The sequence below is a fragment of the Apodemus sylvaticus genome, chromosome 1 (genome assembly GCF_947179515.1).
Source record: "Apodemus sylvaticus chromosome 1, mApoSyl1.1, whole genome shotgun sequence".
Lineage (NCBI taxonomy): Eukaryota > Metazoa > Chordata > Mammalia > Rodentia > Muridae > Apodemus > Apodemus sylvaticus.
The window spans coordinates 62,735,357-62,806,460 of NC_067472.1; the positions used below are offsets into that span (position 1 = coordinate 62,735,357).

Here is a 71,104-nt window from a genome sequence, read left to right on the forward strand (position 1 = left end):
CAGCGTATTAAAGAGTGAAGTAATAAAGACCCAAGGGGCGATTGCAACCCCGGCCTCTTCTCACTGTGTTTCCCCATTCCTCCCTCCCCACCCCCATCCCCGCTCCCCATTCGATGCATGGTCCAGGACAACATTGCTACATTATGTATCGGTGTGCTAGGATCCATAATCCTAAACTTAGGCAAAAAGGGTATCGCTCTGGGGTGATGAGTAGGTAGTGGAGCTTTGAAGAGGATGGAGTTTGCTAGTCCAAGAGACCAGAGAGGCTCTGGGAAACTCTCAAGGGGGAACAGAGCTGAGAGAAAAGGCTTGGGATTAAGCCGGTATCCAGGAGAGGGTCAGGGCCCAACCAGACAAAGATCACATCCTAGTAGTGGGAACCCCAATTATGCAAAAAGACAGATCGGGGAGGGACGGAGCTGAGGGCGGGGTCCACCCAGTGGATGCTTCCGGGCCTGCCCGGTCTTCCTTCCCCACGTGACCTGCATCCAGGCATTTTTCTGGTCCCGGGAAAGTCGGCGGGCGCGCTCCCGAGCGCCGTGCGTAGGCCTGGAGCAGGGCACGCCTGCGCCCGGGCAGTGTTGGAGGCGGGTCCGTGTCGCCCCGCCCCTCGCCCGCGTCTCACGTGACCCGTTGAGGGGCAAACAAGCGGATCAGCTGACTCCGCGGGACTGCGGCGTCATCCTCCCTATAAGCCGGCGACCTCTGGCACTAAGCTTTGCTCCCTTCGGGCCGCCGCGACCATGCAGACCCCCGGCGTCTTGCTGCTCGTTCTCGGCCTCCTGGCTGCGTCCTCCTCCGCGCTTATCAGGTGAGGACCGGCTCTGGGTCCGGAGATGGCGGGGCGCGTCACCTGGAGTCCCGCGTGCTCCGGCCGTGCTGGAATGCACCTGTGCGCTTAACGCAACCTTCCTCCGAGTCCCACAGACTATGGGGCGAGAGACTTGAAATGCAGGGGTCTCCTGGACACCCCTCTACTCCTGTGACTTTTATGGTCGAACAGGAGGGGACAGTAGGGTGGCCACAAGTGGGTCTGGCTCCCACCTCGTTTGTGTTTGTGTGTGTGTGTGCTTCTGAGGAGCAGAGCTGCCCCATGGGTAGAATTCTGTTGAATACCAACCCAGCTGTGGAAGCCGGAAGACCTCGTAGGCCCTTAACCCCTAGAACCTGGGCAGGCCTTTCCTTTCAAGGGACCCTGTTTGACAGCTGTGCACTGGTGCATAGTCTTGAAGTTTACTCAAAGATGTTCCCCCGTGTCCTGGGTGGTGAATCTCTCCTCCTCCCTCCTGAGTTGCACAAGTCCCAGAGAGAGAAGGTATGGAGTGGCCCAGTTCACATACCTTGGGGATGAGGTCTGCTCCACTGGGGACCAGGCCCTTCCCAGGCCTGTGGGCCTGGCCTTTGTGCTGGATGAGGCCTTTGTGGCAGCCCGTGTGTTTTCCAACTCTACAATGGAGTTCCCTTTCGTGGTAGGTGGATGAGGCCATAGGCTGCTGGGGCAGAGCTGGCCCGGCTGGCTGGGCACCAGCGTTGGGTGGGAAGGAGCACAGCCTGTAGGCTGCAAGCCGGGGGTGGGTAGCCTCAGTGGAGCCATTGTAGGGAGTGGCCTAGGCTTGATCCTGCCCTGGTCTTGCCTGCCCTACCCTTCAGCTTCCCTTCTCTGGGGAGAGGTGGGTAGTGTGCAGGGAACTCCAGGATTCCTGGAACTAGGCACCAGAAACAAGGCCATGCTCTTAACACTTGTTGGCATGTTTCCTGCCTTTTGCAGGGTGTGTGCTACCCCAAAGCCCCAGGCCAGAAGCCTGCCTCTTCCAGCCCACTACTCTTAGGCAAGAATCCTAAGCACTGAGCATGCCAGGAAAGGTCAGCTGTGACCTTGGATGCAAATCCCTGGGCAGAGAAGTTTCATCAAGTGATTACTGACTCAGGCCAGCTCTCCTTGGGAACAGGAGCAAACTGGGGGTGGAGAGGTGACCTGGAGGACAGGGCAGGGACCCCTCTCCCTCTGCTAACTAATGGAGGAGTCCCCTATTTAGTTGTTTGCATCAGGGCTGCAGGAAGCATACGCAGCATATTGAGTCTTGGTGGTGGTAGGACATGTAGGTTTCTTGGGTGAGAGTTGCCAGGTGGCTAGGGAGCGCATGGGGAGTTTGGTGTTGAAGTCTCCTAGATGGTTAGGGGAAGAACCTCCAGGAACTGTCCAGGATGGTAATGTCACTGCAGGCCTGGTGGGGGTGGTTGGTGGGGCTCCTTTTGTAGAGTCCAGTGGGAACCAGTGTGGGTACGAGCCAGATTCACTGGATTAATTGAGTCCCGTGTGCACCTTGCTTTGGATACACCTGTTCCTCCTCCTCCACCACCACCACCACCACCACCTCCCGGTGTAGGATTGGGTTCACCAGGTCACCGGGTACACATGCCTGGCCACACCCTAAACAGAACCCACTTGCCAGTAACTCAGGGAAGACTAGAGTAGGCAGAGAGCAAGAGCTGGCCAAGTATGTGCTGTTTGTTTCACTCTAGAGTGATTGAGAACCACCTGACTGGGGTGTGGTTGGTGAGGGAAAGGGGTGGGCATACTAGTTTATCCTTGGACACCGAGGCGGGAGCTTCTGTGACTGAACTGAGGAGTCTGTGGTGGAGATAGGATGTCCTTAGCTGATTTGGTGGGCCAGTGGGCCTATGGCTTTGGGGCAGGAGTTTGTTACATCTTGTGACCATTTTGATATATTTAATTGGACATAATTTGCTAGAGGCACTGAGGCACATGCCCGGCTGGCAGTCATTCTGTACTAGGAGGGCTGCCCTGACCCAGCCTGGAGTATCCTGGGGTGGGAGGTTGGAGAGCACAGTAGTCAGAGCTGGGTGCTCGCTAACATACCTCTGTCTCATCTTGACAGAATCCCCCTGCACAAGTTCACGTCTATCCGTCGGACTATGACGGAGGCAGGTGGCTCTGTGGAAGACCTGATCCTTAAAGATCCCATCACCAAGTACTCCATGCAGTCATCTACTGGAACCAACGAGCCAGTGTCAGAGTTACTTAAAAACTACCTCGATGTGAGTGGAGTTGTATTTTGGGGTCTTGCTTTGAGGGGTGAGTGTGGGAGGGGCTAGCTCCCTGGGCTAAGGAGCCTTCTTCATGGGAGGAGTACCTTCCCAGTGGGGTAGCCTTCCAGGTTTAGCCACACCGTTCCTAGGTTAACCGCCCCTCATTCCTGCCATCCTAGAATCCTTGCTCCTCTGTGTGGATAGGTCTGCTTGGGATAAAAGATGGGTTAGGGTGGCATTGCTTGGCCACATACCCAGTCGGGCCCTCTCCAGCCCCACATTAAGTCTTGAACATAGACTTCTCAGTTCAGTTATTGCTGGGGTTGACTCTCGTCCTTAGGGCTGTCCATGGTGACAGATTGGCCTAGAATCAAACCTAGTCTGGCCTGAGCCTGCCCCAGGGCTGAGTTGTGGTTTTCTGGGAGAGAGTTATTGGATCTACATACGTCTGACGTGCTGGTACCTCCCTCTGTACGAGTCCTGTGAGATCCCCTCTGCCATCTTCCCCAAAATTAGCTTCGCCCCCTGCTCTTCAGTGCCTCCCTTTCCCCTTTCTTTGGGGATTGAACCAACTAGGGCCTTATACATATTAGGCAAGTTCTACCACTGTACCCGCTCGTTTTCTTACTTTTGAGATAATTGCCCAAGCTAGCCTTGAACCTACAATCCTCCCATCTTAGCCTCTTGAATGGTTGAGATTACAGGTCTGGCTCAGCAGCCCCCTCTCTCTCATTCAAGGGAATATAGGCACCGAGGAGAAACATTCTGGAAGTCACATGATGAGCTGGTCCCAGCTCTGTGGAAGGTTCTGGGCAGAACCTGGCATCTCTTCTGTCCCTGTCCCCAAGTCTTCTAAGCCAAGGATGACTGTGCAGCTCTGGGTTTTCTGGCCCACTGGGCTAAATTGCCAGTGCCTTCTGTCTTGTCTGACCCAAGCTGTGGCAGTGACAGGAAACATGAGACCCAGGCTTGTGACTGGCTGAGGAAGGTGGAAGGTCTGGCTGTCTGGGGCCAGCAAGCTGTTTCCTAGACAGGCAAAGTACAGTTTGCTGAGTAATCTTCCCTCTTCCCCCCACATCCCTCCCCCCTGTTTCTTCTCTTGGGTTTTCTGACAGTCTCTGTTGTTAAATGGGATGGGACCCCGGGTCTTGTATCCACCAGTGTCTCAGGCTCCTTCCTGGGCAGAGAGAATATGAGTGACCTACAACCACTGGCTAACAACTGGGCTTCCCTCGGAGGGATTTGGGAACCTCTGTGCTTGCCCAGCCCCTGGAGTTGGCAGCCCTGGCGGACTCTGCTGTGTGAGTAAATGGGACTCTAAGGCCAGGCTTCTCTGCTCTGACACAGTGACCGAGTTGGGGCAAATCCTGTTGCCTCCATGGTGGCCCCTCCCATTTGTTCCACAGGACAGTCTCCACTCTAAGACCTGTAAAGAAGGGCCAGACAGGAATTAAGGCCTTTAGTCAGGTGTGGCACTCTCAAACAGCAGAGGGGCCCTCCTGGCTACCTTTATTCATGGCTGGGTTTGTGGAGGACCAGGCCTGCCTGACCACCAGTCTCACCTTCCAAAGGCCCAGTTCTTCCCCCGCCCCACAGTACAGTAGGTAAAGGGCTCTTGAATCCTGGAATTCAGTACTGGGTCTCGGGCCTACTCTTCTACAGTCTATTCTTTGGGAGTCCCATTCCCCATTCAGGGTCTCGTAGTTGGAGATACGTGTGCTAACTGAGGCCTGGACCCCAGGGCCCTCCGTCCCTGAGCCTGGGCCATCAGACTTGGTTTTCTCTCCAGCCAGAGGCCTCTCAGTTACCTCTTCTCACCTTGACGAACATTGTTTCCTCCCTAGGCCCAGTACTATGGTGAGATCGGCATCGGAACGCCCCCGCAGTGCTTCACAGTCGTCTTTGATACCGGCTCCTCCAACCTGTGGGTCCCTTCCATTCACTGCAAGCTGCTTAACTTAGCCTGTTGTGAGTCTCCCTGCTGTCCTCTCTCCTGGGACCCTTTAAGATGCCTGCCTCTGGGGTGCTAATATCTACTCCCCTCTCTCTGGAGAGTGGGGTTCTAACCCCATCTCTTGGAAGTCTTAACTTTAAAGAGAGTTGAATATAGTTGAGGCTGTGGGAGGCCGGTTGGGCTTGAGATTCGCTGGTGCCTGGGTATAGATCACCTCCTGTATAGTACATCAAACAGGCCCTGTTCTTCTGTTGTGCCCTGAAGTGTACCTCCTTACCAGGTCTTGTCAGCTGCACCTTTGGTATAGAAGCTGGGGAACTTCCTGGTCAAGGATAGAACAAGCTGAGGGCTGGGCAGCCTGTAAGGCCAAGGCCAAGGCTTTGTATATATAGCCCATGGTCTGGGGTCCTCAGTGTATGGGCATAGGTCACGGCCATAGGCCAGATTGGAGAGGTAGCCTGAGCTGCTGACTCTACAGCACCCCGGGGAGGCAGGCAGACTAACAGACTAACAGGCTTGTTCCCTTGCAGGGGTCCACCGCAAGTACAACAGTGGCAAGTCCAGCACCTATGTGAAGAACGGCACAGTCTTCGACATACACTACGGCTCAGGAAGCCTCTCTGGGTACCTGAGCCAGGACACTGTGTCGGTGAGTCCCTAGGCCTGTCCTTGGAGCTCAGAGGCCCTGTCATGGCAGGGGGTTCATCTTGTGAGCAACTACAGCTGAGGAGAGAGGGCATGGTGTCCCTAGCCTGACTCCAGCTGCCTGAGATAGCTGCTGAATTTGGATGACTGTGGCAGTGCCTAGTGATGGGGAGCAGAGGCTAGACCATTAGGATGCTATTTGAACAAAGGCCCTGGTGCAGGAGAGCCCAGCATGACAAGTAGTAAGGGAGCAGATGGAGGGACATGGGAGTGGGCAGCCTTAATGTATGCAACTGGAGGGACATGGGAGTGGGCAGCCTTAATGTATGCAACTGGAGGGACATGGGAGTGGGCAGCCTTAATGTATGTAACTGGAGAGACATGGGAGTGGGCAGCCTTAATGTATGCAACTGGAGGGACATGGGAGTGGGCAGCCTTAATGTATGCAACTGGAGGGACATGGGAGTGGGCAGCCTTAATGTATGTAACTGGAGGGACATGGGAGTGGGCAGCCTTAATGTATGCAACTGGAGGGACATGGGAGTGGGCAGCCTTAATGTATGCAACTGGAGGGACATGGGAGTGGGCAGCCTTAATGTATGCAACTGGAGGGACATGGGAGTGGGCAGCCTTAATGTATGCAACTGGAGGGACATGGGAGTGGGCAGCCTTAATGTATGCAACTGGAGGGACATGGGAGTGGGCAGCCTTAATGTATGCAACTGGAGGGACATGGGAGTGGGCAGCCTTAATGTATGCAACTGGAGGGACATGGGAGTGGGCAGCCTTAATGTATGCAACTGGAGGGACATGGGAGTGGGCAGCCTTAATGTATGCAACTGGAGGGACATGGGAGTGGGCAGCCTTAATGTATGCAACTGGAGGGACATGGGAGTGGGCAGCCTTAATGTATGCAACTGGAGGGACATGGGAGTGGGTAGCCTTAATGTATGCAGCTGGAGGGACATGGGAGTGGGCAGCCTTAATGTATGCAGCTGGAGGGACAGTCAAGAGTTCTCAGGGTTGGCAGAGTGAGGGGAAGAGTCAAAGTCGGGGCATGGAGTGTTGGCTAGTGGGGACTGCTACCCTGAGCGGCTGTTGACACAGCCTGGCCTGGCCAGTGAGCCCTGAGCAGATCTGCTGGTCTGCCAGTGTTGGGGACACTGACTCGGGAGGACTGTGCTGGATGCTTTAGATTTGAGGGGCCAGCAGAGTCTTTGTTTCTTTTCTTTCTTTTTTTTTTTTTTTTTTTTTTTTTTGGTTTTTTTTTTTTGGGAGGTGGGGGGTGGATTTGGTTTTTTTCGAGGCAGGGTTTCTCTGTATAGCCCTGGCTGTCCTGGAACTCACTCTGTAGACCAGGCTGGCCTCGAACTTAGAAATCCACCTGCCTCTGCCTCCCAGAGTGCTGGGATGACAGGTGTGTGCCACCACTGCCCAGCCTTTTTTTGGTTTTTCAAAACAGGGTTTCTCTGTGTAGCCCTGGCTGTTTTGGAAATGGCTCATTAGACCAGGCTGGCCTAAAACTCACAGAGCTGTGCCTGCCTCTGCCTCTCAAGTATTGGGATTAAAGATGTGTGCCACCACCACTTAGCCGCCAGCATACTGTCTTGAGAAAGGACTGGGCCAAGGGGCCAGGCCTGGGGACAGAATGGGTCCTGAAGCTTGTTGAGGCTGAGATGGTTGGAAAACCCTGTCTGTGTTGGAACAAGTACTGTGAAGGAGCCAGGAGGGAGAGTGTCTGGACTGGGCTCTTTGTCTGTAGGAAGATTTTATAGTTTGAACCTTTAAAGTAGAGGCCATTCACTCCTGGGTTAGCATTAGGACAGCAGGGTTGCAGGGACCAGAGATCAATCCAGCCAGGATGGGGCAGGAAGCTGCAAATCCCGTCAACTGGCTAGGAGTCCAGCTAGCATCCTGCTTACCTGACCTGACTGGCTGGGTGGTGATACCCTGTACCTGTGAGATCAGAGCTCTGCCCTTCCCTGTCTGTAGAGGTTCCTTGTGGCACTTCTCAGGGGCCCCTCAGTGCACAGGATGTCAGCCGCCTGCGTCACCATCTTCCGACGTGTCCTCAGCAGCCGCTCTTTCCACTTCCTGCTCTGGTTCTATTTGCAGCCTCAGCTTGGTGGGACAGGCTGATGGTAGGCAGACAGAGTGTGGCTTCAGGGTGACAGTTGTTGTGGATTACCCAGCTGCTCAGGCTGCAGGCTCGGTGACTTGTCCCCAAGTCCAAGAGCAAGAACGACACTGCCCTGGTAGATAGAGATGTGGAAGGGTGTTGGCAAGGTGTTGGTGGGAGCTGAGGCAGTAGCGTCTCTCCTGCTTCTCGTGTCAGCTTAGCACAAAGTCCTCATGAGTCCCTCAGAGAGGAACACCATGTCCTTGTCACCATGTCCTTGTCTTCAGCTGTGTGGCTATATCAGACGCTTCTGTCCATATTCTGCTGTTTTGACAGTCCAGCGGGGGATATCAGCTGTGATATGTGTGTTCTGGCTTTCAGATTCCATGTAAGTCTTCAGAAAACGGAGGTGTCAAGGTGGAGAAACAGATCTTTGGAGAAGCCACCAAGCAGCCTGGAATCGTATTTGTCGCAGCCAAGTTTGATGGCATCTTGGGCATGGGCTACCCTTTTATCTCTGTTGACAATGTGCTTCCGGTCTTCGACAACCTGATGCAACAGAAGCTGGTGGACAAGAACATCTTCTCCTTCTACCTGAACAGGTGCAGCAGGCGAGGCGTGGCTCTCACCCTCCCTTGAGCTCAGCTCCAGGGCGAAGGATATAGTTGGGAATTAAGAGTCTAGGCTGCAGGCTTGGCTGTGGCATCAGACCGAAGGGTATCTGGTAGGCAGGAGTTAGTTGCTCTTACCTGCTTGGGAGAGAAAGCTGTGTACCAGGGACTTCAGCCGGGAGATGTTGGTTGCCTGGGTCAGAGTCTCAGCTGCTGGGATCCAGGTGCTGGTGAGAGCAGATGTGGTCTCTGGGCTGCTGGTTGCTAGGAGAGACATGGGTATGAGATTTGATCTGTGATACTGCTCTGGGGACAGGGTCCAGGAACCTTTCCTAGGGCAAAGTCAGAAGTCACTGGGAAGGACCGAGAGCCCTGGATGTGGCCTGGAGGAGGTGGGGGTCTCTCCCTGAGAGATTTAGGAACCTTTCTGTTAGCAGAGATCATCTCCACTGTACAAATGACCCCCTCCCTGCACACACCCTTTCAAGGAGCCTCTAGCATTCATCAGTTTCTTGCCTCCTGCAGGCCTGTCCAACAGTCCTATTCAGGAACCTCACAAGATGGGCAGTTGTGTATATGGGGCTCCTCACTTTCTGGGTTTAGCTCCTGGGTGTGGGTGGGGTGTAGGTAGGTGGCCTACTAAGCCTCTAAGTTACTGCTGCTGACCACACCCTCCTTCTCTGGGCTGACTTACTTGCATGTCTAGCAAGGGTAACCTCCAAATGCCCACTCCATGTTCTCTTTCTAGGCCTGAACCCTAGCTCCTTACTGAGGGTGCCAGTCCAGAATCTTCTAGGTTTTCTTTTCCCTTGTTTAAATGGTAGCTACCCAGCTTAGCTCTGGGCAAAGTGGCTCCCTAGAGGCAGGGGCATGGATGAATAGACAGGGTCATTGACTTCTGGGCTCTGCTTCCTACCTTAGGTGATACCCAGAAGTTAGCCAGGCTGGGCATAGCAGCACATGCCTTTTATCCCAGCACTCAAGAAGCAGAAGCAGGAGGATCTCTGAGTTTGAGGATAGCCAGAGACATCAAGAGACACTGTCTCAGAAAGCAAAAACAAGTTGGCCAGGTTGAAGCCATGGAGACTGTCTTTTCCCAGTCCCATGGTGCCTTAGGGGCAAGTGGCCCCCAAATATCACTTGCCTCTAAGTCTCAACGCTCTGTTCTAGGAGCTCAAGATACCCATCCTCCCTTGCTGGAGCCTGTCTTTTAGGAGGAGCCCCCTCCCCCACCCCCAACCTCAGCAACTAGAAAAGGATGTGGTATTACAACCTGGGCCCCAGGGCACTTACTCTGCCAGCTGGGTTCCTGGCTGGTGACCCAGAGGTGTGGCTAAGTAGGCAGGTGTGAAACCAGCAGAGTGAGGGGCTGAGGGGCTGCAGCTCTGGGACCAGGCAATGCGGGTGGAACGTGGGCGAGGTGAGAAGAGGCAGGGCCAGCACCTGGGATTGCAGAGGTGATGACAAGCCAAAGCCAGGCCAAGGTAGAGACTTGGGCAAGAGAACAGGGTGAGGCGAGGCTTGGGGATCCATGGGTCAGGAGGAAGATACAGAGTCTGGTTACGGAGGCCTGGCAGGATGGAAGCTTTCCTTCAACTTTGGGTAATTGGGCCCCAGAATGATGCCTAGCCAGATGTGACACCTTCCCCGGGCCCCTCAGGTTGGAGGTGACAAGCTTATTCTTACTTGCTGGTTGCTTAAGAACATTTACTGTTGTAGCTACAGACCACTCTCCCTGTGTTCTGTTCAAGGGTATTGTGGGCATTCCCACGAGACCAGAGGTAGGGGAGTTGAGAAAAGGGTTTAGAGGAGAAACAGAGTTGATAGCAAGTGCTACATCCATGGCTGAAGCCAGCTCAGCATCTCAGGACCGTGGTCCTGACTTCCTCTTAGAAGCCTGCTTTGGGTTTTGCCAGGCAGAGAGCATCCCTGTCCTTGAACTCCAGCCTGACTTTCAGCCTTGGCCTTGGCTACCAGTGGCTGACCCTGAACACCCCCAGCCGGCATCCTGGAGAGAAGGGCCAGCTGTACCCAGCAGCTTATATGGGCCTGGGCCGGCAGCCTATACCTGTAGTGCCAAGGATGCTCAACAGGCCAGCAGATTCGGAAATGAGAACTTGGCTTAGGATCCGAGCCCTAGGCTGGGCGAGCCCTAGGCTATCCCTGGCCAGGCAGGGCATCATGAATGTGTCAGGTCAGAAACAGAAATAGGCATGTTTCTGTCTTTCAACAGTGTTAGAATTTATTGATTAACTATAAATTCACATGCTAAGTAAGTTTCATTTACTGCAATTTGCCAAGTAATCCCAAATTTACTTGATAGCCAACTGTTGGCATCACTGGTTCTTTTATTCTGATATTTTTTTTTTTTAGATTTATTTATTATTATATCTAAGTACACTGTAGAATTACAATTAGAAGCACCAGAAGAGGGTGTCAGATCTCATTAAGGATGGTTGTGAGCTGGGATTTGAACTCAGGATCTTCTGGAGAGCAGTCAGTGCTCTAAACCGCTGAGCCATCTCACCAGCCTCCTCTGATATTTTTTTAATGTGTGTCTGTGTGGGAGTATATGCGTGGGAGTGCAGTTGCCAGTGGAGGCCAGGAAGAGGGTGTTAGATTCCCAGGAGCTGGGTAGTGAACTCAGTCCTCTGTAAGAACAGCAAGCTCTCAGTCAGTGAGCTGTCTCTCAAGCCTGCTTTATTCAAATCTTAATTTAAAATACAAAGAGGTCACATGATACCCTTCACACAATACTGTCTATATGTTCAGGTTCCAGACTAGCTAAGAAAGGGCTGCAGAGCCCTGAGAGGCTGAACAGGAGTTGGAAGTAGAGAGCTGATACAGACACAGGGAAGAGTAGGGAAGCACGGAAGAAGTAAGTGGTCCCAGACATAGAAATGTCAGTTCCGGGGTTTGGTGACAGACCTTTTTCAGGCTCACTTGGGAAGTGCACCGAATTCAAAGGCAGGAGAATCTGTTTGAGCCTGAGGACAGCCTGGGGACAGAAGCCAGGGGTCTTTGCCAATGACAGAATTCCTGGACCAGGCTTGTCACTAGGCTTGCTGCATCTCAGTCTTAGGTTGTCCCTTGGTAATCCTATGGGAGGGGGTTTCACATCTGGTGCGACTGATAAGCTGGACTCTGTATGAACTAGGACCCGATAATCTCAATTGTGGTTTATCGGTTTGTTTCTCCCGGTGGGCTGAGAGGTGGGGGATTTGCTTGTGTAAATAAGATACGGAGCCATTCTTCCTGCTATTTGCATTCAGAATGAAATAGCTGAGGCTAGGATGTTCAGAGCAGGTCTACCTGTCCTCAGCAGTTCTCTGGGTCTCCTCCAGGGAGCCCTCCCTGGTTGCCCCACTTAATCCCCTTCCTTCTGATTTCTGCCCTTTTGCTGGCTCTTCTGAACTAGTGGGCGGAGACTGATCACTTCCTTCCTTCCAGGGACCCAACCGGGCAACCCGGAGGAGAACTAATGCTTGGTGGCACTGACTCCAAGTACTACCATGGGGAGCTGTCCTACCTGAACGTCACTCGAAAGGCCTACTGGCAGGTGCACATGGACCAGTGAGTCGTGGGTGTTGCTGGGAGCTGGGAGTGTTAGGGTGAGGTGGGGGAAGCCTGGGGCCCTTCTTAGCCACTTGACTGTCCTCATTCTGCAACCCTTTACCATTCAGGGTCCTGAATAAGTTGGTTGGTCCTGAGAAAAAAAGAAGCAGGAGTCTTCCACAGCAGGGTCTAGACAAGCCATGCCCTATACTCACCTGTGACAGGGTGAAGTGACTGATACATCTTTGTCTCATAGGTTGGACGTGGGCAGTGGACTGACCCTGTGCAAGGGAGGCTGCGAGGCTATTGTGGACACAGGGACATCTCTTCTGGTGGGGCCTGTGGAAGAGGTGAAGGAGCTGCAGAAGGCCATTGGGGCAGTGCCTCTTATCCAGGGCGAGGTAAGCCGTAGGCCTGTGTGGGCTGGCCAGCAGGCAGAGAGGATTCCCAAGGCCTTACCTTCAATACCATCTTCTCTCTTGTGTATCTTAGTATATGATCCCTTGTGAGAAGGTGTCCAGCCTGCCCACTGTCAGTCTGAAGCTAGGAGGCAAAAACTATGAACTACACCCAGACAAGTATATACTCAAGGTGAGTAGGTATGGACAGTGGCAGTGTAAATCCGGGGCATCTTGAGTGAAATGGGTACCGTGTGATCACATGTGACCGTTCTGGCCTTGCAGGTGTCGCAGGGTGGAAAGACAATCTGCCTGAGTGGCTTCATGGGAATGGACATACCCCCTCCCAGTGGGCCGCTCTGGATCCTGGGCGATGTCTTCATTGGATCCTACTACACTGTGTTTGACAGAGACAACAATAGGGTCGGCTTTGCCAAGGCTGCCGTACTCTAACCTGCTCCTTCTCCATCAGGGAACTGGACCAGAGTCCAGTAGAGGAAGCCAGCCAGCCCCATCCCTTCACCTGCCCCACTCACACATAGTCACACTCGCTTAGTGTTGCTGGGCCCTTGGGAGGCCTGGCTGGAGCTGGTCCAGCTGTTCTGTTCTGTGGTTCCTGACCCTGGGTTCAGATTGCTGCCAAGGCCCACCCAGTACACAAGGCTGCCTTTAAAGGCCCCTACTGGTTTGGTAGCTGCTAGGATGGATTGTCTTGTTCTGCTGCCCTTTGCTGGGTAGACAGCACTCTGAAGCAGGCAAATGGGTCTTAGGATCCCTCCCAGAAACCTGCTCTGACCCAGACCCCTCACCCAGCCTGGGGATGGCACCAAGCTCTACTGCACCGCTATCTCTGGCCTGGCAAAGGCCTGAAGGTGAGCAGGAAGAGCAAGAGGACAGACACAAAACTATGAACCTGGAGGGTTACCTGGGGCCTGACCGCACCCTCCTGGGAAGGCACGCCTCAGCCTGGGGTAGAGGTAGAATGGCTGACTGGTTTTAGGTGGCCTCTGCTGCCCTCATCCTGGGCTAGGCAGCTGGGAGCCAAAGTTGAAATACAAATAAAGTTGTTTTGGGCCTCTTTCTCTGTTGGTGTGCTCTGTACTGTTTGTGAGTTGGGGATGGAGCTAGCTAGACCAGGGGAACCCAGTGCTACCAAGGCTAATTCAGGGACAAGCTGACTGCTGGGGGGAAAAGGGGGAAGGCTTGGGGTTCAGCCCCAGGCCAGTAAACAGAGGGGACTCCTGAGGCTCTGGCTTGCTGTCTGGCCTTGTGGCAAGATGAGTCTGGACTAGAACTGGCAGGTTCTGGGACCTCAGGCAGTAGTCAGGCCGGATGTGGCCTTGGCTGGAAGCCTTGGAGCAGGCCTAGAATTCTGGGTTAGGTCCTGTGTTGAATCATTTTCAGAGGTGGCCAGGCCAGCACCTGCTGTGCTTTGCCAGGGAAGCAGCCTATTCCCAGAAGAAATGGAATAAGCCTTAATCGGAATATTGGGCTCCATGCATTCCCTTTTCAACAGTCCTTTAGGCCTGGGTCAGAAAAGCCATCTGCTGGTTCTGGGTGCCCTGGGCACTCTGCCTGCCTGGGCCTCTGCCAGGCCCAAGAAGCAGTCTTCTGTTTTTTGAGTCAAGCCAGTGCTGGAGCTTGCCTGCCTGTCTGCCTGGGGTCTTGGAGTTCAGAGGTCAGAATTCCCTGTTCATGGGCTGCAGTTGCTCTACAAGCATTGGTGTGAAGGTTGGGTTTTGGGGGGGAGGGGGGCTTGGGGGGAAGTGGGTGAACACAGATTCCAATACAACAATGGAGTTACAACAATGGAGTCAACTAGCAGGGTTTTAAGTAGAGTAGGAGTTGTCAAGTCCTTACTGGTAGGGCAGAGATTCCTTTTGGAATCAGCTCTGGAGTCTTAGAGCCCCTTCCCCACACTAGCAGGTACAGGATATAGGGAAGTGTGACCTATATCACCTTTTGGGGTTGTCCTGGCACCCTTTGCCAGGTGGGCAGTGGCTGTCTTTGTTTCGGTAGGAGGGTTGCGGGGGGGAGGGGGGGAAATGGGAGGATATGTCCCAAAGCTGAGCCCTGTTAGGCTACTTCCGAAGAACGTTCCCCAAGGGTTGTCGGAGGCCAGTAAACACGTACCCAGTGTTCTCTGTCTGAAATGTGAGGAGCAAGGAGTCCCGCAGGGCCTGGCAGGGCTTCTGGAGACTAGTGTTATCAAAGGCTTGTGCACCAAAGCCGGAGACACAGCTCCTCCCTCCCCTGCAGGCCTGAGGCTGAGCTGTACTGCCAGGCTTGCATGCTGGGGCTGCTGCTTCCGCAGATGCTGCTGCTGCCACCACCACCCAGGGATGCCCTGGGGAGGACCCTGGACTCTAGCTCAGGGTTCACATCCGACTCTTAACTGAATGACCTTCACATCAGCCTTCAGGCCCTGGGAAGAAGCAGGGCCCTTGCTGCAGGCATGGGGAGGGAAGCTCACTTTACTCTAGCTTTCTCATGGGTATTTCTCCCTCAAACCCCTGACTAGGGTATTAGTGAGGCCAGACCATACCCAAGGCTTGCCCTTACCAGCTTAAGGTGTAAGGGTTGGGACACAGACTTCAGAGCTGTAAAGCTGACTTTTGGGAAGAGGATCCTAACTCAGGCTTCACCTTGCCAATGACCTTGAGTGGACCCTGCCCTGAGGGCCAAAGGACCAACCCTTCTTCCTGTAGCTTGAGGCTCACAGGCCAGCCGTGCCAAGGGCAGCACCTGACTTAGGTTGTATGGGAAGGAGCGGGTCGAGAGTGCAAATGGGTGTAATTAGTTGGGTGGTACACAGCTACTTACAGGCTGGGGAGGGAGCTTCAGCGTGTTTGGTTGTCAGGCCCTTGGGATCCAAAGGAGTGGTGAGGTTGGATGAGAGAGAATCAACTTCCTGGCACAGCCCACTCGCCCCCAGGCTTATTGGACCAACAAGGCTAGGCTCCATGAGGGAGTGCCCAGAAGAAAGCCAAGAAAGGGTGGGAGGGGTCCCTGCCAGTGTGGAAATTAATTCCACCCACTCAAGGAGTCTTTTCTTTTTTTTTTCTACACTTAAGATCCACTTCACACTAAAAATTTCTGACATGCAGAAATGAGCTGTGCCAGGGGTCAGCAGGGGTCAGAGGTGGGGTTTGGGTTGGAAAGGGAGGATCTTGGCATGGGGCAGGGCTTAATCAGGAGACTGGGCCTTGAAGAAGGAAGGACTCAGGGTTCAGAGAACCCAGGTTTCAGGAGACCAGAAAGACTAGGAGCCAGACAGCCCTGGAACACTGGAAAGGGGCTCAGAAAGGCAGAAAACAAGGCTTTTATGCACAGTTTGGGGAACTTCAGAGTAGGGTGAAGAGGACCTACTGAGAAATCCACCGCTGCATGGTGAGGGAGGGGTTCTGAGGTAGGGAGGGGCCGTTGGGGGCTCTCCATGGTGAAGGACGCCCATTGGGGCTCCTCTGGAGCTGGAGATCAGTTGAGGACAAATGTCCAAGAGAAACTGAGGATGGGGGCGAGGCAGGGAGAGAAAACTGCTTGGGACTGAGCCTTAGAGGACAGTATTGCTTAGGGCAAGTCCTATGTAAGGACCGAGCCCTGTCAGGACCCAGGAGGGTGGTCAGAAAGGCCATGAGCAGGTACATGGACTGAGCTCTAAGGAGACCAGTATAGGGGTGTCTGAGAGGAACCGGCTTCTAAGTAGCACACCTGTGCCTGAGGGCAGAGGGGAACTTGGGAAGCAGGGACAGGCAAGCCTGCTACAGGTCAGATACTTCAATCCCTAGTTAGGATGAACATATTAGAACAAATGAACCGAGCTTGGTGGGGTCAGACTTGAGAGACAGGAACTCCAAAAAGGGGGCTCAGAGCAGGAGTCTGAAGATTGTTGGTAAAGGGCCTAGACTTGGACTCGGGAGAGAAAAAAAAAAAAAGAAAAACCCTGGACATTGACCTTGGGGACTTGGGAGACTGAACAGAGATGAGTGTCTCTCTGGAGTTTGATGTGTTGCATCCCAATCAGGTAGGAACTATGATCTGCAGTCTGTAGACTTGAAGGGACCAGAGACTCCAAAAAGAAGGCTGATTAGAGAGATGGGGACTAGACCAGTTCAGACAGGGCTTAGCTGGTAGGTTGGAGCCCAGCTGGGCAAGATCAAGAAAGAGGTGGGTGGGGGGTTAAAAAGCCCCCCAGGATAGGGCCTCAGGAAAAAAGGCTAGGACTGCCTTGGGACTGAGGGTGGCAGCTGGGACTCAACAGGGCAAGAGGAAGAGATGCTAGGTAAAGGGGTTCTGAAGGCACAGGTTTTAGAACTGGCAAGGCTTGGTGGAAGAAATGTGGGGAGAAGGGGGATCAGCCATGGGAATAAACTGGAGTGCTCAGCAGACAGACTTGCCAGGACCTGAGGACCCTCGAGAGAATTTGAGTACAGGTGGACCGGGTAGCAGCGGCTTGGTGGTCAGTGGACATGAGAGCCATGCAGCTCATGGAATAGAGGGGTGCCAGCTTTGCCCTGCTTGCGACTCCCCGGGGTCCTGGCTTCCGGGCTGGCTGGCCCCCTCCCTCCCTAGGGAGAAGGCGGAGGTGTCTGCGACGCTGCCGTGAGTCAGGCTCTGGCTGCAGCCGCGGCCGGCCTGGCGCTGCGGAGCGCGCGCGGGCAGCGGGGGAGGCAGCGGCGCCAGCCCCGCTAGCTCCCCGCCCCCAAGGTTGGGCCGCTGGGACGCGATCAGAGGACTGACAGCGACCCGGGAGAGCGGAAGGACGCGCGCTCCGAGGCTCAGGGGTCTGACCCACTCATCGAGTCGCCAGTAGGTGAGCGGTACTGGTGGCTGCTGCAACACGGGTTCAGATGGGGGCCACCCAGCCCAGCCACAGCCCCTTGCTATCACCTCACGGGCGCCGGGTGCGCCTGGTGGCGCAGAGCCACGGCGCCAAGCTGTCTCTTGGAAGTGTCCATTTCGCAGAGTGTCATTGTGGGTCTCTTGGTGGCACAGTGGGGGGTGGGGACAAGAGGGGAGGTGAGTGGCTCTGTGTGACAGTGTGCGCTCTTAGGGTCTCCCGGTGCCGCTTTCAGTTGGCTTTGGGAGGCGATGAGCGCGAGTTTGTAGTCCTGCATCTGCGCGGATCTTCCGGAGATGTGCCTGAGCCTGTGGGGCGGTGTGTAGTGCTGCGTGTCTGGGTGGGCAATTGTTTACCTGGCGCGTCTGGGCGCACGAGTGTGCTGGGGCTGGAGAGCTGGGCGGGTGATGGTGTGTGTGTGGTGCGTTTTGGTGTATATGTGTATATGTATATGCGAGCGCTTTTCATTCTGCCAGTCGATGACTAGAGCAGTGTCACTGTAGGTCTGAATGCCTTGAGTGCGTGGAGATGCGGGGGAGCTCTGCTTATCGCAACAGGGTGTCACTCAGGGTGCTGAGGGGGAGCTGGTGTGTATGTGTCCGTAGGCGCAGATGGCAAAGCGATGAAAAGCCCTGATGTGCTTGCCAAGACTACCGCGAATGGCTTTGGTATTGGCTGTGGCCGGCTGGGTGGGGGAGGCAGGTGGCAGGCAGACTGGCAGCTGGCAACCTCGCAGGGATTTCCATCTCCCGAAGACCATTTATAGGACTGTAGGGGAAATGCTGCAAGGCTCCAGGGTGGGTGCTACTGGGTGCACAAGTCCCAGCAACTCCTCACTCTGTCCCTTCCTCCAGGCCCAGGGCCCCAGCCAGTGCCCAGCCCTGCTGGGAGCCCCGGCTAGCACCACGGACGGCACCCAGGAAGCCCGAGTCCCCTTGGACGGGGCCTTCTGGATTCCCAGGCCACCAGCAGGTTCGCCCAAGGGCTGCTTTGCCTGTGTGTCCAAGCCTCCTGCTCTGCAGGCTGCAGCGGCTCCAGCTCCTGAGCCTTCGGCCTCGCCCCCCATGGCACCCACTCTGTTTCCTATGGAGTCTAAAAGCAGCAAGACTGACAGCGTTCGGGCATCGGGTGTCCCGCAAGCCTGCAAGCACTTAGCTGAGAAGAAGACCATGACGAACCCCACCACAGTCATCGAGGTCTACCCTGATACCACGGAGGTGAACGACTACTATCTGTGGTCCATCTTCAACTTCGTCTACCTCAACTTCTGTTGCCTGGGCTTCATTGCTCTGGCCTACTCCCTCAAAGTGAGCCTGGGCAGGGGGTGGGCTGGGTTATGGGGGTAGCAGGATGTAATATCACTTAGTGGAGCTCAAGGTAGGGAATGCAAGCCCAGCCAGGAGACCTCTTATGGATTTAAAGAGACAAGGCACTGGGCTGGGAGCAAAGGGCCACCCCTTCCTTTGCTTAAACTGAGAAAGCTTGACCCAGTTTGGGGGAGTGGGGTAGAATTGTCTGCTCTGTACAATCAGCTTAGTTAAGTCATCGAGAACAGGCAGTCAGAGCTCAAGGTCCTGTCCTTTGGTCAGGGGACATGGGAGTCAATATGGCCAGTAGCCAAACCTAGGTAAATGTGATGGAGATTGCAAAGAGCCCGGGGGCTTGGAATCCTGTGACCATGGGAAGCAGGGGGGATGATCTTAGGACCCTTGCAGAACCTCTTACCTTGGTGCATCTCTGGGAGCTCGGTTGCCACGCACTTAGGCTCACCCAGACAGGTCTGTGGTGGAAAGCCGAAGCCTGATGATCAGACTGGCTGGGGGAAAACATCCTAACCCCACCTACCCTGTGCCCACAGTGGCTACAACTTCCAGGTCCATCTTGCTTTTGTAGGAGGAGTAGGTGGCTGAAAACAGAGCAGGGTGGCAAGCCTTTGGAACCCCTTATTCACTCCTACCCCTACTCCTTCCCATGACAAAGTGAGAGAAACAAACAACTTGGGGCTGGGGGTGGAGAGGCTGTAGTAGACAGCCTCAGTGTCTCAGTCCTTGCGTCCCAGGTAAGGACTGAGCATTCTTGGACTGTTGGAGCCCCACCAGCAGGGTGCAGGAATGGTGCCGGCGTGCCCTCCTCCCATCCTGCATCTCCGGAAAGATGAAGGCCTTGGCTCACAGTTACACAGATCATCACTTCCTGAGCCCAGACTTGAATGGCCCAAGCCAGATGTGGTCCAGAAATCGCAGCTGCCTAGCAAGGAGGGGTGCCAGGGGCTGGGAGAGCAGAAAGAAGGGTGCTACAGGGATTTAAAAATGAGGGCGAGACTGACCTGGCAGGAAGGGTCCCCAGGCGGCTCGGCCCATGATTCGTCTGCAGGCATGAGTCCCACCTTGCCCTGTGTCACATGCCTGGCCATGAGGCTCTCCTCTTTCCTTCCTGGCTCATACTCAGCATATCACACCATCTTCATGTCTTCTTCTCCAGGCCTGGGCTCCTCACCTTTGCATGTACCACATGAGAGTTGTGTACATGAGTGGGCCTGTCTGTGAGAACATGCCATTGCATGCATGTACTCATGTGCTCACATTGTACATAATTCATTGTGTGTGTGTGTGGAGAGTATGAGTGTACATTTGAGTGTGTTTATGGGTATGTCTAAGTGTTATTTTATGCATGCAATCACGTGCATACACATGTGAATGTGTGTGAACAAATGCATATATTACTGCAACTGTGTGTGAGTGAGCATGAATGTATATAGAAATGTATATCTAATTGCATGTGAGGGGTGCCAGCCTAATCACATACCTGCATTCACGTAGGTGTGTGTTGTGAATGGATACATGTTTGAGTATAATGTGTGTGCATGCAAATGTTAGTGAGTCAATATGTGTTTGTGTATAAGTGCACCACAGATGTGTGTGTGTGTGTGTGTGTGTGTGTGTGTGTGCATGACTGATTGTGCTGAGAGGCAACATGAGAAGACCTAGGGACTTGGGATGTCCTAAGGCTAGCTCAGCTCTGTTCTCTGGGGCAGTGCCAGGCAGAGGGCACCCTTGCCAGGTTGCTAGTGGAACATAGCCTCCCCCTGGTGCCCTCGTTCCCTGTGCTGTCTACAGCCTGAGGGTTTGGGCATGGCTGCCTGGGCTCTGGTCCGGGAGCTGTCCCTTCCTCCCCTGGCTCAGGCTGTCTCTGGCTGGCTGGGCAGGGTAGCCCATCTGGTGTGGGTTGTAGGTAGGTCAGGCATTTCTGGATGGTTATGAGTTTGTACTGGGATGTGAGGTTGACACTTTGGAGGGGAGAGAGGACTCGCTCTCTTTCCCATGTTTTGCTCCCTGAGGTCTTCCTCAGGAACAGTGGATAGGCCTTAGGGCTTCTTGGAAGGATGTGCAGGATCAGAAACTCTGCCCCCCTGATGCCTGGAAACAGCCCACCTGAACATCTAGCTTCAGCCTTCTAACTAGCTGCACCTGTCACTCATGCAGCTCATCACAAGCGTGTCCAAGGACAGTGGATGGAACAGGGGTTAGGAGGACTTGAGACTGGCTTCCCAGCCACCTTTCCTTGCTGAGCCCTCCCCTTATCTGTTCACAAATAGAGACGGGGCTGTTCTAGCCATCCTGTGATCAGGTAGAGCTGGTGGGTTGGTGTGAGTTGATGACATTCTTGCCTGCCCTGTCTGTCCATCTCCCATCGGGTCACCATCCATTCTTCCAACCACACGGCTCAGGTCAGCTCCATACAGGCTTCCCTGTGTCCTTGCTGAGCCTTCCCCTTATCTGTTCACAAATAGAGACAATGCTGTTCAAGCCATCCTGTGATCAGGTGGTGCAAGTGGGCTTGTGTGAGAAGTGGCTGTCTGCTGTGTGCATACACTGGCTCACAGGTATCCCCTCTTTGGTATGAAACCTGTGTCTCTCCTGCACAGCCTCTAAGGCCTTCTTTCCTTCACCTCTGTCTGCCCCATCCTCAGGACCAGCCTTACTGTGTCCAAAGAATGGTAACCATCATGGAGGAGGTCTAAGGATATTATTTAGCTGGACAGAGGATGTCACCAGAGGAGATATATAGTCCATTGTCTGAGAAGAGGAAAACATCACACTGAACTTGGGGCCAAGTGAGGTTCCAGGCAAGGGCTTCTGGAAGGAGGTACTTTTTGCTGTGGGTCTTGAAGGATGGGTGCAGGCAAAGTTCTACCTGGAGAAAGGAGCCGACACCAAGCATGGACATCCTCTGTGGGGAGCAGAATGTGAGGCACAGGAGAGGTAGTGCAGTGCAGCCAGAATGTGACAGTTGCTTTATCTGAGCTTAAGAGGCATGGGCACTTCCAGGATGGGAATACTTGAAAGAATGTATTAGGAGGGTAGATTCTGACTGGGTTTTGTATGTATACATCTGTTCATCTCCTTCTTTCTGAATATCAATGTTACCAGTCCATCCATTCAACTACCCATTGCAGGCATCAATTTTTTGCAACCTACTTTTAATAAGGGTTCAACCTCTCCTCCAGCCCACCAGCAGAGGTAGTGTAAGAGGAGTTATTAGGATATGGAGGAAGTGTACTTGTTCAGCAATAGTTCTTTGGGGGGTGATCTTGATCTTCTTGGGTAGCAGATCTGTCTCATAGCAAACACCAAATATTCAGCAGCTGCAGACCAGTCCTCTAGGCAAGCAGACACCAGACACGAACCAGCATCTACAGTCCAGTTCTTTTCGCAAGCAGACACTAGGCAGCTGTAGTTCATTCCTAAAGAAACTGCCAGGCTCACCAACCAGCCTAAGGTGACCCTCAGAGGTGGCCTGTTGCCAGAGGAACCTCATGAGCAGTTATTAAGGGAGTATCTCTCAATGGCAGAGTTATCACAAGTTGAGCTCAACAATACTATGTAAGACCAACCAATACATGCGTGTTGTTAGTGAAGAGTAGTGAGATGGAACAAACCAAACCAAGGCTCATCCCCCAGCATCTGCAGGGCCATATTTATACTCCTTCCTCATGAGTCCTTTCACATGTTTGCTCTATCAAAACATACTTTCACCATGTCTGCCTCAGGAAAAATCTTTCATGAGTTTGCCTTAGCAAGAGATCTTTCACCTGTGTGCCGCAGCAAAACATTATTTGATATAACTATTTTTTTCAAAGAAACTAGAAGTTTCCACTCCAACCCATCCATCTATCCATCCATCCCATACCCATCCACCGATCCATCTATCCATCTACTCATCCATCCATCCACTAAGTCAGCCATTCATCCTCCCACTTATCCATCCTTCACCCTTCTATCTACCTACCCATCTATTCACACCACACCTACCTCTTTATATATTCATCTACCCATGTACCATCTATCCATCTACATCACACTTATGCATACCTAGCTATTAAGTTATCTCTTTCCCCAATCATCTGCCCATGCAGTCACCCAGCCATTCACTCACTCACCCATCTAGCCACACCACAACCATCATCCTATATATTCATCTATCATCTATCTACCCAGCCTTCACCTGTCCGTTCACCCATTTAACCCATCTATCTACCCACTCACACCACCATTCATCTACCCACCCTTCTACCCATCCACACACTCATCCATCCGCCCCTCCACCCATTTGCCATCCTATTCACACCTCACCCATCCTCCTACCCACTCATCTGCATATTTATCCAACTGTCTACCTACACACTATGCTCATGCCTCTACACATTCTTCTACTTCCCATATATTCACCCATCTATCTACTCACCCACCACCCACCCATGTATGCAGTTGTCCCAGCCTTTTACTCAGTAATATATGTCATATAATGTCATATATATCATGGAATGACATTTCAGTCAACAGCAGGTCTCATCATAATTGATTTTGTGTAGATACTCTGTGATGTTAACAGATGATGAAGTCATCTGGAGTTTCTCAGATACTCCTCATTAAGTGATGCATGGCTTTGTCAATCCATCCTCCACACTGTTCACTACATTCAGACAGCACCAGCCTTCCTTCACCTGCTGACACACAATCATTGTCCTGACTCTCTCCTACCTTCCCACCCCATCCTTACCAGCCTCAGACACACTACATTGCTTCTCTGATGTCATTTTCTCATAACACCCCCACTCCACGCAGCCGGATCAGTATGCTCACTGCCCTTCATCGATGCATGCTTTGTCACATCACCCCATCTTCCCATCATTCATCCACACCAAGTAGCCATGCAAGTTTTTGTCATTTGGCTTTCCTCATTTGCATTCTTTCCCTCTCAGTTCATCCATTCTTCTATTCCCTTTTTCTATTTTCCATCCATGTATCCATTTGTTCATATTAATTTTCTCTCCTCTTTCATAGTTCCCCCTTCAACTTTACAGACTGAACTCATCCATCCATCCATCCATCCATCCATCCATCTATCCATCCATCCATCCATCCTCACTGTATCTATGAATTTAATCTATCCACCTACTTGCACATGCCCTTCTCAGGTTTTCATGAATTTATCCACACCCTCATGCATTTCCACACACATCTGCTTTCCTCCCTAACCAGCCTCCCTCCTCATCTCCCTTGCTTCTCCCAATCATCCCTGACTGCTATCCACCCACATATCAAGCATTCATCGTTTCTCTCCATGCCTGTCCACAAACGTATTCATCCTCTGACCCTCTGCTCATCCTTTTCTTCCTGCTCTTACCTTCTTCCCATTCCTAGTGATCTCCAGCCAGCCACTACAATCAACTCATCCATTTTCCTATCTCTCATACCTCCCTCTTTCCATCTCTTTCATTCTCTGTGTACAGCCACACAGCCACAAGTTCATGGTTCAGAGCATGCCAACACTTTCTATGAGACTCTTCTTATGTAAGTAACTATACCCATGCTTCATTCTCTTCCTGAAGCTACTCTGCTCACCCTTTCCGGTCCACCAGCTTCTTTCCTTTCTGTCAGTCTCACATAGTAATTTCTGGGTCCATGTGAGGCTGTGAACATACTTGCACACACTCCCTTCCCACTTGCCTTGCTGCACATCTCATATCTCAGCCCTGTGCTCCCCAGCCATCTCTGGGGCTCCTCCATTGTCTCACCCTCTCTTATTTTTAGAGACTGACACACCCTAGATAAGCCAGATTTGGTGCTTCATCCCTGAAATCCTAATATTTGGGAGTCAGAGGCAGGAGGATTTAGCATTTGAGGCCAGCCTTAGTTGCATAGTAAAACCCTGTCTGAAAGAAAGAATGAACAAAAGAAAGAAAGAAAGAAAACAAAGGAAGAAAACAAAGGAAGAAAAGGAGAAAGAAAAAGCCCACAAGCATCAACACAGATTCTATTGCGGTTCATCCACCAATCTGTCTGCTTGCCTTCCCACTTTTCCTTATCTTGTCTTTCACCCATGGACCGCCCCATGCATTCTTCCATCCTCCCTCTTTGCACTGTTATCCTGCTACCCCACACAGCCTGTCTTAGGGTTTTCCTGCTGTGAGCAGACACCATGACCAAGGCAGCTCTTATAAGGTCAACATTTAATTGGGGCTGGCTTACAGGCTCAGAGGTTCAGTTCATTGTCATCAAGGCAGGAGCATGGCAGCATCCAGGCAGGCATGGTGCAGGAGGAGCTGCAAGTTCTGCATCTTCATTTAAAGTGCACTATGAGAAGACTTGTCTTCCAGGCAGCTAGGAGGAGCATCTTAAAGCCCACACCCACAGTGACACATCCACTCCAATAAGGCCACACCCACTCCAAGGCCACACCTCTTAATAGTGCCACTTCCTGGGCCAAGCATATACAAGCCATCACACAGACCATCTGCCTCTTCCATCCTCTGGTCACCCACACTCCTACCATGTACTTTTCTTCCCTGTTTTATTTTATCCTCACACATATCCTTGTCCACATACTTATCCATCTTGCTTCATTTCTGTGTTTGTGTTGGATGTGTATGTTCATGTACAGTGTATGTGTGTGTGTGTGTGTGTGTATGTGTGTGTGTGTGTATTTGAATGCATGCCAATCCACATGTGTGTAAGCAAGAACAAATGTGGAGGTCAGAAGTCGACCTCAAGGCTCATTCCTTAGAATCCATCCAATTTATAAAAAATATATACACTTTTGTGTGTGTATGTGTGAAGACACATTCATTGCCATGTATTGTATGGAGTTAGTCATTGTATTGTATCACAGGACAACATACAGGAGTTCATTCTCTCCTTCCACCATGTGGATCACAGGGACTGAACTCAGGTTGGTCAGCCTGACAGCAGATGTCTTAATCCATTGAGCCATCTCCTCAGAACTCCACTTTGTCTTTTGAGATAAGTTCTCTCACTGGGACCAGGGGTTCAGCAGTTAAGTTTGACTGGGTAGCCATCAAACTCCATAAATCCACCTGTTTCTGTCTCCCCAGAGCTGAGACTATAGGTGTGTCCTGCTAGGCTGGAATTTTAAAAAGCATATTTTTAGATCTATTGATTTTGTTTTGTGTGCATGCATATTTTAATCACATGTATGGTTGTGTACCAGGTATATGTCTGGAGCCCAAGGAGGTTAGAAAGAGGTCATCAGGTACCCTGGAACTGGAGTTACCGATGGTTATGAACCACACTTTAGGTGTGGTAAACTGAACCAGAGTCAGTTCTCCAGCCCCTCCTGGCTTTTTGCTGTTGACATTAAACACAGGTTCCTTGGATCTAATGCAAGTCTTCATGATTGCTTGGCATGAACAGTTTACATAAAACACTTTACCTGAAAGCCATCTCCCCAGTCCTCATCTTTCTTTACCTTGAAGCCTATGACTGCCCTCCTCTTTCTCATCTTCTCTTTTGCCCCCTCCTATGATGTCACCATTATGGCCACTCATTAAACTGTCTAGCTCACCATAGTAGTTAGTCATGGCTTTATCAGAATGCCCTAGCACTTTCCCACTAGACCTCCCACTTCACATGCAGCAAATAACTGCCCAGGGGATGATGAGGGATAGGCCACCCAGTCCCTACCCATAGGAGCCTTCCCTCTGACAGGGAACTCATTGAGATGTCGGTGGTAATGTCAGCTGTTAAGACTGAGGAGAGTGGCTGGGATTGCTATTTCATACAAAGTGGGCTCAGAAAGAAGTCCATGTCAGTGTATTGAGTGTAAGCCCAAGGTGGTCCAGGCTGTAAACATGTGTGTCTGAAGAAGTGTGTGTCACAGGATGGGGAAAGGCCTTGCAGAAGCCCAGGGACAAAGTTCCATAGCCTGTGTGGTTGAAACGGGAGAGAGGACCAGAGGTGCCTGAGACATAGCTTTGTTTTCCATAATGAGGGTTTTGTCATCTACTGTGAGTCGGTTCACGTGATGAAGTTTCCGTGTGGGGACAGACTATGGATGCAGAGAGATGGGGCTAGAACCCAGGTGGGAAAAGCTTCCAAGTGATCCTGAAAGGTGGGCGAGGAAAGCTTCTATTTATACATTTCTTTAGAATACACAGTGCATTGGTTCAGCAGACACCCAAGTTCACAGATACCCAGGTCCTTAAAACAGCTGAGTGTTTGTTTAGATCCCACACACATACTCACATGATCTCCAGATGACATAAAACCTTGTTAAATAGAAGGGCAGTGCCAGGCAGTGGTGGCGCACGCCTGTAATCCCAGCACTTGGGAGGCAGAGGCAAGCAGATTTCTGAGTTCAAGGCCAACCTGGTCTACAGAGTAAGTTCCAGGACAGTCAGGGCTACACAGAGAAACTCTGTCTGGGGGGGGAGGGGAAGAAGGGTAGTTATTGTTCTCCTGTATTGTAACATGTAGGGAAGGGGGAAAACCACATATGTTCAGTACAGATTCTACTTATGTTAAATATAATTTTCTCTGAAGTTCAATTGAATCTACAGACAAGGGCCTCCCAGGTCTGAGACCCAGAGAACAGTCTGTCCTGATGGAGGTTCAGGGCAAGAGGAACTAAAGGAGGTTGGAGATGCTTGCAAGGACTGTTCTCACCCAATCAGTCTAAGGTGCCGTTCACACAGGTGAGAGGCATCATGGGAGGAGCAGTCTTCCTCTCCACTGTGACTTTGCCAGTTCATGCCCTTGAGCTTCCACCATTCATGTCTCAGTAAACTCACCTACCCAGCTGCTCGCTTCCTCAGAAATGTCAGCCACACCTGGATCTACTCACATGTTCCCATTCCTGGTCGTGGAGTACGTATCATCCTTTCTTTCTCCTTCCTCTGTTTCATGTTCACCTGTTAGTCTACCACACTGTTCTCTTCTGTCATCCCACCCTCTGTCTACCTCATCTTCCCCCCTGACTCTTTTTATCCCCGTGAGTCTCCCATTCATCTTTAGAAAGTCAACCATAAGCTATCAAGTGATGGTTGAGCTCTTAGCATATTCCAGGCATGGCCCCAACCTCCCACCATTAAATTGAATATTTTAATTAACGATAATAAGACCTTGTGAAGAAAGTACTATCCAAAAAAATTGGGAAACCATACACACACACACACACACACACACACACACACACACACACACACGCACGCAGTGCTACAAGGTACTCCCTGAAGATCACCAGCAGGGTGTCACAAAGTCATGATTTTGATTTGACTCTGGGCTTCCTCTGTCCCTATCTGCCCATCCTTTCCTTTCTTTCCTTTCCTTTCTTTCTTGAATATTCTCTCTTCTATTCTTCTCTCCTCTCCCCTCCTCCCATGCCCTCCTCCCCCCTTTTTTCTTCTTCCTCCTTTTCCCCTCCCTCTCTCCCTTCCTCTTAGCCTAGGCCGGCCTCAAACTCATGTAGCCAAGGATGACCTTGAACTCCCAGTTGTTCTGGCCTCTGCCTCCTAAGTGCTGGCTTTTCGGGTGTGTACTCCTGCACTCAGCCGTTCATTTGTGGGGCTGGGGATCAAACCCAGGGCTATATGCATGCTAAAGCACTCTGAACTCCATCCCCAGCCTTTCTCTGCCTACTTTCTAGCACTTCCTTCCCATCTCTGCTGATCCATTCTTCCTACCCCTTTGTGCCCTGTTTGTGCCTCAGCCCACCATTCTACCTGTTTCATCATATACTCTAACCCGGCCCATGTGCCCTGCAGCCTCCCTTCCCCCTCCCCTCACTCACAGATCTGCTGCTCCCGCTATCCCTCTGGCTCTAGCCACCATGTCATCTCTCTTTTCCATTCTTCATGTGTTCATGCATGCTGGGTCACCCCCACAGCCCCTCATCCCCCAATCTGAGTCTTCTGCTTTGGTCTGCATGTGAGAAGAGTTCCCACACTGTGTGACTTCCCACAGTTTGGCTGACTGGAACTTTACAAGGCTTCTACATGGTCAGGCTTAGGCCAGGTCTGCCCTCTTCTGGACTGTAGGTTATTCACATTTCTGTGAGTCCCCACAGCTTGGAAGGGTTAAAAGTCTCTTGGAACCTCTTTGAGATGAGGGTTGCCTCACCCTCAAAGGCCTCACATCCTACCAGTCTCTGGGGGTCAGAACCTTCATTGTATAAGTTGATGGGGTATATACCCACAGCACTTCCTGACCATTTGCTCATCATCAACCTCCCTCTCCTTTCCTCTTTCCTGTTCTTTCAGCACCAGAGGCTGAGTTAGCACCTACTGGTCTACCCACTGAAGACCTGTCCTTCCTTCCTTCCCTTTATGGATTTATTTGTCAAACCACCATGTCCTCATTGTCTTCTTTGACTGATTCACCCAGCTTCCCACTGTTCTCCCACTAGCATTCTTTTTGTCTACAGCAGACAACATCTGTCACTTCTTCGGCCCCATTGGGCCTTGCATGCCTTACCCCGCTCTGGTGGCTTCTCCAGTGTTCTACTCCTGCCCTACCCACCCTTCTTGTTCCTCTTTGCTTTCAGAGGTTCCTCTGTCCTCTCTCCTAAGTCCTCTCACTGGTCTTTGAATGTGGATTGTGCATCATTGTGGACCCAGTTCCAGTTATCACCACATGTGTGGCGGTGCCTTTCACGTGTTCATCTCGCCACTTCACCCCTGAACTTCTGGTTCTGTAGCATTGCTTCTCCAGGTGTCTAGCCGCAGTCCAGAAAGCAGCTCTCACAAGTACCGGGGCCTGCACCACCAAGCGCCTTAGCCTGTGCCTCCAAGGTTTCCTTCTGCAGCTCACTTTTAGTTAACCCTCAAGGCTGCCTCACCTCAAGGCTACCTTACCACAAGGCTGCCTCATCTCAAAGCTACCTCACCTCAAGGCCACCTCACCTCAAGGCCACCTCAACATCATCTCTCACACTGACCTCAGCCTTGTCAGTGCTACCTTGAACACAGCTCCAGAGATCCACCCTCCAGTCCCTTCTCACTGGCACAGCTCCAGCCATGTGATAAATTAGCTTTCCCTTGCCAGGCCAGACTCTGCCTCCTCCCTGTCTGATCTCAACCAATCCCCAGGCAACTACTCTGCTAGAGTTTGTGGGGCCTTCCCTTTCTTCTGACTTTATGTCATTCTGAGAAGTCTTCACAAAGCCCCCTTGTCTCCTTTGTTCCCTACCTATCTCTGCTCCACCCTCCCATGGAACTCCCTGGCTGGCCCCAGCCGCCCCCTCACAGACCTCTGTTCCCTATATACACTTGGTGGGCCTCCCCCCAACCCCCAGAGCACACCCCATTGGAACCAAACGTGTCACTGATCTCCTGACAAACATCCACTCAATGAAGTCTGTCTGGGACATCTGCTGAGACTGGTTCTCCCAGGACACCATCCCCGCTGCCCCTCCCACCCCTGACATCTTCAGATATCTCCTTAGCCTCCTCAGTCCACCGGTCCCTGCCCCACTTGCCTTGTGTCTTGTGACTCCTTGCCTGGTCTGTGAACCCTGAGGACAGAGGCTTTGCTTTGTTCCTTGTTGTGTACCAGGGCCAGCTGCAGTTACACACCCAGGATGCCAGAGCAGGCACTGGTTGACTGGTTGATTGACTGATGAGTTTAAGAATCTGTACCTGTCTCCCATTCATTAGTCAGTGGTATACTCTTTCAACATCTTCCCTCTCTCCCTTCACCCATCCTACATGCAATCCTACATGCAATCTGTTTACCCATTCCACCCATCTAGCACACATGCCAGGAATCCAGCCCAAAGATACAAAATGCTCTACTCCACCCAAACACCAGTTCAACCACCTGACACACCTTCATAAACCCATCTGCCCACATGACACACTTCTAAGGATGTGTCCATCCTTACTACATAAAACATAGTACTAAACCCCAATGTGCCTGTCCAAACATCCACTGTATCCCACACATGCAATATATGTGCTGTCCTCACACCATCCGCTCCCCTCATCCAGAACACACTGGCATATTCATACACTCATGTGTCTGCCAACCCCCCACAGCAAACATCCACTGATATCTGTTATTCCCATTTGACATATGCCCTTCTGTGTACCTAACCCACTCAGTCAGCATAGGACAAAATTCATCTACCCATCTCTCCTGTCACCTAACATACATCAACACACCAGTGACCTCACTTGCCTTAGCTACTCGCCGTGTATACACAGACACACATGCACGCACACACACACACACACACACACACACACACACACACTTGCCTATCCACACTGTTCATTTGATATTCATTTCTGTATTTATAGCTATTGTCTAGCCTCGAGAATTATACTATGTGTATTTTCTTTAAAAAATAAAATAAAAAAGAACAAGGGCGAGTCAAGGCATACTCCTTGCTAGTCAGTACTGTTCTAGAATCATCTTTGTCTTCCTCATAGAAGCCTACAGGCAAGATGACATGCTAAGCATGAGGTCTTTCCCAGCACTGTGAGGTGGACACTTTCTTGTGTTCATACCACAGGAGAGCACCTGGAGCAGCAAGAGGGCCCACGGACTGTGTGAAGTTACCCGTAGGCACCCCAGAGGCAAAACTCAGGCCCAGAGTGACTATAGCACACCTGCAGCCTTGGAGGAAGGGCTTGCAAGAGGAAGTGGAACAGCTGGCTTGTTAAAGAGAACACCTGGCTAATGATTGCAGTGGAATAGGTGAACTAGATACAGAATCTCGCTTGCTAGAGATCCACATGCCCCCACAGATGCAAGCAGCAGTCGGAGGAAGGATGTTACACTACAGTTGAGAAACAAGTGGGCTGTTGCTAAATCTAAAAGGGGAAGAAAGAATTTAATTTTCTGGAAAAAATTATATCAACGACTGCACTCAAATCATGGGAGCTCAGTAAATGGGGACATGCTTCCTTCTTGGCGACAAAGATGTTGGGTCCCTCCTATACCAGAGTCTCACTCCCACCTTTACTCTCCTGACCCTACATGTGCTCTCTGTCGAACTCACCTTCTAAGTCACCCCTCTACCCTTTACTGGGTCCCTTCCCTTCTTCTCGCTCTACCCCACCCCTGTCCTTCCTCCTCCCTGCTCCCTCTGCCCACTGCTGTGTACCCATCCCATACCTCCCTCCCCTTTTTCCTTGTTTCTGCCTCATCACTCCTTCCTCCTCAGGACTATCCCTCCTCCTGGCAGGCTTCAGCTGTCCTCTGTCTAGTCGTGCTCCCATTCCCACCCATCCATCCTTCCTCCTACCACACTTCCTCTTCAGGAATCCACTTCCCTCACTCTGACATCAGCCAGTCCAAGTGTCTTCGGTCCACTTTTCTTCTTTTAACCAAACCCAGTCCACGAATTGGGGAGCAATCCCCATCATTTCCTCCCCGGCCCATCTGATGCCCCCATCACCTAGGCTCCAGCCTCAGCTTGCGCCAGGCTCAGCCGGCACTCACAGGATGATGGAGCTCAAGGGGGCTGTCCTAAGGCAGGCCTGCCCCGACCAGGTAGCTTCTTAGAAATGGGCAGCTCTGTCTCCATCTCCCAAGGCTGTCTTGTCCTCTCAGCTTCCTGGTTAAGGCGTAACTAGGTAGAACTGGCCACAACTGGTCACAACACATTGGGTACACTTGTCATTACACCCCACATCTACCGTCTCTGGTGTCATCATCCGATTTACTGTGCATGCAGTGTCTCAGGGTCACCTCTCCCTTTTACACTAGATCACTTCAGACCCACTGAGATGTTGTACAAAACAAAACAAAAAAAAAAACACCCAAAAACACTGAAACAAAACAAAACAGAAATTCCTGAGCATTTTTCATAGGGTCCCTGTGTTCCTCGTTCCCTGTTTTCTTCTCTGACTAGACACCATTTGCTTTTCAAACTGTGAAAGATGAGTCTTTCATTGACTGTGCTGCCCGGACCGGAGGCGGGTGCTTGCAGAACAGAGGTCTGAGACTCCTCGACTCTCACGCCCCTGCTTCCCACCACACCAACCTCCCTCCTCTCCTGCCCTCTTTCTCCCTCCACTGGTGGCCTCTGTCCTGCTCTTCTGCCGGCTTCCATGTCTCGCCCTTCACTCATCTCCATACCATTCCTCTACTGGCTTCAGTCTCCCCTCCTCTCCTGTCCCCCTCGGTCTGCTGGCCTCGGTCCTGCCTCCTCTCCTGACTTCTGCCTCTCCTCCCCGTCCTCTGATGACCACTGTCCCCTTCCCTGCTGGCCTCCCTCCCCTGCTGGCCTCTCACATCTCCCTCCATCTTTTCTTCCTCTCTTCCTCCTTCCTTAGGCTGACTGCTCCGTTCTCTGCTGGCATCCACTCCACTGCCTCCTCTGACCTCCACCTCTCTGCCTCCTCCTTTTGTCTCCAGGTTCGGGACAAGAAGCTGCTGAATGACCTGAATGGAGCTGTGGAGGATGCCAAGACGGCACGGCTGTTTAACATCACCAGTTCTGCACTGGCAGCCTCCTGCATCATCCTCATCTTCATTTTCCTGCGGTACCCGCTCACTGACTACTGAGCTAGCGGGCAGTGCGTCTTGGAGACACAACACTGAGACTGATGGTCACTGAGATTCAGGATGCTGAGAATGTGGGGCAGAATGGGCTTCTACCAAGGCCCAGAGCCGTGCATGGCAGCAAGGTCACCAGAAGCTGAGTACCCGACCGAGTGGCGCACTCTTCCCGGGCACCCTACCTGCCTGCCCCTGTCCTGCTGGCACCGGGTCTCTGGGCTTCCTCCCATGATGCTGCCTGGTTACCAGTGGCTGCCCTCCCTGGCCCACACACCTTGCCCAGGATCCTGGACCCCTCAAACCTGAAACCCAGCAAGAAGGGCTTACATGGGAGCTCCCAAGATAGGGGCTGCCAGCACCTGGGGTTCCCTGACTCCTGACCCCCCAACTTCCTCCAAGCTGTGACCCCTGCTCTGAGCCCTTGTATCTGTGAGCTTTCATTAAAACACATGCGTAGCTCCGCTCCAGCTCCTGTCCATGTGCCAAGCAGGGCCTGGGTGTCCCCTGGAAGTTTGGGGTGCTGCTCTGCAGTCTATGCCCCCAGGGCCTGCACACAGCTAATTCTGTTAGGAGGCTTGTTCAGAAACCAAGTGGCCTTATGACAGCCAGCTGTGTAGGATGGTGACGTGAAGGGTGTTAGGTGGAGGGGCTCCTCTCAGGGTTCACAGAGTCAAGCACCCTGTGCAGTATCTGGGGTAAAGCTTCCTACAGTGGTGGTGGAGTCCTGCCAGTCCCTGGGAACCCCACAGGGTGTTGATGGGGTTCTTACCTGCTTATCCCTGAAATGGGGAAAGAGATTCTCAGTCTGTCAACTGAAAGTCGCTGCTCAAGGTCGAGATGAGCTATGCTGCCCTAGGAAGTGGTGCTGCCCACAGAAGGGTGCTGCCCTACGTGCTGAGGGTGGGGCAAGCCGAAAAGTGGAAGGCCGGAACACGATAGTGCACCAGTGCACCGAGTGTACCGAGCCCTGACCCCGTGAGGACCTGACTGGCCTTGGGAAAAGAGATACTGTGGGGAGATAGTCAGGTAGGGGCCAATGGCGCGCTCAGGGGTGTGGACGCTTGGCAGCCTTTGTGATTTCTGATCATACCGTCAGTGGTATCAGGAGCGTCAGAAGACAGGTAAGAACAGACACTGTTGTCAGCCGTGGGCATAGAGTGTAGATGGAGTTTAGTGGAGGGCTGGCCAGATGCAGAAGCTTGAGGCGGTTCTGACCAGATAGGGTTAGACAAGACCATGGACAAGTATGAGAGATGGGGCAGCTCAGGATCAGTGCAGCTTGAGCTAAGTGGCAAGAACAAAAACCAAAAACCAAAACCAAAAAAACCAAAAACAACAACAACAAAAAAAAATCACAGTAAAACAAAGCAAAATAAAAAGGCTGGGGTTTGGGGTGGAGTAAGAGGCCAGGAGACAGAGTGCCCCCTGGTACACTGGGATATAAGCAAGCAGCTTGTGTTCCTCTGCCATGCCCTCTCTACCCTTAAATCATGGGTCAAAATATACTCCTGCATCACGATGCTTCTCCTCGGGTATCTGAGCACAGAGTCAGGAAAACTATGGCACGCCTGCACGGCAGCACAGGAACGTTAAACACTGAGCAAAACTTTAAAGCGGCCAGAGGAGGGTTGGGTGGGGGACCAAAACATGATTTCAAAGCTGCAGGGAGAGGTGGCTTGTCATAAAACAAGATAGCAAAGTTAGCATCTGTGGGAAATAATGTGTTTCTTGAGGCTTGTCCTTGGGAGGCAGGCCATGGGGTTCCCAGAACTCCTTTTTTGGCAGGAGATTCTAGTTTCGAAGTGTTTACACCCTTGTTTTTATCATGGTCTCTGCTCCTGTGGCTGTGAGCCTCCCTCCCCTGCTGCCCAGTGTTTGTTTCTGCCAGGCTCATGGTGAGATTCAATAGCGGCCTCAGCTTGTACCACCCTGGCTATCTGACTCCTCTGGTAGAGTCCTGACCACTTCCTAATACTGTCTTCTTTTAGCCACTTCCCTGTCAGCCAGTGGGTGGAGGGTGTGACTGGTAGCTCTCCACGTCTTCCTAACACTCCTCAGGTGACTAGGGCTTCTCGGTAACTTATCAACAGAAGACATCTGCCCGCTGTATGGTGGCTGCGCAGTGACTTGCGCACTGCCCTTCCAGAGGACCCAGGAGCAGTTTCCAACACACACATGGCATGTCTCTCAAACACGTGTAACTCCAGTTCCAGGGGATCTGAAGTTCTGGCATGCACACTGTGCACATACATTCATAGAGGCAAATAAAACAATAAATGCCACTTTGAAATAATTCATCCCTTTTTTTCAAGAAAGGGGGACATTGGGATGAAAAGCCAGCTTATATGACTATCAAAGTACCCAGGAGAGACTTGTGCAGTGCTGATGGGGACCAAATGAGCATTTATTTTCCAAATTTTTAAATCACAGATTTTACTCTATGTAGCTTCCATCCAATGTGCATATTTATAGCATGTTACTCATAAATGCTACAAAAATGAGATAACCAGAAGACCCATCAATATATATTTTCTCATGCATGAAACATATGTACATAAGCACATCTTGGTTTGAGTTTCTAGTAACTTCCCTAAAGGAAGTGGTCTTAGAGTTTTCATTGTTGTGCACAGACACTATGACCAAGAACTCTTCTTATAAAGACAAGATTTAATCGGGGCTGGCTTACAGGTTCAGAGGTTCAGTCCAGTATCATCAAGGCAGGAACATGGCAGCATCCAGGCAGGCATGGTGCAGGAGGAGCTGAGAGTCCTACATCTTCATCTGAAGACTGCTAGCAGAATACTGGCTTCCAGGCAACTAGGAGGAGGGTCTTAAAGCCCACACCCACAGTGACACACCAACTCCAACAGGGCCACACCTTCTAATAGTGCCACTCCAGGGGCCGAGCATAAACAAACTATCACAGAAATCATCTTTAAGTCTTCCATAAACGATTACAACATAGAACAGATTATGACTTCTATTTTTAAAGAGTACACTACCTTAAAATATTTATTTGTGGGCAGATACAAACTGGCTCTGTGAAAAGAAACAGGTGGGGAGGGAGTTAATAATTATGGACTAAAACATCTACAAAGGGTATGGGGAAGACCCTATAGGGACAGTGTACATAAGGACTGGTGACAGGGGGACTGATTATGAAGGGACAGACCATATAGGTAAATGTGGTAAAGTTTGTGGAACTCAAGGATGGGCACAAGCCCTGAAAGGCTGGGGATGAGGTGAAGACACTGCCCACTGTTTCCTCTGCTAATGTCTTCTCCATCTGCTGTCATGGTAGACAGTGTGCCAACCCTGGGACTCTTGCCCTCCTCCTGAGAGCACAGAAAGAGCGAGGTGTGGGATAGGGTTTCATTGTCTGTCTTTTCTGGCGGCTGTAGTGTTTGTACCTCTTGTGTCATGCCTCTCTGTGAGGCTGTCCCTTCCCATGGTGACTTTTTTTTCATGCCTCTCTACGAAGCTATTCCTTCCCATGGTGCCTTTTTTTTTTTTTTTTTTTTTTTTTTTTTTTTAAGTCACTGACACTTTTGCCTGCACATGTCTCCTGGGATCTTTTTCACACCTAGGCACACAATCCAGCAGAGTGGAAGCAAGCAGGCTTATGTTTCTGGACAGTCACTGTTTCTTTGTCCCTTCCAACCTTCTTTTAAGGTCTTCCTGGGCTGTGCTCCAGGCCCGCATCAGCCACAGTCTCTCAAAGCTGCCTCACACTGCTCCTCTTCAGAACTCTCCTGACCACTCCACTTCCGCTTTTTGTTTGGTTTTTTAGGATCCATCTGTCAAATAAAAAGCAAAAACAAAAGCCTAGTGAGAATTTGGTTAAAGCCATGAATACACTGGGGGAGAATTTACATTCTTAGAAAAACGTTGAATTTCCCAAATCCCCGAGTGTGCAGTCAGCTGCCTTTACCCCAGGCCTCTTTTAATTTCTGCCCAGAATGCTTCCCAGTTTTCTGAACAGTCTTAAAGAGTTTGTCAGGTTGATTTCTAGACATAGGACTTTTATGTGGTTGTAAATGTCACACCCTGAAATACTTTCTTCTCCAGGTGTGTTTTACTGGGTTGTCACAAAATAGAACTAACGCTCAAAGCACAGGTGGGCAGTCAATACCACTCCCTGTGTGTTTTTTTGTTTTGATTTCTTTTGTAGATGTGGAGCCTTGTCGTCTGTTCCCCCCCCCCCCCCCCCCCCGCCTCATTTACAGTGTGGCACGACAGTTGGGAAAAGCAGGCTTTCTTTGTATAGTCCTCAGAAGAAAGATAAGTCCTTCAAGGCCATGTGACTTCCCATGATATTTATTCTAGCTATTTGTAGTCCTCTTGAATTTGCGCAAGGAAGCTCACTATTATTCATGATATGCTAATGAGGGCTTTCTCGCTAGACTGCAAAGATGATAGGACAGATTTTTGCATGTCATAAAAGCATGCTTTAAAAAGTGATATGCTTGGGGCTGGGAAGGCAGTTCAGTGGGTAGGGTGTCCGTCTTGTAAACATGAGGACCTGAGTGCGGATCCTCAGGATCCACATAGAAGCCAGGTGCTGGCACCCATTTGTAACCCAAGTACTAGGGAGGGAAGTAAAGGTGAACTCCAGTGGCTCCCTGGCCAGCCAGCCAAGCAGAGTCTGTGAGTGTCAGCTTCACCAAAAACCTGTCTGATGATAAAATGGAGAACAGTTGAATAGAACACCCAATATCACCCTCTGGCCTCCACATGCACACTTACACATGTGCGCACAGATCTATACACATAAACACACATGTACCCCTACACAACTAAGATAAAACAAAACTAAAATAACAAAGCTCATACATCCTTTGGGCACATATCGTAGAGGTATTTGTACGCCAGTATTCACTGCAATATTGTTCATAGTAGCTAAGCTACAGGACCCACCAAGGCGTTCATCGGTGGGGAAATGGACAAGAAGAATGTAGCGCACACCCACAGTGGCATTCTTTTCCTCCATGCTGGAAGGCTGAAGAAGCTGGAGTCTGAAGTCAGCAGAGGACAGCAGCAGCAATGATACTTAAGGACCAATCTTGGTTGTCAATTTGCTATGTCTAGCATCAGCTGAAACCCAAGCTGATGGATGCTTCTTTGAGGAATTTTTTGATCAGATTACCTAAAGTGAGAAGTACCATCCTAAATCTGAGACACATTCTCATGGCAGACCTTATAAAGAACATGGAAGAAGGAAGCTTTTTTTTTTACCTGCTTGTCCCACTCTTGTTGACAAGTTCATCCATCCTGCTGCTGCAACATTTCTTGGCTGGCATTAGAACCTATGTCTTTAGGCTTCCAAAAGGGATCCCCTAGGCCTTCAGTGCCAGACAGTGACTGCTGAGACATCTAGCCCAGTGGGCTGAGCAACTTGTGATCCTCTGTCTCTCCACTGTGAGACAGTCATTGTTGGACTACACATCCTGCAAGCCAATCTAATAAAACCCCTTTATATAAGTATATATGTGTTTGTGAGTATGTGTATGTGTGTCTGTGAGTATGTGCATATGTGTATGTATATATTCCTATATATTCATTCTATTGGTTCTGTTTCTTTAGAGGACTCTGACAAATATAAATAGATACACTCAGGAGGAAAGAAAGGCTAGCTGGTGACACTGGTTTCCTTCAGCTCTCTGCTGCCTGCTGGAAGGTGCCTGCCTTGAGGGCATGTCTTTTTTACTGAGCAATTAATGTACACAAATAAATCTAAAAGTGTATTTCCAAGGTGTTTTTTTAAAGATTTATTTTAAATTTCATTTTAACTGTATGCATATGTGTTTATGTTAATTTGACTATATGGGTTTCCCCTCCCTATTGAGTTAAGGTAGACACTGGAGAGATAGCTCAGTGGTTAAGAACACCAGTGGCTTTTGCAGAGGACCCTGGTTTGGTTTGCAGTGCCTCCAATTGGAAAACTCACAACCACCCGTAACTCGGCATCCAGGGGGGAATCTTATACCCTCTCCTGTCCTCTATAAGCTGTGTGAGTGCTCAAGTACACACACATAACACACACACATTTTTATTTTATAAAAATAAATCTTAAAAAAATAAGATTGTTTTCAAAAACAACAAACACACTTTTTGTTGTTTTTTAACATTGAAACGCTCTTGTGTGTCTGGGCGAGATTTAAGGTATTTTTGTTGTATTAGTATTTTTAAAACACTGCTATATTTGCTGTTCTTCAGACACCGAGGCATGTGACAGACTCGAAGTGTTCTTCCCACCCCCTCGGGTACATGTCACTGGGAGTGGGGGTGCCTTTGTGCTGTTTGGAGCAGCAGATGATGGGACCACGTGCTCTGGAGTTTCTAAGTGGGAAGGAGGCATACTTTGAATTTGAAATGGCCTCCACAGGCTTAAATATCTAAACACTGGGTCCTCAGAGGCTGCTGCTGCCCTGGGAGGTGCTGGAGCTTTTAGGACACAGGGTTAGTCTAGACAGCAGACATAGTAGATCTACCGAGGTAAAGCTTGAGGGGGGTCACAGGCTGGTTCCCTGTGCAGAGTGACCCCTCTGCTTTCTGATCCACTGAGATGTTGCAAACCATGCTATCAGCCCCAGCTGCCTGGCCTCTCCCCAACCCCCGCCTTCCCTATTGTACCAGGAGGCAAAGTAAATCCCTCCTCTCAAGTTTCTTCTTCTGCAGCATTTGGTCACAGCAGTGAGGACTGTAACTGATACAGAAGGTTTTAATTTTGGTTCCAATTTCCTTGAGAGTTAAGGGGAAAAAATTGTTCTTTTTGCTGTCTTGTTTGCTATCCTATCTCAAGTATTTCACACTGAATATTTAGCTCATTAATCTCTTTTTTGTCTCTCTGACTCACTATCTCTGTCTCCTATCTATCTATCTATCTATCTATCTATCTATCTATCTATCTATCTATCTAATCCATCTATCTCACATAGCCCAGGCTGACCAGATTTACCTTTGACTTTTTTTTCCCTGAGACAAGATTTCACTAGGTAGCCCAGGCTGGCCTAAAACGTACAATCCTCCTGCCTCAGCCTCCCAGTACTGGGATAAAGTCCTGCCCACTTTTTCTTATTTCAAACACAGACAAACATGCTATCCTCTGTGATGCTTCATTGTAAAAGTGGTTGATAAACCTGGGCTGCCTCCAGTAGGATTTCTCTTTATTCAGCACACAGATCTACATACGTATGCATGTATATGTATCCTAAAGGGGAATTTATAGGCTGCCTTACATCATAGGCTGCTGGATGGTCCAGTGATAGTTGTCTACATGCTGGAGAAGCTGAAAATCTAGTAGCCACTCAGTCCAAGAAGTGGGAATTCTCAGACCAGGTAGACCAGTGGTGATTCAGCCACAGCTTGAGGCTGCTGTCTAGAGGCTCCCTGGGTGCTCCGCCTGTGAGCTCATATAGAGCAGAAGCGTAGGAGTCAGGATTCTGATGTCCATCAATGCAAGCAGCTAGGTGAGCCATACTTCTGTATACTGCCTGGCTTCCTCTTCTGCTACTTTTATTATATCTGTGCCCACACTGCTAAGCGGTACTTTCCATACCAAGGGTGGGTCTTTCCTCTTCATGAACTTCTCTCTGCTCTTTGGGTTAGTGTTTCTGGAAACATCCTCACAGACCCATCAGAGGGGAACTTCCCGGACTCCCTCAGGCAGCTCTCCACACAGTCAAGCTGACCATCAAGATGAACTTTCAAGGGGCTGGGGTGACGGCTCAGTCTAAAGTGCTTCTTGCCACACAAGGACACTGAGTGGCATCCTTGTGAAAAGGATGTAAAAAGGTGAGCATAGTGACAGGCACTTGTGGCCTCACTGTTGGGGAGGCAGAGACAGGAGAATGCCTGAAGCTAGTTCGCCAGCCAGGCTAGTTGAGCAGCAAACTCCAGATCCACTGAGAGGCACTGTCTCAAAGAGCAAGGTGGAGAGTGATTAAGGAAGCACCCAGTGTTGAGTCAACCTTCAAAAGAGCACACACATACACACACACACACACACACACACATATCAAGGAAGTAAGTTAGGCATAATGGGTTTCAAACATAAAACATGGGTTTTGCTCTTTGTTTTTATGCAACAAAGAAATTTTCACTACGAGAGGATATTTATACAGTTTGGGTTGTGTACCCCATTTCAGTGACCCCAGGATGCTGTTCTGGGCTTGCACACACTAAGGGAGAAGGCCAGGGTTCCTGCCACTTTGCTGTAGACCATGGATGGGTGATGTCTTGCTCTCAGCTGTAGCTCCTGTTCTCCCTGTGGGTGGCTCCTGTGCTGTTTTATTGATTGAGTAGCAAACAGAGACAGTGACACATTGGTGGAAACTTGGTTAAGAGAAAGGTGACACTTTCCAGTGATCATGGCTGAGCCCTAACTCCCCATGTCCCCCTGTAGCACTGGCCTGTGACCTATGTTTTCACTTGGTAAAATCGCCCTGATGTCCTGGTTGAGATGTGACACATCATATCTACATATCCTAGACACCTACACATAGAATCCACACATCAAACTGAGGGATCTGTTTTGCCTCCTGGTGTTCCCCTCAGTCAGGCTTCTGAGGAAAGATAAAGTCACTGTGGGGGAATGACACTTATCTTTAAGCCACTTTCCTTCTTGATTCTTCTTTAGACATTTCTCTAGTTTTGACACATAGAGTTTTCATCATATTTGGCTGAAATACTTTGGCTTACTGCTTTCATATGTAAAAAAGGAAACACATATATGCTTGAGAGATGTCTCATTGGGTAAAGGACGGCCCAAACAAGTGGCAGGTGCTGATCTTGAGCCCCAGAACCCATGTGAAAAGAAAACTCTGAGAATGGCAGTGTGTTTGTAATCTCAGGATGGGGAGACTGAGGTAAGCATGTCCTTGGGGCTATGCCTACTTGGGGAACTCTAGGCCAGTGAGAGAACGAGAGAGAGAGAGAGAGAGAGAGAGAGAGAGAGAGAGAGAGAGAGAGAGAGAGAGAGAGAGAAAGTGAGAGAGAGAGAGAAGAGAAGAGAAAAAGAAAAGAAGAGAAAAGAAAAGAAAAGAAAAGAAAAAATGATGGCCCGTGCCAGAGGAATGACATTCAAGTCTGACATTATGCATCCATAGCACATGCACACACATACATGTGCATCCATGCATATAGAAGCACACATATACACAAACATGAATACATGTATGTATGCCCACCCTCATATGAACATACATAAACACATACATATGTGCCCACATATCTAGACACATAAACACAAACACATGTATGTGCCCACCCATACATGGATATACATACACACATGGGCACATGAATGTACTTGTATACACAGAGACACATACACAAAATGCTACCATTTCGCACGTTTAGCCTGAGATTTCAGTTAAAACAGCTCCTAGTAGCGGCACCATCAGCACAAGATTAAACCAGCCAAAATTTCAACATTTAAGAATAATTTCATGGACTGGAGAGATGGCTCAGCAGTTAAGAGCACTGACTGCTCTTCCAGAGGTCCTGAGTTCGATTCCCGGCAACCACATGGTGGCTCACAATCATCTGTTATGGGAGCTAATGCCCTCTTCTGGTGTGTGTGAAGAAAGCTACAGTGTATTCACTATAATGAACAAACAAACAAACAAATAAATAGTACTGCCTGGTTTTGTGTGTCAACTTGACACAGGCTGGAGTTATCACAGAGAAAGGAGCTTCAGTTGGGGAAGTGCCTCCATGAGACCCAGCTGTGGGGCATTTTCTCAATTAGTGATCAAGGGGGAAGGGACCCTTGTGGGTGGTGCCACACCTGGGCTGGTAGTCTTGGGTTCTATAAGAGAGCAGGTTGAGCAAGCCAGGGGAAGCAAGCCAGTAAGAAACATCTTTCCATGGCCTCTGCATCAGCTCCTGCTTCCTGACCTGCTTGAGTTCCAGTCCTGACTTCCTTTGGTGGTGAACAGCAATGTGGACGTGTAAGCTGAATAAACCCTTTCCTCCCCAACTTGCTTCTTAGTCATGATGCTTGTGCAGGAATAGAAACCCTAAGACATAAATAAACATTAAAAAATAAAAATAAAAAATAAATAAATTAAAAAGGAATAATTTCACCTCCCATTGTATGTTTTTCCTGTAGCATCTGTGATATTTTCTTATATCAAGCCAGCATTCATTTTCTAGTTTTTTTCCAAGGAGTTTGTAGTGGCTATTCCTGGTTGTCACTTGACTATATCTGGTATGAACTATATCTGGAATTGGAAGGCTCACCTGTGATCCTAATCTGGAGGCTGGGAGACACAAGTTTCTGACCTGGATCTTGGCTTGGAGATCTTGAGGCATAGTGGCAATGAATCCCAGAAGATTAAGACAGGGAGATCTCTGAGTTCAAGGTCATCTGGAACAAAGCAAGTCCCAGATCCAGGCGTGGCGGCACACGCCTTTAATCTGGGCCACACTTTCTGCTGAAGACCTATATAAGGACGTTGGAGGAAGGAAGACTCTCTCTTCTTCGCCTGCTTGCCTTGTGGGACTGAGCAACTGCTTGATCCTTGTACTTCTATCCACAGCTGCTGCTGACCATTGTTGGGGAGTTGGACTAAAGACTGTAAGTCACCAACAAATTCCCTTACTATATAGAGACTACCCATACGTTCTGTGACTCTAGAGAACCCTGACTAATACAGAGTTGTAGAATAATTGCACTGTGGATGGGAAATACCAATTGTTTGCCTTTAATCTTTTTAAATGTTACGATGCATATTTTATTGCCAGCCTTTAGTTCTTGTGCCAAATGTCCTTGGGCAGAGGAATAACCATGTTGGTACTGGATTCTTTGTATGTCTGTTAGACCAAATTTGCGGAGATGTGAGGCCCATGGGCACACTTCCTTCCTGGGCTGTGGGTCCAGTGCCTGGGGAAGACCCCAGCAGTTGAGCTATGAGACCCGAGGCCACACGCAGTGCTGGCTTGAGCCAGTCCCACGGCTCCTGGGAGCCAGCTTCATACACGGCCCAGCCCATGTACACGGCCCAGCCCATGTTCACTCCTGTGGTTGAGGGGGTGTGTACAGCTTCACTTCTTATTTCTCCTTGAACAATCTAGGAACTTACCAGCTGTTTCGGATCTTGAAGCGCAGACTTTGGGCAAAGTTGCTTTCGCCTGTTTTCCTTTCACAGGTTTTCACTCTGATTTACCAATTTACTTCCATTTTCTTTCAGTGTAACTCCTTACTCCTTCTGTAGCAGTCTCCTAAGGTAGACACTGAGTCACATCCTCAACATTATCTTTTCTGAGGTATTGCCTGCTCTCCACTGAGGAAGCCCAGATCAAACAAGATATTTCCATTCTCTGCCATTATAAGAAAATTTCTAGTTTCATTTCCTTTCATTCCATTTCTCTCTCCACCCCTCTCGCTCTTCATGTGCATAGGTACATACTGTACAATGGATCTGTGGTTGACTTGTTAACTCTTGAAGGTGTGAGGCTTATTGGCAGGTTACACTACAGGTGGATAATCCATTTATCCATTCACTGAAATAAACCCTTGTTCCTGCTAGGATCTGACTATGTCCCCCAAACTTCCATGGTGTAGTGTGATCTCTGTTAAGGGGCTGTAAGTGGTGAGGCAGTGAGCTTGGGCAGGGCTTCGTGCTCACCTATGGACCTGCAGCCTACAAAAAGGCTGTGTGTGTAAATGGACAGTGGCTCCGGGCCACTTCTCTCTTCCTTGGTGTGAGGACTCAGAAGTGTGGCCCCTTTCCTTGAACTTTCCAGTGTCCATAACTGTAAGGGCTAACCTTCTGTTCTTCATAAAGCATCCAGACTCAGGTATCCCGAGTTATAGGAGCAGAAACAGACAAAAGTTATTTTTTTTTCTTAGAAGCCATGTGGTTGCATTGTGTGATGGGGTTGGTGTCTGTGCCCACTCCCTTTCCCTGATCTCCATATCCACCTCTTTGTCACCAGTTCACAGTCTAGACCACTGCTGCTGCACAGAAACTCTCAACATGAGTCAATACCTCATTTCCCAACGGATTTCTTGTTTCAGAAATTCTTTGGCTATCATTCCCCCTTTCCACATACACTCCATCACCAGTGTGTCCACCTCTGCAGAGCGCCCTGTGTTGTTATTAAACTCCAGTGAACTGGGTTTGGTGGACCTGATGCCATCACTCCTCTGGGTCTCCAAATAAACCCACAGGGCATGCTCTCTCTGCTCACATTCATTGATCTCTCCAGTCAGCAGCTTGTAGTTTGTAATAAACAACTTCTAAACATGTGCAGTTAAATTGTAGCTAAGTCCTTAATTGATTTTGTAAACAGAGGCTTAATTTTTTTCCCAGTAGCTTTGGGCTCACAACAAACATGAGTAGACCACACACACACCCGCCTCTACACACACTTGTCCCACCACTGCCTGCCCCACACTTGTCCTTCCATCTATCTGCCACACACACATACCAGTCATCCCCATCTCCACATACAGCTTCATCCATTATCACTGTCCACCCCAGAGAGGGACGCTTGCCACAGTCTACAAGTCACACTGACACCCCTTTGTCAGCAGGGTTCCTAGTTCACACTGCACTTCTGTCTTGGTGGGAGAAGTGTATGGTGCTGGGGACTGGCTACTGCTGTGCCAGGAAGAATTCTAAACATCTAAACATCTTGATGGTTCCCCCCCCCCCACCTTCCCCAGCCCTGGAATATCGTGACTGCTTTATAGTCTCCACCATATATCTCTTTCTCCAGAATGGTTAGATCACACAACATGCAACCTTTCCATACTGGTTCCTTTCCATTCCCAACACATATTCCAGATGTGTGTGTTTTCATGGTTTCGTAGCTAATTTTCAGTTGCAAGTCCATGTGCATGTACATGTGTGTGTGATGTATACATGTGTATGTGTGTCATGTGTATGGTGTGTACATACACATGTGTATGTGTGGTATATATAGGTGTGCCTATGTTGTGTATGAATGTGTGTGTGTGTGTAAATCAGAATCTGGTAACTTCCTCAGTGACTCTCCACTTTATCTTTTGAGGCAGGGTCTCTCACTGAATCTGGATCTTGTCGCTTCAGCAAGAACAGCCAGGCAGCCAGCCCTGGGGACCCTCCTGTCTCTGCCTCCACAGAGGTGGATTAATGAGACACCTCCTTATGCTTGACTTTTATGGGCTGAGGATCCAAACTCAAGCTCTTCTAAGACATCTGCCTCCCCAGCTCCTTTCCAGTCCTTTATGTTGGGGCAAAATTCACATGAAGTTTCCCATCTTTCCTCTTTTTGCTATTTACTTAATGCTTTTATTCAGTCTTTGGAAAGTTCATACATACATACAAAGTATCTTGATCATATCCACCACTACCCCTCTTCCCTACATCCTCCCATTTTCAAAGAACAGTTCAGAGTGTAAGGACAGTGTCATGAGTCAGCCCCGTTACCTGCCATAGAACTTCCTCATCTTCTCATACTACAGATCTGTTAGTATACAACATAGACACCCCCATCCCAGTCACTGGTGCCCATCCTGCCCTGTGGACACCATGACTTTGGGGTCTCGCAGGAGTGGGAGCCCACAGGAGTGTGTGTCCCCTTGTGACAGGCCTGTCTTGGTCAGCACAGTGGCTTTAGGGCCCATCCCCATTTCAGTAGGTGTCACAACCCCTTCCTTCTCAGCCTGGATTCTGCTGTGTGCATGGCCACACTGTTGCTCCTGTCCTTTGTTAATGGACACTGAGGTCACTTCTGAGCAACGCTGTGACCATCACTGCACATACAGCTCACCGCTGACGCCTCACTTTCAGTTCCTCTGGGCACAAACCTTGAAATGGGATTCCTGGATTACATTGGGTATTAGTTTCTTTTTTTGTAACTGTGGCCAGAATCCTGACCAGACTTGAGGGAGGAAGGGTTCACAGTTCAAGCTGATGTAGCACGCCGTGGCGGAGAAGGGAAGCATGGTGATGGCCAGAGCGGTGACAATACCTGTAATCAGGAAGCAAAGAGGACAGGAAACGGAGGTCTACCCGCAACGACAGATTTCCTCTAATGAGGCCCTGATTCCTGAAGGGCCCACAATTCTCCAAAATGTCACCACCGGCTAGGCATCAAGTGTTCAAACACAAGAACCTAGGGGAGACATTCCACACTCAAATCACCAAGTGGTCCTGATTAAGTTTTGAGCAACTTTATCTATACAGATCATTTCTCCTTTGCGCTGTTGAAAATGGGATCCCCAGCCTTGTGCATGCCGGGCAAGCACTTGCTGCATTATAATCCACTCTCTGGATAGACCTGTTTGTCTATCCATCCACACGCTGAAGGGCAAAATCTGGCTTGCCTCTGAGCTTTAGCAATTATGGCTGTCACAAACACCCACTCGAAAGGCTGTGTGTGGATGTGTTTATATATTGCTGGGTGAACACAGCTGTGTGAGATACTTGCAGACGGGCTGGCCGGACCAGTTTGCATTCCCACCACCGGCTGCAGGGGAGAGCTCCGGTTGCTCACATCCATGCCAGCCTGGTCCTCACTCTGTGTGTCCAGTGCTGTGCAGTACCCCTCCTTGTCACTGTGAGAAGCAACTCCCTGGAAATGGATGATGTCAAGAATACTTCAGAGGCCTATTTGTGTGGGAGTCGTTTTGAATGATAATGCTAATAAGTTTGGTCTCTCACTGTTCCTCACTCTCATATGGAGTCATAGAAATGCTTGTTTTCTTGGGGGTTGCCTCGTGCCCTGTGACGTTGATTTCATGCTTCAGTTCTAGCAGTTTTGGTGGAAGGATGTGATTTTTTTTTTATCACCTTCAATAGGACAACTGAGGGCTAGAAGGATGGCTCAGCAGTTAAGAGCATTTATTGCTCTTGCTGAAGTCCCCAGAAACCACATAATGGCTCACAACTATCTGCAGCTGTAGTTCCAGAAAACCTGATACTGCTCTTCTGGCCTTCAGAGGCACTTTGTAGATGTGGTGCACTTGAAGTCACAAAGGCATACACAAACACAATACACATAAAAAGATTTAAATGCACACATAAATTCAACATCCACGTGCCAGAATCTTTTCATTTTCCCTTCTATGTGTGATAGGGTCTTTTCCTGAACCTGGAGACCACCAATCGGCTAGACTGCCTGGCTAGAGAGCCCTAGGTATCCTCCCGGCTCTCCATCCACTAGCCCTGCAGTTATAGGCACGTGCCACTCTGCCCTGCCTTTGTATGGGCAGTGAGAATGCTCTGGGGTCCTCACACTTGCGTGACAGGCACTTTCCCCACTGAGCTGTCTCTCTGGGCTCCTGTCTGTATCTCTGTGCTCTCAGGTGCCCTAATTGAGCAGGTTATAGCAATCATGGTCACGTGGGGCAGCAGTGCAGACTTTCCTGTCTTACTCCTGACTGCAGGGTAAGTACTTCCCACTTCAGTACACCCACACTGCTGTGGCTTGTGGCTGTCTCAGGCCTTGCTGAAGGAATGCTACTCCTTGCCTTCCCACGAATATTGCTGAGGTCTGTCTGGTGGGCTCAGCCCCATAGTAGCCTCCAAGTCTCTTCTTACAGCCAATTATGTTTATGTATAACGTTTTCCCAGCTTTGCACTCTGGGAACAGTCAACGCTCGGCTGTAGTGTGGGCTGACATGGAGGTGGAGCCCCCCCCTCAGGTGTCTGTCCCCATGTTGAGTGTCCACATGGCTAGACCTGCTTGGTCTGGTTTTGGTCCTGATTATGCACCTCACTTAAAAAAGAGAGAGAGAGAAGAAATTAAAAGTGGCCCTTCCTCTTTATTTTGGGGGAAAATGATGTGAAATTTGTGTTATTACTTCCTCAACAACTCTCTGTGTTTCACTAGTGAGGACTTTCTTCTGCATTTGCCCTTCCTTTTCTTAAACTGTAAGGCAGAAGATGGCTCAGCCCATCTAATTTATCTTGATGGCTCAGGTCACTGCAGATCTTGGCCTGATTCCTGTTCATGGGAAAATCTGTCTGCTTGTGGTGTGTAGTATCACGGTTACAAAGTTCATGGCTTCCACTTTGAATGAGACAGTGTCTTAGTTAGGGTTTCTACTGCTGAAATGGAACTCCAGGACTGAAAAGCAAGTTGGGGAAGAAAGGTGTATTTGGCTTCTACTTCCAGATCATAATCCATCAGAGGAGGAAGTCAGGACAGGAACTCAAGCAGGGCTGGGACCTGGAGGCAGGAGCTGATCCAGAGGCCATGAAGGGGTGCTGCTTACTGGCTTGTTTGATCATGGCTTGCTCAGCCTGCTTTCTTACTGAACCCAGGACCACCACCAGCCCAGGGATGGTGTCACCCACAATGGGCTGGGCCCTCCACCATTGAGCACTAATTGAGAAAATGCCCTACAGCTGGATCTCAGAGTTCATTTCCTCAACGGAGGCTCCTTTCTCTCTGAGGACTCTAGCTTGTGTCAAGTTGATATACAAAAACAGCCAGTGCCAAAGGTGTGGGATTTCTCCTGAGCCTGGCTTATCTGTCCCCCACCCCTCTCCCAGTGCTCTCCAGATCCTTCCATTTTGCTGCCAATGACAGATTTTGTTGTTGTTCTTTTCATGCCTGACTCCAGTGTTCATGACCGGGTAGAACTCCAGTGTTCATACGTACCTTTTCTCCATCCATCCATCCATTGATCAGCTCCTGGGTTGTTCCAAATCTCAAGTTGTACAAACAGAACTGCAGACAGCACAGATGGCTCTTTTTATATGTATTCAGTTTCCTTTGTCTATAAACCCAGAAGTGGAATAGCTGGATCATAAAGTAGGTCTATTTTAATCTTGTGGGAAGTCTCTGTGCTCTTCTCCTTACTGGCTGGACTAATTTACATCCCACTGAGAACTTACAGACACCTTCTTCTTTCTATGCCATTACCAGAACCATTTTTTCATTTTCTTTTGCTATAGGTTCTTACTCTATAGCCTAGATGGTCTCAAACTAAAGGCAATTCTCCTGTCTTGGCCTACCGAATGCTAATATTATCATGTATGTGAATCATGTTGACCTCGTAACTGCCTTCATTATTTTATTAACCATCCTGTTAGGATGAAACAGCATATCCTTGTAGGTCAGTTTGTTTCCCAGCAGTGCTGTCTGTGGATCCCATGGCCCTTAGCAGGGTGGGCGAGCCCTACCACTGTGCCACACCTGGTCCCTGGGTCATGTTGACTGGCATGCTCTGGTTTGTGGACACGTGTCGTCCTTAATATGAGAAATGTCTCATTTTGGATGGATGTCTTGATTTGGGGTTGTTTTCTGTATGTCTTGTATATCCTGGATGTCAGCTCCCTGTAGCTAGAGTGACTCTCCTTCTGCCCTGCAGGACTGCTCTATGCTCTCCTGATTTCTTCTTCTTCTTCTTCTTCTTCTTCTTCTTCTTCTTCTTCTTCTTCTTCTTCTTTTGGATTTTTGGATTTGGTTTTTTCGAGATAGGGTTTCTCTGTATATCTCTGGCTGTCCTGGAACTCACTCTGTAGACCAGGCTGGCCTCGAACTCAGAAATCCGCCTGCCTCTGCCTCCTAGAGTGCTGCGATTGCAGGTGTGTACCACCACCGCCTGGCCTCCTGATTGGTTCTTGAAAGGGGCAGACACTTTTTTTTTCAATTGTATGTGTATGCGCACATGTGTGTAATGTGTACCTCCTGTGTGGTACCTGCAGAGGCCACTGACCTTTATAAGCCACCCCATCCAACATGAATACTAGAAACCAAACTTGGATCTTAAGCAAGAACAGCTCTTAACCTCTGAGCCACTTTTTCACCCTCAGAGGTACATTTTTTTTTCATGTTTTTTTTTTTTATTATTCGATATAATTTATTTACATTTCAAATGATTTCCCCTTTTCTAGCCCCCCACTCCCCGAAAGTCCCGTAAGTCCCCTTCTCTTCCCCTGTCCTCCCACCCACCCCTTCCCACTTCCCCGTTCTGGTTTTGCTGAATACTGCTTCACTGAGTCTTTCAGAACCAGGGGCCACTCCTCCTTTCTTCTTGTACCTCATTTGATGTGTGGATTATGTTTTGGGTATTCCAGTTTTCTAGGTTAATAACCACTTATTAGTGAGTGCATACCATGATTCACCTTTTGAGTCTGGGTTACCTCACTTAGTATGATGTTCTCTAGCTCCATCCATTTGCCTACGAATTTCATGAATTCATTGTTTCTAATGGCTGAATAGTACTCCATTGTGTAGATATACCACATTTTTTGCATCCACTCTTCTGTTGAGAGATACCTGGGTTCTTTCCAGCATCTGGCAATTATAAATAGGGCTGCTATGAACATAGTAGAGCATGTATCCTTATTACATGGTGGGGCATCCTCTGGGTATATGCCCAGGAGTGGTATAGCAGGATCTTCTGGAAGTGAGGTGCCCAGTTTTCGGAGGAACCGCCAGACTGATTTCCAGAGTGGTTGTACCAATTTGCAACCCCACCAGCAGTGGAGGAGTGTTCCTCTTTCTCCACACCCTCTCCAACACCTGCTGTCTCCTGAATTTTTAATCTTAGCCATTCTGACTGGTGTAAGATGAAATCTTAGGGTTGTTTTGATTTGCATTTCCCTAATGATTAATGAAGTTGAGCATTTTTTAAGATGCTTCTCCGCCATCCGAATTTCTTCAGGTGAGAATTCTTTGTTTAACTCTGTACCCCATTTTTTAATAGGGTTGTTCAGTTTTCTGGAGTCTAACTTTTTGAGTTCTTTATATATATTGGATATTAGCCCAGAGGTACATTTTTTAAGCTTGATTTAATCCTGCTTCTCTGTACATGGGTCTGAAGTGATTTCTTCATTTACTAATATTGATCATTTGTGTCTCTTTTATCTTGTATACCACTGTTGCCGAGATTTTATCAAATATCGATCTTTTAAGACTCACCTTCCTTGTGCATGTTTTTCTGGAATTATGGGAGATGTAGTCCCCTTTCACTGCCTAATTAGAATCAGCATACTCCTGCCTTCAGAGAACAAGAAAACTTCATTGGGCATAGCCCCGGCTTGGGTTCCTTCTGTGTTTGTCTCTTGATTATGTCTACACATAGAGTCCTCAGAAAAGCCTACCTTTCATAGTGATAGGCATCAGGCACTGTGATGCTTTGTATCTGCTTGACCCAGGAAGTTGCACTATTTGGAGGAATGGCGTTGTTGGAGTAGGTGTGCCACTGTGGGCTTGGCCTTTAATACCCTTGTCCTAGCTGCCTAGAAGTCAGATTTCTCCTAGCAGCCTCCAGATGAATATGCAGAACTCTCAGCTCCTCCTGCACCATGCCTGCCTGGATGCTGCCATGTTCCTACCATGCTGATAATGGACTGAACCTCTGAGCCTGTAAGGCAGCCCCAATTTAATGTTCTCCTTATAAGAGTTGCCTTGTTCATGGTGTCATGGTATCTGTTCACAGCAGTAAGACCCTAACTAAGACAGGCACATTTCAGAGTGGCTGATTCCCAGGAGTGGGAATATGACTCAGTAGAGTGCTTGCTGAGAATGCCTGAAGCTCTGAGTTTGATCCTCAGCACACAACAAGTGATCTTGTAACAATGCATACTTGTGATCTCAGAATCTGGGAGGTGGGAGCTGGAGGATCTCGAGTTCAAGATCATCCTCAGCTACATAGAACTTTGAGGCCAGCCTTGGCTACATGATTCCATTTAACCATAACTGGAAGACACCTTCCACACTAACCAAAGTCCCATGGAGCCAAGGAAGATGGAACCCACTGTCAAAGCTGGGGAGATGACTCATTGGTTAAGAGCACGTGCTACTCCTCAAGAGCACACAGGTTTAGTTCCCAGCACCCACATGGCAGTTCACAATTACCTGGACCTCCAGTCCCAGAGGATCTGATACCTTCTTATGGCCTCTCTAGATACCCACATACTCATAGGATACAGTCACACACACGCGCGCGCGCGCACACACACACACACACACACACATACAAATAAGAAAATCAATCTAAACAAATTTTTTTAAAATGTCAGTTACTTAACTTTTTTTTTGTCACCATGGAGTTATGGAGGCCCTCATCCCACGAATCTCTTCCATCCCTGGCTTCAACTCAAGCTGCTCCTTTCCTCGGGGTCTAGGTGTGTGTGTCTGAAGCTCAGACCTTGTGGCTCTGTGGCCCTGCCTAGAATTTTCCTGTGCCTCCCGTAGGCAGTTTGGGATGTCAAATGAATGTAGCAGCCCTGAGCCTCATACCCATGACCATATGGCCCTGGCCTCCCAGCTCAGAACAGTGTCCTGCCAGGGTCCAGCCTCAACACAGGATCGGGGTTCTCAACTGGAAGCAGGGATGTCTGGAAAGCGCATAATAAGTATACACAGACTACTTTATGGGTACAAGCTGATGGGCAATTTTTCAAGGCTTAAAGCTTCTTTTCTCTCTCACTCTCTGCTCTCTTTCTCTCTCGCTCATTCACTCGCAGCTCGAGGCTGCACACTCTACATTCTCCTGTGCGTTCTGCATTCTCCTGTGCGTTCTGCATTCTCCTGCGCGCTCTGCATTCTCCTGTGCACTCTGCTTTTCTCCTATACGCTCTGCTTTTCTTGCACTCTCACACTCATACACACCTCTGTATTCCCCTTTCACTCACACACACACATTCTTCACACACATTTCACACACAAATCACATGCACTCTTCTCTCACTCACACACACTCTTCACACACATCTCACACACACACACCATATGTATTCTTTCACACACACACACACACACACACACTTCACACACACCTCACATTCTCTCTTCACTCACTCTTCACAAGCTCTTCTCATGCTCTCCGCATTCACTCTCTCACTTACTCTCCACACGCTCTCTACATGCTCTCCACATGCTCTCTACATGCTCTCCACACGCTCTTTACACACTCTCTATGCTCTCTACACGCTCTCCACACGCTCTCCACACGTTCTCCACGCGCTCTCCACATGCTTTCCACACGCTCTCCACATGCTCTCTACACGCTCTCCACACGCTCTCTACACGCTCTCCACATGCTCTCCACACGCTCTCTACATGCTCCCTACACGCTCTCCACACATTCTCCACACGCTCTCCACATGCTCTCTCCACACGCTCTCCACATGCTCTCCACACGCTCTCCACACGCTCTCCACACGCTCTCTCTACACGCTCTCCACACGCTCTCCACACGCTCTCCACACGCTCTCCACACGCTCTCCACACGCTCTCCACATGCTCTCCACACCCTCTTCACATGCTTTCCAATGCTCTCTACACACTCTCTACATGCTCTCTACACACTCTCTACATGCTCTCTACACGTTCTCTACATGCTCTCTTGCCTTATTCTTCCCCAGTCTTTTATTGATACTCAAAAAACAGAAAAAAAGACATTGTATAATCGTTGCAAAATGAAATTCAAAAGAATAACCATGTCCCACAAAGAATTAAGAATTACAATTGTTCCCAAGGCTTCAAGCTTTCCTATTCCCAGGCCTACAGCCAAAATAATAATAATTGCAAACTTATCATTATTTAAACTTTAACTATACTTCAGAGCTCAGAGCTCCGAGGCCAGCTACTTGCATTTTCTTGTGAAGCTCTAATGATAAATGACACGGGCAAGGCTGCCAGGCAGTGGCCAGAAAGAGTCAAATTAACCCTTAACTCGGTAGTTGCCCTAGCTTTCTGCTTCTGCACATTGCACACAAGGACTCTCCTAAGAGTCCCAGTGTTTTGACTTAGTTTTACTCATATAAGATTTTACATATTCTATACTCACTTATCTAGGAACCACTCTCCAATGTTATGCAAAACTTACAATGTTAATAATGTCTTCTTTCTTTGGGGTCCCAATGTTGGCTTTAATTTGTTTTCTAATAATTTCATCAAACGTTCTTTGCAAGTCAAGCATTAATCTGGAACTACCATTGTTCAGTTATTGCATTGTTTCTAAGATGAGAACCCACAGCATGCACTGGACCATTAGGACTGTGCTGTGCTGTGCCGTGCCCCATGCCTCAGTTTTTTAATTGTTTAAGAATCATTACATCAGGGAACATCTAGTTTCACAGAATTCACCAGAGCAGAAGGAGAAAGAAGTAAGAAAGTCAGGTATAATAGAATAATTATGCTCACCAAGGCCAAATGAAAAACAGTCATGCACAAATGAAATCTATACAGCCATTGTCCAGGGCTAAGGTTAGGAGAAACGGGAACACCTGTTGTTACAAAGAGCTGCCGCGGGCTACTGAGATATCTCCATCCAGGCCTACTGCAGGCAGGCCCTTATTTCAGATGGTGGGTCCCCTGGAGGGAAATGTCTCCTGCTTCTCAGGGTCCCAGACACTGTCCTTTCCTACAAAGAGCTGCTGTGGGCTTCTGAGATGTCTCCATCCTGGCCTACTAGCAGCTGGTCTGGACCCACCATTGTCCTGCACTATCATCATCTCCCATGCAGGAGTCCCAGCTCTGATAACTCACCTTACAGCCTCAGACTCCTCCTGCCCTCTGGAGTGCTCTCTTTGTTCCCACAATGCACTGCTAGATGATCTCTCTCTCTCTCTCTCTCTCTCACACACACACACCACACACACACACACACACACACACACACACACACCACAGCAAAAAACAAACACAAGCAAACAAAACCAAACCAGCAAAGGATCTGCACCACTTGGGAGACAGCATGGCTGGGTCCTGCTGAGCTAGGGAGCTCTACCCCCAACTCCTACTCCCAACTCCCTCACACACACCCCAACTCCCACCCCCAACTCCCTCACACACTCCAGCTCCCACCAAAGGCAGGCAAAAGTAGCACTTGCAGAGAGCAGTAACAGCAAAGCCCTTACTTTTAACTGTTTTTTGTTTGTTTGTTTGGTTGGTTGGTTTGGTTTGGTTTGGTTTGGTTTGGTTTGGTTTGAGACACCTTCTTGTGTAGGCCAGGTTGGCCTTCAACTGGTTCTGTAGGTAGGATGGCCTGATCTTCCTGCTTCTGCTTCCTAAGGCCTGGGATTACAGATGTGCACCCTATATCTTGTCTCTGTAATGCTGGGAATTGATCCCAGGTCTTCCTGCATGCAAGATAAACCTTCTATAGCCCCATCCCTGTAAAACCAATACTTGATAGGAGAGTTCAAGGTTATGCCTGTGTAGAGATGGTGAGAACAGGGGTGTTCTGAGGGAGCTGAAGTGCTCTTGATCTTGGTCTAGGAGGCTGCTCTGCTTTGCAACGTTAGGCCAATGCAATATGGCCACAGTACAGCAAGGATAATGTCTTAGGGGTCCTGGATGGTAGCATAGGGGTCAGCACTACAAGGCCCAGCATCCAGTTAGTCTGTTTGTCCTGATAATCATCCTTATTTTTGTGATTTCTGCTCAGACTGGAAAAGGATAAGTCCACTTTATCCCACAGCTGCGGCAGGCCTCCCCCCTGGGGTCTGTGTGCCCTTGACGAGCAGCATTCTACCCCAGGAGCATCTCTCCCTCAGATGAAGACACACGTTGCTCTGCATTCATGGACAAGGCCACAGTGGCCATCCTAACCACCTCTTTCTAAAATGGAGTCTGCAGGTGGGCCAGCATCTAGTCTTAGAATCGGCACCCTTCCCCCAACTACTGGCTTCCACCAATCACAGAAAGTCTATGGCTTTCTTAAAAAAAAAAAAAAAAAAAAAAGTCTTGTGTATTCTTTAAAGCCAGTGTGATGGGTAGGGCTTTGGAAGTCAGAGATCATGACGATCCAAATGCCAGCTCTCTGTGAGAGGCAGGCCAATTTGTCCTCTCCCCGTCATCTTGGATTCCTGAAGCTGGGTCTCCATCATCGGCTGTCTCCTCTTTCCTAGGCACAGCCTGGCCCTCCTGTGAGTCTGCAGAAGCTGCTTCTGGAAGAGCTCAACAAAGAACTGGTTTAGACAAGAGCACATTTGAGTAGTGCATGAGTGCCCCCTGGTGGCTGTATGCTCTGAGCCTGTGGTCCGGACAGGACAGGCTCTGGCTTTGCAGACACTGAGGCAGGGGTCACTGGTTGGAGCAGTGAGAGTTCAGAAGCCAACAGTAGGCGCCTGGAGGGTGCTGCTTGCTTAGGCTGGTCTGTGGAGGTGCCCACTGGCCCATTTGTGGGCCTGGTTGCTAGGTGCTCTGGTCTCCTATTCTTCCCCCATGACTCACGCCCTAGAGTCCCTGAGGTAATTCACGTAATTCAGGCCCCTCAGGGAGAGGCTGACAGGGAAACAGGGCAGTGGCTATGGTAACAGCATGGACTTCTGGGAAGACCACAGCTTCTTCTTGCAGCATTGCCAACTGTTGTGGGCCCCTCAGTGATCTTGATGTACCCTGTCCTGCCCCTCTATGCCCCACTTAAATACACAAGGAAACCACTCTGCCCATCCCCTGTTCCTTTTGCAACATCTTGCTTCTTGTAGCCCCCCTGTCACTGACAAGTCCCTGTGTCCAAGTTGGACACCAACTGTCATCCAAGCTTTGGTCAAGATTTCTGTCTCTCCTCCACTTTATCCAGCTGGGACAGGTGTGCCACACAGGTGACAGAGATGGGACTGCTAGCCTTCAAACAGGAAGTACTAAGGCTGAGAGGGCTTTGCCCAGTGGTAGAAAGGGCAACTTGCGAAGTAAAGGCCTTTCCCAGCAGAAATCTCTGTTTCCAGTCCTATTCTGAAGGGTCACAGTGACGGTGAAAAGGAGAGACATAGTCATCTTTGGTTATAATCCCCACTGAAGGACACGAATCCGTGTGAGGGCTGAGGATTCATCTTCTGAGGTGGGGAGAGGAAGCAGGAGCTCCTGAGGCAGTCTCACCAGTGGAATGGAGGGCCCTGGACTGAAGAGGAAGCAGGAAGAAAGAAGGGTTGTCCTCCAGTTGGGGGAAGACTGGGGTCATCAGGCCATCGCAGAGTTGCTGAGAACAGGAAGCTCTGAGTGTGTCTGGCCCTCAGCTCCTGTGGCCAGGGGCTAGTCAGCATTCAAGCAAGTCATACACCCTGTGGCTATGCTCAACCTCTGCTTCTAGAACATTCCAGAGAGCTCGGGCTCCTACTACTGACGACATGGGAATGAAGCAAAACTTGTCCTTCTTTGGGACCTGTGTCCACCATGCCCCGTGTCCTGTGTCTTGGGTTTTCCATATCTCCACAGCCCACTCAGACCCACACTGCCCACTCTGAGGCCTTGCCAGGAACTTTGAGTACCCATGAGGGCCATATGGTTCTAGAAGACTCTCAGGATGCCACTGACCCTCTCAAGGGGGCCCAGGGAGACCTGCAAAATGTCACAGAAAAATGAAAGGCAAAGAGAGGGAGAGACAGCTGCAGCCTCCTGTAAACAGTCTGATTTCCCAATGCGAACCAGATTGTGGCCCAGGACCTCAGGTAAACATGTGCGTCAGCACCCCCCAGCCCCCCACCACCCAGGAGGCCCAGGGTCTGCAAGGCCCAACTCTGGGATGCATCACCGTCACCGCCCAGACGGTTCCTAATTAGGCAAAATTAGGCCTTGCATTCCTTCAAAATCCCCAAGATCTCTGCAATTTCAGGTCTTCCCCAAAGGAAAACACTGGGTAATTAAACAGCATGAGCAAGAATGGTATAGAATGTTCTCTGGCTGAGGAAGCAGCTCTGGTTTCCCACCCACCTTGGCTGGACAGAGGATCTGCTGCTGGGAAGTGGATTAACCGTGGCCCTGTTCTCAGGGCTTGGGTGGCCGTGGGCCTGGGGGAAGGGGGCAGCCAGTCTGGTCCTGGATCTCTGCTGGTGGGGTGTGGGGCTGTTAGGCCCCCTGTGGCCTGTGCCTTACCTGTGAGTAGTACTAAGGACCGAGATTCCAACAGTGCACCCTTGTGATCTGACTTCGTCCAGTCAGAAATGACTCCATATTGTATAAAACAGTGGCTTTTCCAGCTGTGTGCTATGTGGAAAGACTATTTTATGAGTAGCTTTTGACTCCATTCTGAGGACGAGGGAAGTGTCTGGTGGGCCCATGAATAGCACCATCTGTCTAGCACCACACAGGAAGCACAGATTGATAAATAACTTACTCCTGGGAATTGAAAGAGTGCTGCCCCAGAGTTTATCAGAGTGAACTGACACTACAGGGCCACATTGTGTATCAAAAGCATACCCAGGAAGTTAGGCCCAAGAACTTACCAGTCATACCAGACCAAGGAAAGGGTGGAATCCTTCACCTGGACACGGTAAGAAGGCAGAGACTTAGTGCCTTAATGGTGATCTCCCCCCACACCCCAACATGTCATCTGACCACTTGACTCAATAGTTTAGAGCACTTGATGTTCTTCCAGAGGCTTCAGGTTTGATTCCCAATGCTTATATTGTGTGGCTTACAATCAACTGCTTGTAACTCCAACTCCAGGAGATCGGGCATGCTCTTCTGGCCTCTCCAGACACCAGGAACACATGTACCCATCTGTACACACACACACACACACACACACACACACACACACACACACACCACTTTTTTTTTATGCTTCTTGTAGAGAGCCCTTTACAGAAGAAGCTTGCCGAACAAGCCTCGGGCCTGCACAGCCGAGTCCCCTGGCTCAGAATGGTGCTTGGCGGTGGGGTATCCACCTCTCTGACACTCCACTCTCCGTACCACAGCCCCTGTGTTTTACACAGGGAAGCCGAGAGGGCCTATACTTCATCCGAAGTGTTGATGTTGGCTTCAATGGTTGGTTTGTTTGATGCAGGGTCTCACTATGGAGCCTTGGGTGATCTAAAGCTTTCTACGCAGAGCAGGCTAACCTCTTCACAGACATCTGTCTGCACTGCTTCCTGAGTGCTGGTGTTCAAGGCCAGCACTCCAGGCCTCACACTCTGGCCTCACACTCTGTGTTACCTCTAGACCTTTTGGGTACCAGACATTCCACCCCACACAAACAGATAGATCTCAGCGTCTTGAACTGTGGAATGTGAGTTAGTGAAAAACAAGACAGTGGTAACAGGTTTCTGAACTCACAAAGACAAAAAGTCGATTCAAAGTCAGCTGTGTCATGAATTCATGATGTTTCTGGTGGGACTGACCCATGTTCTTTTCTTTTAATTTATATGTGTGTGTGTGTAGAGGGTATGTGTTTGTGTCTGTGTGTGGGGTGATATATTTATGTGTAATATGTGTATGGGCTGTATATGTTGGGGGAATCTGGAGGGGTGTAGCGGGTAGAGGTGTGTGTGTGTACATGTGTGTGATATGTGACTGTAGGTATATGTTGAGGGTAGGGTGAGGGTGGCATAGGGGTGTGGAGTATATGTGTGATGTGTGAGTGTCTGTAGGTATGTATGTACAGAGGTGTGTGTGTGTGAGAGAGAGAGAGAGAGAGAGAGAGAGAGAGAGAGAGAGGTGTTCCTTCTCATGTGTATGAGGGTGGGTGTGTGTGAAGGTGGTGTGTGTGTGTTTGTGTGTGTATGAGGGTGGGGGAGTGTGGGGTGTGTTTGTGTGTGATGTGGGCCTCTGTGTGTAGAAGTGTGTGTGAGTGTGTGATGTGTATATGCGTGTAGTTTTGTATGTAAAGTAGGTGGATGGGATTGGGGTGTGTATATGTGATATGTATTTATGTGTAGTGTGTGTGTGGCATGTGTGTTGGGGGTGTAAGGGTGTGGTGTGTGCACATGAGGGTGGGTGGAGTGTGGAGTGTGAGGTATGTATGTGTCTGTAGGCATGTGCCCATATGTCAAACAGTATGGTTCCCATGTCACACAAAGGCTGGTCAGATGTGGGCATTGCTTTGGTGGCTGTGAGGACAGATCTGGCTCCGTGTTGAGCGTGTGGGGTACACTCACACATGGGACAGGCAACCTGTTGCTGCCTCTTTAAAGCTCTCGATGTGAGTACTATGGTTCCAGGGAGTGGTGGATGTGGCCTTGCTGTGGGTGGCAGTGGGTGTGAAAGTAACCACTCAGTGAGTGCCAGGGACTAAGGACGGGGCACCTAAATGTTCTTGGTGCCCTCACTGACATGTCCAGCATTCAAACACTGAGTGTGGAGGTGGCAGGCCTTGTGTTAGGAGGCCATTCGCTCTTTCTTGGAGAAGGAGGAGGGCACAGCAAATGACAGAGCCAAGGGAGACACAGGGCAAGAAAGGCTGGGTCTTTCTTGCCTACATCAGCAAAGGTGGCAAACTCAACCTAAAGGACTGACAGCAGAATGAAAATTCGCATAGCAAAGTTTCACTGTTAGTCGTGAAAGGACCATCTCCCAGGGATGTCAGCCAAAGGGTGACACTGTGACGTTTGCCATTTGGCTTTACCTTTGCCTCTCTGATAAGACATCCCATTCTCTGCAGATTCAGTGCTAACTCACTATGGACGTCTGTAATGAGTAATACCAGGCCTCTAGTCTGTGGCTATGTGCGACCTAAGAGGCCTGTATTAACTACCTTATCAAACCCTGCTTGACACATCCTGTAGGGAGGCCTCTCCCACCACTGACTGTCAGGCCACAGGGTAGGGAAAGAGGTGAGAACTGAGAAGATAATCTCTTATCAGCTGTGTGTGCCCAGCTCCCAGGACAGTTTTGAGGCTGGCCTGATCCCACGGGTTTTTCCCTTCCCGTTGAAGGAAATAGAGGCTCAGGGCCCGGAAGGCATGCTGACCATGTTGGAGGAGGCCAGCTCCCTGGGGAGTCCTGATTGTACCACATGTCAAGTGTGAGCATCAGCAGACACTGGCCCAGCACCCTGCTCCAGAGCCAGGAACGGCTTTCCTCTGGCGTGGGAAAAGTGCACTGGGTCAAGGCTCTTCCATGAGAATCTGCGTACAGTGGGGCCTGCCTGTGTAGATGCTTTACACACAGGTCTGCCTTTCCAGGTCACTAGATTCTGTCCCTGCCCTAGCCTTCAGGTACCTGCTTGTCCTTGGCGTCTCACCCCAAGGTGTCCCATAGTGGAACTGTAATCTTCCCCCAAGTACCCAGGCCTGTTTTAGCCCATCCTCTAGAGCAGTGGTTCTCAACCTGTGGGTCAACACTCTCAAAAGACCATAGGAAAACACATTTAAATTCCAATTCATAACAGTAGCAAAACTAAAGTTATGAAGTAGCAATGAAAATCGTTTTATGGTTGCCAGTCACCACAACCTGAGGAACTAACTGTAGTAAAGGGTCACAGCATTGAGAACCACACTTCTAGAGGGACACAGGATGACCTTTGCATCTTAGGGGGTCAAGGCAAGATTCTGTGGGACATGGGCAGTACATTGAATCTCCACCCCACTAGGAAAGCACAGCATTCCTGTGGAATCAAAGAACTTTCTTCTTCTTCTTCTTCTTCTTCTTCTTCTTCTTCTTCTTCTTCTTCTTCTTCTTCTTCTTCTTCTTCTTCTTCTTCTTCTTCTTCTTCTCCTTCTTCTTCTCCTTCTTCTCCTTCTTCTCCTTCTTCTCCTTCTTCTCCTTCTTCTCCTTCTTCTCCTTCTTCTCCTTCTTCTCCTTCTTCTCCTTCTTCTCCTTCTTCTCCTTCTTCTCCTTCTTCTCCTTCTTCTCCTTCTTCTCCTTCTTCTCCTTCTTCTCCTTCTTCTCCTTCTCCTTCTCCTTCTCCTTCTCCTTCTCCTTCTCCTTCTCCTCCTCCTCCTCCTCCTCCTCCTCCTCCTCCTCCTCCTCCTCCTCCTCCTCCTCCTTTGGAGACAGGGTTTCTCTGTGTAGCCATGGCTATCCTGAAACTCACTCTGTAGACCAGGCTGACCTCGAACTCAGAAATCCGCCTGCCTCTGCCTCCCAGAGTGCTGGGATTACAGGCGTGTGCCACCACCGCCCTGCAAAGAACTTTCTAAGAAGGAAACAATGGAAAGGAGAAAGTATGTAAAGATTGTTAAGTCCCCATGACCATGTGTGCGTCACAGTTGTGTCTTCTAGGGTCATGAGCTAATGTCAAGAGGGAGCTTGCAACAAAGGGGCAGTGACTGCAGTGGAGTGGGAATCGGGTCAAAGAGAGTAAAACCTGTGAGTGAGGCCATCTTCAGAGTCACATGCTGGGGGGGAGGCATCAGAGGTAGGTTGGCAGCTCACTCTTGAGCCTTGCCATGTCAGCTCTACAGATCCCCTGACACCGGACCACAGAATTCTTATATGGTTAAAGGAATTACAAGAAACTGTTAACACTTTGGATATTTTAAGTGATATTTTTTTTAAATCCATATTACTATATTTGTTTGCTTACTTGCTTGTGGTGGGGCAGGACAGTTCTACAACTTGACATATGTAGTGGTCAGAGAATGACTTGCAGAAGTTAGTTCTCAACTTCCTCTGTGTGGGGACCAAACTCAGCACCTTTACCTGCCGAGCCAGCTCACCAACCCTTAAAATAGGCTTTTGAAAGAAGAGGTTTCATGATGACTTCTTGAAAAACAGTTTAGAGCAAGAGAGATGGGAGAGGAGAGGAATGGGAGAGAGGGAGAAGAAGTGAGAGAGAGGGAGAGAGAGAGAGAGAGAGAGAGGAGATCCACACTGGGAGATGCAGACTCACTCTTCCCCTGGGGAGCCGGGCTGAGCCCATCTTGGGGACTGGAGTCCCAGCCCTGGCTTGCAGCCTGGCTTTCCCACGAGAATGGCCACAGCAGGCAGGAGACATGCAGAAAGGAATGAAGCTGGGAGCAGCTGCGAGTGGGTCTAAGAGGTCAAAGGTCTTATTTTCTTTCAAAGGGTGCTGGAGAGATCTGCTGTGGAGGAGACCACAAGACCTGTGAGGTGGTGCACACACAGTCCCAGTACTGCAGGCAGAGGAAGGAAAGCTGAGAGTTCCGGGCCAGCCTGGATGGCACAGCGAGGCGATGCCTTGGAGAACCTAGCTCAACGTTGTAGTTGTTAACTGCAGAACACAGACCAGTTGACTCCCAGCCTTCAGCTTTAAGATACAGTTCACACATCGCACAGGAGGTGCGCCATCAGTGGGTCTTAATGCAGTCACGAATCTGGGCAGCATTGCCACAGACCATCCACAAAGTTGTCAGTCACTCTCTCTTTCCACCATTGCCCCAAGACCACTTACCCACCAAGTTCCTTGTTCTTTTCCCCATTACCAGTGATAGCCACTGAATATTGGTGGACTCACCTAGGATGTGGTCTTTTGTGGTTGGCCTCCTTCACTCTAGAGTCATGCATGTCTCCTTCCTTCTTACAGCCTAATGCAATCCCACTACGTGCTTATACCACAGGTGAGCATAGAGGGACTCATTGTTTCCACTTTGGGGCTCTGGGACCTTTACTGCTGTGAGCCTAAGTGTGCACATTTTAAAGTTTTTCTTTTCTTTTCTTTTTTTCTTTCTTTTTTTTTTTTTTTTACATTCATTACTTATGCAGGATGCCACGCATGTACTGTGGTGTGCAAGTAGAGGTCAGAGGGCAGCAAGTAGAGGTCAGAGGGCAGCCTGTGAGAATAAGTTCTCTTCTTACCTAGTGTGGGTCCCAGTGATTGAACTCTGGTTCTTAGGTTTGGTGGCAAATTTCTTTAACTGTGACACCCATCTCCCTACACCACATCCATGAGCCAGAGTGTATGTGGACATGTGCTTCCATTTCTCAATGGTGTGCTCAGGGGGAGCTGCAGGCGCATATGACAAGTCTGTGTACAGTGACATAGCAAAGCCATTTTCCAGAGCAGCCTGGTCATTTAATAAACTTGCCACCACACGGGGTCCAAATCTCTCCATACACTTGCCTGTTTTCCAGGTAACCTTAGTGTTCGCAGAGAGATGTTTGTTTAAAATATTATTAGGAGGGAGGGAGGGAGGGAGGGAGAGAAAGAGAGAGAGAGAGGGAGGGAGAGAGAGAGAGAGAGGGAGGGAGGGAGAGAGAGAGGGAGAGAGGGAGAGAGCCAGTGGCAATGGTAGTGTGCATGCGGAGGTCAGAGGACAACTTCTTGCATATGGGCCCTGGGTCTGAGCTCAGGCCATCAGGCCTGGTGGTGAGTGTCTTGGCAGGCTGAACCATTTCTCCCAGTGAGGTTTTGGTTTGCCCACCAGTGAACAACTTGAGCCCCTTCTCTCTCATGCTGGTCACCTGCATGTGTTCTTTGGAACATGCCCGTTCTGGTAGTGCTGTCGGTCCTTTAGGTTGAGTTTGCCATCTTCGCTGATGTGGCCTTGAGGCTGCACTTTTTACCCATCATCCATTACTGCCAGTGGCTTTTTGATGACCCTTGCAGAATTCCCACATGGGCGGGCAGGCAGCCTGTCTTCCATCTTCCTCTGCAATCTGTCGCCTTTCTTGTTTCTCATGCCTCACAGGCCAGACCCGTCCTTGAAGGATGGCAGACAGGGCCGGGGAACCACATTCCTGCCTTGTTCCTTATCTCTGAGGGAAGCATTTAATCTCCCAGTACTTGCCACAAAGTCCACTGCATATTTTTCGTAGATGCCTTTTTTATCAGATGGAGAAAATGCCTTTGAACTCCCAGCTGCTTGGGAGTTTTAGGCTGAATACATTTTTTTATTTTTTCAAGTGTTTTTCTCATATAGATGTCTATAATCCCATGGGAATTTTGGTCTGTTAATACTGTGAATCCGGTCTGTTTATATGGGGAATGTGCTGACTGCAAATACCCAGATACTCTCACTCCTAGTGAGAGCTCTGTGCTTCCTCCACAGCTAATCCTTTGTGTATGTTACTGGATCTCACATACCAGGTTGTTCATGGAGGGTGCTGACCCAGTCTTCCTGTTGCTCCCATTTGATTCTGATGCCAGTGTGGCGCCACGTGAGCCTGGGGTTTGGGCAGGGAACATGGAGCCACTGTGACTTTTTTGATGAGGATTGGGTGGCTTTATTAGTACAAAGTGCCATAGCAGCATGTGACTCTGTCAGAACCTCCTTAGCTCCAGGTGCAATGTCCCGAGCAGATGGGGACTAGCCCTGTCCTCCAGCTGTTCAGGAGAGCGCTTCGGTCATTTCTGTGGGCTAGAAACTTTATCATAAGTTCCCTTCTAGTCTTAAACTAATTTCTTAAAAAAAAAAAGACTTGTTTTTAGTTTTTAATTCTGTGTACATGTTGGTGTGAGGCATGGAGTATGCATGTGTGAGTGCAGGTACCTGAAGAGTCCAGAAGAGACTGTGGACCCCCTGGAGCTGGAATGACAGGTGGTTGTGGATGGCCCATGTGAATGTTGTGAGCCAAACTTGAGTCCTCTGCAAGAGCAGCGAACAAACTTAAGCCCAGGACCATCTCCCCTCTCCTGCCCACCCGTCCCCACCCACACCTACCCTCACCCCTGTGTTTCCTGTTCTTTTTATATAGAATCTATGGAATCAAAATCCAAACTGAAAAATAAAAGCACCACAGTTCTGAAGGGAGATCCAGAGAGGGTTCAGGGAGCCTGAGGTGGGGATGGGGAGGGTGCAACAGAAGAGCCAGTGCACACACGAGAGAACAGACAGCCAAAAAAAAAAAAAATCACCTCAAAAATAAAAACATCAAACACGTTCCACTGGCAGTCACAATAAAGAAGGTATGTGTTTGCTGGGCATGGTGGCCGGTACACTTGGATTCCCAGCATTAGGGAAACAGAGACAAGGAGATCAGGAGTTCAAAGCCATCCTTGGTCACATAGCAATTTCAAGACCAGCCTGGGCTACATGACACCTGATCCAAAACAAAGCAAAACAAAAAATTTTCAGGAGAGAAAAATGTTTCTAGCAACTCTAACAATAAAACAATGGATTCCTATAATTTTTAAAAGATTGTCTATCATGTGTATGAATGTGTGCCAGCATGTATGTCTGTGTACTATGTATGTGTAACATACTCTCATGTATGTCTGTGTACTATCTATATGCAGCATACTCAGAGGCCAAAAGAGGATGTTGTATCACCTGGAACTGGAGTTACAGACGGTTATTAGCCACCACATGGGTACTTGAAATCAAACCTGGGTCTTCTGGAAGAACAGCCGGTGCTCTAAACTGCTGAGCCATCTCTTCAACCTCCTGACTTTCTACTCTTAAGACCCAAATTAATTACACAAGTCAGCAGGCAACAGAGACTGGACAGAAAAAAAAGCATGTGAGTCCCACAGGAGCTGGGCTCTGTGGAGATTCCTGGCATTTTCTTGCTAAGTACATTAATATCGATCTTGGTGTTGATTTTACATTTTTCCTTTGTGGATACATACAGACGTGACAGTTCTTATCAAAACTAGAATAGCTAACCTCATTTTTGTTTAGTGAAGTTGAAAGTACCTCACCACTTGCTTCAGAGCTGGTGACCCATGGAAGGGAACCCCTGGGAAAGAGGCAACCAAGCAGGCCACAGGCAGGGGAAGCTGCCCCCTTCAGAGTCCCCTTGCTCTCACGAAGCTGTAAAGCAGCTCGGAGAGGAAGAGCGCGATAGACGTGCATCCGAGGCCGCTGGCCATCCACCAGTTCAAAAAAGACCCGTGGAGGTGGAGAGATAACTTGGATCCCAGTTGAATCCACAGCGCCATATAAAACCTGGGTTTGGTGGTACGCACCTGTGATTCCAGCACCTGGATTGGGGGCTCAAAGGCTAGCCTAGTCTGTGAATCCCAGGTCCCAGGGAGAGACCCTACCTGAACGGTCATAGTGACAGCTCCAGAGGATGACACCTGAGGTCAACCTCCACCTCCACCTGTCTGTGCACACACAAAATGTGAATAAAATAATAAGTAGAAGCTGGCCTTGACTTAAACTGCATATCTCTCACAGGCGCACAGTCACACTGGATAAAAATCTGCAGAACTGTAGGAAACAAATCTGCAAGCCCTAGGCTGGGCACAGGTGTCACAAATAGGGGACTAGAGATGGCTCAGTGGGTAGAGCATTTGCCTCGCTGGCAAAGGACCCGCTTATCATCCCAGGACTTCTGAGAGCAAGGCTGGCTACCTAAGCTAGCTGGACGAGTGAGCTCCAGGTTCAAGCAGAGACCTCACCTCAGTAAATACAGTGATTGAGGAAGACACCCGGCACCTCTGGCTTCCATGTGCACACATGCACTTCCCCTACACACATACCCTCACACACAAGCACATACACATGCACACATGCACACACCAAAATAGTAAAGTAATTAGACCTCGCTGAAATTAAAATTTTTCCACTCAATGCAAGACCAGTTTAAAAAGTATAAAGCAGGAAAGCCACAAACAGGGGAAAGATTTGCCAACACATACCTGACAGAGGCTTTAAGTGTAAATTAAAAGGAACTCTCAAAAGTACATAGTATAGGGCTGGAGAGATGGCTCAGAGGTTAAGAGCACTGGCTGGTCTTCTAGAGGTCCTGAGTTCAATCCCCAGCATGGTGGCTCACAAGCATCTGTAATGGGATATGATCCCCCTTTCTAGCATGTAGGCACACATGCAGGCAAAATACTGTATACATAATAAATAAATTTTTTTAAAAAAAGTACATCATATAAGCTACACATGGTGGTATATACACATAATCCTAGAAATTGGTAGGCTGAGGCAGGAGGATTACTGTGTTCTAAGGCCAGCATGGACTGCCCGGTGAGAGATACTAGCTCAGGAAAACAAAACCAAACGCAAACCCTACGTTGTGCTGAGGGAAATGAGCCATTATGAAGCCTTGAAGAGACACTGCAGATGAGACCCTGAGAGGGCAAGTGAGCTCCTGGCAGAGAGAGAGGCCTCCACAGGCCTTCGGCAGCTGAGGCTGACGGCAGCTCCACATGGCGTCTTGGAAGGAGCCAGAAGAACGAGGTGTCCCCCAACTCTGCCCGTGGGAAGGTGTAATAGCACATCATCTCTGGAAAATTGTTTGACAGTTTCTCCAAAAATTAAACATACACTGACCATACAGTCCCAGTCCTGGGCGCCCAGCCCGGAGGCAAGAACATGTGTGCTCGCACGCAGCCCGCACACAGTCGCACCTACGCTCTTTGATGTATAACCTTAACTGGAAATAATTAAAGTGTCCTCAGCAGAGCTGGGGGCAAGTGGGCTCGCGGGTCTGTGATGAGGAATACAACTGTCCACTCAGTGGCAGGCAGGGTCTCGGGGTACAGGGGAAAAGACTCAAGAAAACTAGCCCTGTACAGTCCCTTCCTACAGTGTGTTCACAGTGACAAGGCAGAAGCCATGGAAGTGATGGAGAGGAAGGAGGTGGGAACAGGGTGTGCTTTGACGAAGTGTATCTGTGTCTGTGGCAGCTGAAGGCATCTTCCTGCTGTAACATGGCACAGAGCCTGTCACCCACATAAGGAAGGCCATGATGCCACGGTGCCTCGTCACAAGAAAGTATGAAGGAGACACTGGGGAACACTGTGGGGCAGCATGTGGGGACCCCAAGCTGTGCTAGGACTTTCCTGTGAATCTGGAACTCTTTTTAAAAAATTCATTTGAGCAGATGGATCCTTCAGTAACAGTCCTGTACAGGTATGAGGACCTGAGGTGGATCCTTAACCCCTAGGTAAGAAGGCTGGGTGTGGCAGCACATGCCTGTAATCTCAGCACACACTCAGGAAACAGGCAGGAGGATGCCCTGGGGCTCGAAGGCCAGCCTATCTATCTTAGTGAACTACAGTTTCACCAAGAGACTTTCCTTCAAGACAAAATGGAGAGCTTTGAGAAGGACATCTGATGTTGACCTATGACACATACCACATACACACACGTGTCTACACACACACACACACACACACACACACACACACACACATATGCACACACATATGCCCATACACCCCCCCACATATCACACACACATATACACACACACATGCCCATACACACCATCACACACACACACATACCACACGCACATACGCACACGTGTACACACACACCACACACACAAGTGCACACTCACATGCACACACACACATGCCCATACATACCCCCCACATCACACACACATATACACACACACATCACACGCACATACACACACACATGCACACACACACCACACATCCAAGTGCACACTCACATGCACATGGACACACATGCACACACACACATGCCCATACACCCCACACACACACATCACACACACACATATACACACACACACCATACGCACATGTGCACACATGCACACACACCACACACACAAGTGCACATTCACATGCACATGGACACACATGCATACACACATAAACATGGACACACACATGCACATGGACACACACATGCACATGCACAGGCACACACACTTGTGTATCTGTACAGACATGTACACAAAACATCTCGAGCGGAGCCTGGAATGTCAGAGCTCAGGAGACGAAAGCAGAGGACTGTGAATTTGAGGCACCCTAGGCTACACAGCACAGCCTCTAAATAACATCACAACAATATTTTTGAAGGCCTACGAGTGTCACTTGGCAGCAAAGTGACTCCTATGCATGAAGCCCTGGGTTCAATGTGCAAAATAATATAGACAAAAGCAGGAACCACAGCCAGTGACAAAGACCTAACAGGCAGCTCTGCCTTGTGGGTAAGTGGGAAGGGAAAGGGAAGAACATGTGTCTGCTTATCTCTGCAGACACTGTAGAAAAGTTAAGACATTAAATCAGATATTTATAAAACTGTGGAAGAAGGACCAGGCATGGTGGTGCTCACTCATAATCAGGAAGCAGAGGCAGGAGGATTGGTTTGAGTTCAAGACCAGCCTGCTCTACATAGTGAGTTCTGAGCCAACCAGGGCTATGCAGTAAGACTTTGTCTCAAAGATTAAACAAAGAAAAGTAGTCATGGAAGGAAACAGATACCCCTTCAGGAACCATTCTAACATTTAATCTTCAAAGGATAGGGAAAAAATGCAAAAAGACTAAACATGGAAAATAAACAATGAGAACAAAGAAGACCTCAGGCTTATGAAGGCGACTGGGCAGGCTCTCACCCTGCGCTTCCTGGGGGTCAGGAAGAATGGAAGACCTGAATGGGCACACACACCAGCCTCATAGGCCACACCAGCAGAGATCCAACACCAGACTGGCTGCCCCCTTCCCCCAGGCCCACGGCCACCCAAGCCCTGAGAACAGGGCCACGGTTAATCCACTTCCCAGCAGCAGATCCTCTGTCCAGCCAAGGTGGGTGGGAAACCAGAGCTGCTTCCTCAGCCAGAGAACATTCTATACCATTCTTGCTCATGCTGTTTAATTACCCAGTGTTTTCCTTTGGGGAAGACCTGAAATTGCAGAGATCTTGGGGATTTTGAAGGAATGCAA

At 49.6% G+C, this 71,104-nt stretch overlaps 2 protein-coding genes across 2 annotated transcripts; both read left to right on the forward strand.

Moving 5' to 3' along the window:
- Window positions 1-645: 645 nt before the first annotated feature.
- On the forward strand, window positions 646-13,415 carry Ctsd (cathepsin D). Its single transcript, XM_052195024.1, has 9 exons — window positions 646-811; window positions 2,901-3,060; window positions 4,896-5,019; window positions 5,536-5,654; window positions 8,151-8,371; window positions 11,831-11,953; window positions 12,192-12,336; window positions 12,428-12,526; window positions 12,619-13,415. Exons 1-9 carry the CDS (start codon window positions 744-746, stop codon window positions 12,784-12,786), a joined length of 1,227 nt encoding a protein of 408 aa, XP_052050984.1. The 5' UTR covers window positions 646-743; the 3' UTR covers window positions 12,787-13,415.
- Window positions 13,416-16,315: 2,900 nt separating this feature from the next.
- Window positions 16,316-33,446, forward strand: Ifitm10 (interferon induced transmembrane protein 10). Its single transcript, XM_052172623.1, has 4 exons — window positions 16,316-16,357; window positions 17,026-17,142; window positions 18,028-18,480; window positions 32,836-33,446. The coding sequence occupies exons 1-4, from the start codon at window positions 16,316-16,318 to the stop codon at window positions 32,983-32,985; spliced, it is 762 nt and encodes a 253-aa protein (XP_052028583.1). The 3' UTR covers window positions 32,986-33,446.
- The last annotated feature ends 37,658 nt before the right edge of the window (window positions 33,447-71,104 follow it).

Coding starts and splice junctions, on each gene's coding strand:
- Ctsd (XM_052195024.1), top strand. CDS start 744: ATGCAGACCCCCGGCGTCTTGCTGCTCGTTCTCGGCCTCCTGGCTGCG. Junction 5,655..8,150: donor TGAGCCAGGACACTGTGTCG/GTGAGTCCCTAG, acceptor TCTGGCTTTCAG/ATTCCATGTAAGTCTTCAGA. Junction 8,372..11,830: donor TTCTCCTTCTACCTGAACAG/GTGCAGCAGGCG, acceptor CCTTCCTTCCAG/GGACCCAACCGGGCAACCCG.
- Ifitm10 (XM_052172623.1), top strand. CDS start 16,316: ATGAGTGTCTCTCTGGAGTTTGATGTGTTGCATCCCAATCAG. Junction 16,358..17,025: donor ATGTGTTGCATCCCAATCAG/GTAGGAACTATG, acceptor CAGCCCCGCTAG/CTCCCCGCCCCCAAGGTTGG. Junction 18,481..32,835: donor CTCTGGCCTACTCCCTCAAA/GTGAGCCTGGGC, acceptor TTTTGTCTCCAG/GTTCGGGACAAGAAGCTGCT.